General features: G+C 39.6%; 2 protein-coding genes and 3 long non-coding RNA genes across 5 annotated transcripts; all 5 read left to right on the forward strand.

Moving 5' to 3' along the window:
• Nucleotides 1-10,278: 10,278 nt before the first annotated feature.
• Nucleotides 10,279-12,241, forward strand: LOC306998295. The gene is made up of 3 exons (XR_013797541.1): nt 10,279-11,237; nt 11,325-11,529; nt 11,812-12,241. It is a non-coding gene; the product is annotated as an uncharacterized lncRNA (long non-coding RNA).
• Nucleotides 12,242-23,093: 10,852 nt separating this feature from the next.
• Nucleotides 23,094-24,486, forward strand: LOC306999282. Its single transcript, XR_013797812.1, has 3 exons — nt 23,094-23,553; nt 23,888-23,999; nt 24,414-24,486. It is a non-coding gene; the product is annotated as an uncharacterized lncRNA (long non-coding RNA).
• A 16,299-nt stretch (nt 24,487-40,785) lies between these two features.
• On the forward strand, nt 40,786-58,105 carry LOC306999643 (uncharacterized protein). Its single transcript, XM_079614516.1, has 3 exons — nt 40,786-40,887; nt 41,195-41,305; nt 54,872-58,105. Exons 2-3 carry the CDS (start codon nt 41,221-41,223, stop codon nt 55,729-55,731), a joined length of 945 nt encoding a protein of 314 aa, XP_079470642.1. The 5' UTR covers nt 40,786-40,887; nt 41,195-41,220; the 3' UTR covers nt 55,732-58,105.
• On the forward strand, nt 47,850-52,891 carry LOC306999644. The gene is made up of 3 exons (XR_013797887.1): nt 47,850-48,175; nt 50,226-50,565; nt 51,814-52,891. It is a non-coding gene; the product is annotated as an uncharacterized lncRNA (long non-coding RNA).
• Nucleotides 57,968-60,262, forward strand: LOC306999642 (uncharacterized protein). The gene has a single exon (XM_079614515.1). The coding sequence runs from the start codon at nt 58,199-58,201 to the stop codon at nt 59,363-59,365; it is 1,167 nt and encodes a 388-aa protein (XP_079470641.1). The 5' UTR covers nt 57,968-58,198; the 3' UTR covers nt 59,366-60,262.
• The last annotated feature ends 11,827 nt before the right edge of the window (nt 60,263-72,089 follow it).

A 72,089-nucleotide genomic window follows, 5' to 3' on the forward strand; every position in this document is an offset into this window, starting at 1 on the left:
TGAGAGACGGTCTTCTATCATGGTTTTCAGTTCAAGTTCAAATTTCACTTTCAATGCTTTCAAGTTGGTTCTCACGTTTGCGCTTCCAGCAGCCACGTTAACATGTACTCTCTTATGATCCAAAATTCAAACTTCATTCAGGTAAGTATATTAATTTGGCTACTCTGCTGCTTCCTTCACCAGCGGTAGAGTTCATTCGTGACTGTGGCGACGTGGCAGTTTTCTTAAACTGTGGATACAGATTGCAGTCTTCAACGCAACATACTGTAACCCCCAATTTCCACCAGATGCAGAACGGCTCAGCTGCGTGACAGCTCCGTGTTCCGTCGTCCGTCAATACCCACCAGGTCCGGATTTGTTGTAGAACGGCTGCGGCCGAGGACCAACGAGATCTCGCTAATTCACGTGTGATCGCGCGATATGTAGTTTCGATAAACAGAACCACCAAACCAGGAACAGTTTTCCGCAATGATCATCATATTTTCCGCCAAATATGATCCGCCATGATCACGGTGTATTTTATTTTGAAAATTAAACGGATATTTTATTTTGTTTTGGTTTGTTCTGTTTTTTGCTCGACTTCCTGTCCTGCACACTCTGCCCTGTAGTGCTGCGGAGCTCTCCGGCATCCGGCAAAAATAGAAGCTCTGCGTATCAGCTCCGGAGGGCTGCGGATCGCCGGAGTCGGAACGCAGCTGTTCTGCATTCAGTGGAAAAAAACACATTGACTTTAATGGAAACCGATTGACTCCGCCGCCGTGCCGGAGCCGTAACGCAGCCGTAACGCATCTGGTGGAAATTGGGGGTAACGCTTTGCAGTAGGGCCGGATAGCTCGCTGAATGGTTGTAGCATGCGTAAGCAAGATTCACGTAACTGATATCCCACAGGCAGCGCAGTGTTAATGTATTTCAGCATCGTCGATCCCACGCACACATGGGCAGTTCGCAAATACTTCATGACAACTGCGTTACTGGATAGAAATAAACCAGCAAGAGTAACAAAAATATGAACCGGCTTACATTTATGCTATATTCACAGCTCGCGCTCTCATACCGTCTGCCCACTCACCAGAGAGTGCGTTCCACTTAAAGGAGCAGTACCTAATTCAACTCGTTATGCATTCTCTTAATTCATCATCGCTTCGGCATTTACAGAGATGTCCGGCTATTTTTTTTTTTACATGTTAATATATGATTGTCCGGTTACGAGATGGCGCCAGCAGTGTGCACGGCGCAGCGTCTCTCGGTTTTATTTTGTTTATTGTTTGTTATTATTAGTTTAAGTTATCAAAATGTCGCAGCTCTGTTTGTATACGATCGCCAAACTCTCTTTTCTATTCGTGACCAACATGCTGTCTGGAAAACGAATGTTAGTTATGGGAACCAGTCCTCGGATGCACTCCCTTCTACACTCCCAGCTCTGCCGGCGTATTTGCAGCTTACCTCCAGTGCAGCTTCGCGGAGAAAACGCCACAGAAGGCGGAGAAAGCGCGGCGGTGTGGTTGTAAGAGCGAGAGCATATCTGCGGTCCACGCGGAAAAATGGACCGGGATTTCAACACGACTTCTTCTTACAAACTGCCTGTCCTCTTTGGGACTTCAAGAGGAGGTGGCTTCTCCCGATACAACCTGAAGCGGTCATCGTTGTGGATCAGCTGCGTGTGCCAGTGGAGGAGTTCGTTCCCCGGCGTTCACAAACGGCCAAGCGCGGCGTGGATCTCATGAATCTCCGTTCATTGGCTCGAGCCAAACTACCACACACACAGGACACTGTTCTTAATTTGGCACTGATTAATGTTAGATCATTGTCTAACAAGACTTTTATGTTAAATTACTTTTTTCGATCCCGGGAGCTTGACTGTATGCTTCTTTCGGAGACGTGGGTTCAACCTGGTGAGTTATTCCCCTTCTCAGAGCTTCTTCCTCCGACATGCTCTTTCTTTAGCTGTCCTAGAACAACGGGTAAAGGTGGAGGCCTAGCGACAATTTTTAAATCCAGCCTGAACTGTAAAAAAACTCCATGTAATCAATATAAGAGCTTTGAGCTCCAACTTTTTGAACTTAAACTTAAATTACATGGATCAGTGGCATGTGCACTCATTTATCGTCCTCCAAAAATTAATAAGGAATTTATAAATGACTTTTCGGCGTTTGTGGCTGGCATTGCTCTAACCTACAATCATTTCTTAATTGTTGGTGATTTTAATATTCATGTTTGTTGTGTTTTCAAGCCTTTGGTCAAGGATTTTTTAAACATTTTGGATTCTTTTAACCTCACTCAATCGGTGAATGGCCCGACTCACAACAAGGGCCATTCTTTGGATCTGGTACTGTCACACAATTTAAATGTGTCCATAAAGGACATTTCAGATGCAGGTATTTCTGACCATATGCCAGTTTTATTTACTGTCTCTTTGCCGTGCTCTCAAAGCAAGTCGTGCTTCCCTATGAGTCAGCGGCGCATAATTAATTCATCTACGGCTTCTTTATTTGCTGCATCATTTGACACCACTCCAGTAGTGTCCCGAGACATTTCTTCATTCAAGGACATTGAGGAGTTGGTGGCTTCATTTGACTCTACGTGTACTGAAATTCTTGACTCCGTAGCACCGCTAAAGAGCAAGAAGGCTAATTTAAAAAGAGAACCATGGCAAAATGACATTACTCGTGCTCTCAGAAGGGAATGTAGATGTGCTGAGAGGAAATGGAGGAAAGACAAGCTCTATATTTCTCTGGAGATTTTAAGAAATTGCTTGTCCAAATACCAGTCTGCTGTTAAAGCGGCAAAGACCCAATACATGTCGAACCTTGTTCAAAACAACTGTCATAAACCCCAAGTCCTATTTAATGTACTAAATAGGATAATTAACCCTCCTGAACACATCGGTATTATTCCTAGCTCCATTCTGTGTGACCGGTTCTGTGAATTTTTTAATGATAAGGTGTCCAGTATTAGGGCATTAACATGTTGTACTGCACCAGATCCTAGTGTTACACCGTTATGCTTAGGCATATTTGAAAATTTTATCCCAATATCGCTTTCAGATTTGTTAAAGACGGTCCAATGCTTAAGACTCTCTGTCTGTTCATTGGACTGCCTTCCTGCAAAGCTTTTTATAGAGGTATTTGATACTGTTGGATTTTATATTTTAAATATGATAAATATGTCTCTTTTAACAGGTTCTGTGCCGGTAACCTTTAAAAAGGCCATTGTACAACCCCTCCTAAAGAAACACAATTTAGACCCCTCTGTCTTGTCTAATTATAGGCCAGTTTCCAAGCTGCCTTTTTTATCTAAAATATTAGAAAAAGTGGTTTATAATCAACTTCTACTGCACCTTAAATCAAATAATATATTTGAAAAATTTCAATCAGGTTTTAAATCAGGTCACAGTACGGAAACTGCACTTTTAAAAGTATTTAACGATCTCCTTTTAATTTCTGATTCTGGTTGCTCTGCTGTATTAGTGCTTTTAGATTTGACTGCTGCGTTCGATACGGTCGATCATAAGATTTTACTGTCAAGACTTGAGTCATGTGCAGGTATTAAAGCCACGGCTCTGAATTGGTTTGAGTCTTATCTGACTGACAGATCTTATTCTGTAAATTTCGGGCCTTTTTATTCTAAGAATACTCCAATTAATAGCGGGGTGCCCCAAGGTTCTATCTTGGGCCCAGCCTTGTTTTCATTGTATATGCTGCCCTTGGGATCAATTTTCCGGAAACACAAAATTTCGTTTCACTGCTTTGCTGATGACGTCCAGATATATCTACCTCTAAATTCTAAAGCCAATTCTATTGAAGCACTGAGTAACTGTCTGGGGGAAATAAAAGATTGGATGTCACTAAATTTCTTACATTTAAATGATAAAAAAACTGAAATCATAATTTTTGGGAAGTCGGATATCCCAGGTCTAAACAGGGCTATAGGCCCATTACTCCCTAATCACAGCCCATTTGTAAAAAATCTTGGAGTCATTATTGATAGTTCTTTTAAATTAGAGAAACAAATTAGTTCAGTAGTTAAAACAAGCTTTTTTCAGCTTAGACTGTTGGGGAAAGTAAAACTATACCTGCCGCAAAGTCAACTAGAAAAAGTTATACATGCCCTCATTACAAATCGCTTGGACTACTGTAACTCTTTATACTATGGCTTAGATCAGTCGTCTATTCACCGTTTACAATTAGTACAAAACGCAGCCGCCCGCCTGTTGACAGGGAAAAAACGGTTTGATCATATTACTCCGGTACTGTCATCCCTCCACTGGTTGCCTGTTGCTTTTAGAATCCATTTTAAGATTTTATTATTTGTTTTTAAATCTTTAAATGGATTAGCACCGTCTTATTTAGCGGATTTGCTGACTATGCACACCTCAGTCAGAGCACTTAGGTCAAATGACGAGCGACTTCTAGACTGTCCTAGATCTAGATTGAAAACCAGAGGAGACAGAGCATTTTCTGTTGCAGGACCTAAGCTATGGAATGCTCTCCCCCTCAATATTGAGGAAGCTAGCTCTATTGAGTCATTTAAATCGCTTTTAAAGACTCATCTTTTTGAAAAATCTTTTAATACAATATGAGCTGTGACGTTGTGATGTTTGATTGTAACAATGTTTATATGTGTTTTAACTATTACTACTATTATTGGGACATTTTTACCTTTGTAATTTCTCTCTTTGATTAAATTAGCATGTTTTTATGTTTGGTATATCTGTACAGCACTTTGTGGCAGTAATGACTGCTTGGAAATGTGCTTTATAAATAAAGTTGACCAATAAAGTTGACCTTGACCATGACCACCATATCTATAAAGGAAAAAAGCTGAGCTTAAGAGAACAGTTGGTCACTATATTGATGCATATGCAGTAGTAAATATGGCTATGTAGGTATGTGTACGTAGTAGGAGTATATTATACAAGACAGTATATTATACATTTACAAGTGCTGGAAATTCACAAAAAAAAATGTTATACTAGACTCAAGTGACATTATGTTTGACTCCTCTGCATGATTTAAATGTTAATGTATTTTTTCCCATCCAAGGGACTCACTTGGTTGTCATGGCCAGCATCTCCCGGCTGCGTATAAAACTTAATTCCTACAAGAGCAACTCAAGAGTAATGTCAGGTATATGCTGCGCAGCTGAGAAATTGATTCTACGCTCAAGTCAACAACATAATATCAAGTGTATCAAGGTAGTATCTTATCTGTATACCGTTAGCCTACTTCAGGTAAGTATCGTACTGAGATTAACAAGATTAAGAATTAGTGGCATAATAATAATAAAAAAAAATTTACAAAAATTTTGTATTGTATGCTTCTCTGCTCGGTCATCGAAAATTCACTATGTGTATCTCTATTATAAGCAGGGCATCTATCTTGTCTGTTAATGCTGGCAACTCAGTGGCTAATTAAGCGACCCGTTTCAGCTAGACGAAGGGCGCATGTCCAATCTCAGATTTGGGCATTTGGAACAGCAAAGGTCAGACATATTACCAAGCCTACTCAGGCTTCGTTCATCCACGCTTCACAGAATTATCCTATAGCGTCTGCTAACGTCCTTTGGGTCGAAGTGGTGGTAAAACTTGTATGTGCTAAAAGCTCTGTTGGTCACTAAGGCAGATCTTCTTGTCAGGCGGTCATTCTATTTCTGAACGTTTATCTGGCAATCTGTAGTCTCTAATTTCATGATTAAGGTCGCGCTCATTCCTGGCCACTGCATGCCATTTCTACGCGCTTTCAAGCTTTACGCCCGTTTCACACATACTCCGTTTGCAGTGCGTTTGCGGTGCGTATTTTTTTCCGTACCCATGTTAACAGGTTAGAGCTTTCACACTGCACACGGATGCGGTCCGGCAATCCGTTCCAGTTGCGGTGCGTATACAGCAGTGCAGCGATCGTTTACGCACAGAGTCTATTTTCTGCTGTGCTGCACCGCACTGCAGCGTATTGTTCACATTGAAATAAATATAGATTGACAAGAAACTGTAATAATTTGATCATAGCTACTCATAATTACAGTTAATATTTTCTACATTTACTAAATTACAGGATCAAGAAATTAAAAACGTTTTAAACGAGAATATAAATATATATTATTGCTGCATGTTGTTCTATTTAAACATGAATATGTAGTAGGCCTACTGTGTTGCCCTTTTTATTTATTTTGTTTATCGTCACATTCAACCTTCATGTCATGCGAATGTATTAAATGTAAATGAACATCTGAATATGTAGTTGTAGCCTATATGAATTCATAAGTAAATCATATTATATAGTTTTATTTTTGAATATAAAGAAGTTAAACCGGGTGTAATTATAAGTTTGTTATAGTTATGTAGGCTAGTTATAATTAATTTTGACTATGTAATTGTAAATCAAAAATGTTTAACTTTTTGGTGCTACAGCCAGCCTTATTTATAGCAGAGGATACTCGTTTTAATGTAGTGGCATGTGCTAACAATAATTATTATATCAAATGTTAATTTCCAAAAAGGTCCTTTGTCTTCTGGGGGCTAGCCCTCTCCCGGTTCTTATTTTTTTTTCAGCCTTAAAATATGCATTTATAATCAGTATTTATACATTTGTATTCTAATTTAAAATATTTGTGTATTATATCTTAGCAACAGATATAGCGTGATAGCTTTTCTTCTGTCAACAACTTGAACTAAAACAAAGAATCACAATGATTAAAATTAATTTCATACTGTTTAATGTCTGTAACAATGTCAAAGTTAAAGTTTGGTTTTAAAATCAAAATTACTTAGCCTACCCATTTTTTATTTTGTGACACAGAAACTACGTATCAGTAGCGCTCTGCAAACGCAGCATATGTGAAAGCACTATAGCGCGTGCTGCTCCAGTACCGCACACGCACTGCAACATGCACTGCAACACGCACCGCAAACGCACTGCATACGGAGTATGTGTGAAACGAGCGTTAGTCTTCAGGCTTCAGACGGCTTCGCCTTCTGCAACCCGGATCCATCACCCTGCCCTCCTCTAACAGAGATCATGTAAATTAAGTCAATCCAGCTAGACTATATTTCACTGAAGGCGTGGCTCCCAACACCGAAAAGCTCAGACTCTGCAGTATTTGTTATAATGTTTCGCTTCTCTTTCAGATTCCTCTTATTTCCCATCCTGATCACGGCCGGTTGCTCCTTCCTCGTCTACAATTACGAATCTACGTGTGGTAGGTCTCCGGTGTCCCCAGGGTGCGTGCGAGGGGTTCGGCTCGGAAAGCCCCACAGATATTTTCGTATAGGATGCCGGAATTGTCATTGAGGGGGAGTGAAGCGTATAGTTTTTGTCTATCCCTCGGATGCAGTCAGGCTACTGCTCCCGGCACAGGGGCGGAGTTTCAAACAGCTCGTACTACAGCTTCGCTTACCCCTCACAGACAAATTTCAAAACTTTTAGCTTGTTCAAATCAGAGTCAGTCAAAGACGGAGAGACCCAAGAAGTGTAAACATGTAGACCTCACTTCAGGATGGTTAGTTCATGATTATGCACATTATGCGTAGTTATCTTCTAGTCATTGATTAGCTCATTCTGTTTTGATATCTTTAAATCATATTCCGAGGGCTGGATTCATGTATTTTAGGGTTTGTGATGCCACTAACCAGGGAGGAATGCCGCTCAGTCCCTCTCAGCGTTTGTCGTAGTCCTTAAGGCGAGACACTACAGGTGAATAGGGTACAATTTAAAAATAATAGATATCACCATGACACTTCCTCAGTTGATTACTTACACAAGTTCATAAAAAAAATGTATTACAAGTTTTTGAAATTTTTATGTTTAATTATGCAAATTAGGTATTATCTTATTAAATATGCACACTTTTGCATATATTTTTGGTAGATAGATCTGAACATATGATAAAGCCAGGTGCAAAATTCTTTTTTCATTTTGTTTACACACAAGATGAAAAAAGATGTTCAGAGGGATTTCAGGATAAATGCTTTCATTACCTAGGAAATCAAAATATACTGTCCATAGCCTTAAAAAATCGATTTTCGCCATATTTTTGGGATTAAAATGTCCCATAAATCAGGCCAGGAATGATTTATTAACAAATCCCTCTGAACATATCTTCAGAATACTGCTAAGTGTATAACTGGAAAATTTGGTGTACATAGGTGCTACATAGGCTGAGATGTTTCTACTGGAGGATGACAAAAAACCCATTTTGAGAAAAAGGCATTTAAAGATTTGTAATGTAAAAAATCATACTTTTTTAGTAGAAACAACTATTTACTGACACAATATCTTATCAAATAATTAGCAACAACAATACAAACCACCTAAATCACATCAAAACTTATAAACACAGCATTTATGGCCTTTAACTGAGCAGAAAAACAGTCAAAAACACATCATAAGTGTCAGAGCGCATCACGTGATGCATCTGAACCAATCACGTTGTCAGAAATTGACATCAGCCAATGAGATTTCGCTTTTAGGGTTAAATGCCCATTTTACTTTCACGATTGGTTGCTGATTAAAAGGAAATTACCATATTTGGACCCGACAGCATTGTACAGCAGAGAGAGAGCTTTTCATACATGTGCGTGATTAAAGGAAGAACACAGAGATCGCAGAGCAGCACGTTGATTTAGAACGCCAACTTTTGTTGAATTTCGGAGAAATCTATAGACGCAAATAGACAAAGTGTAGTGAAATAAAGACCTAAATGTGTATTTTGGATTTTTTTTCACCACAAGTCTGAAAGAAGACATGGTATTGAAGACAAATAGCCTAAAATCTCAAAATTGACCAGTGAAAAAAAAACTATGTTTTTGCCTGCCGTGTCTCGCCTTAAAGCAATCTCGTTAAATGAAAATCTTCCATGGTTGACCTTTTGAGTGTTGTAACTTTGCAGAATGTACTCTAGAATGATTCAAGTTCTGTTATCACATGAACAATTTCCAAAATTAGCAATAAATTCTGTTCCTTCTCATCTATGATTAAATTTCTTAAATTCCCTAAGTTCCAACCTAACGAAGCACTAAAGCCTGGTTCAGGGCTCATTTGGTTGCTGTCCTCAAAAGCTGCCGTCTATCCCCTTCTCTCTATACTGGCCATTCCTTCAGAATTGGGGCAGCCACTACAGCAGCTGATCGAGGAGTTTCTACATCAGCCATTAAGATCATGGGAAGATGGTCTTCCTCTGCATTTGAGTCTTATATAAGACCCGATCTCAAGATCATCCTCGAAGCTCAGCAAGCTCTGCAGTAACATTCAGGTAATTTCTATGCAACTACTGGTGGTGGTACCTCGCTCGATCTATCTGTCGATAGTTCAGCCTCGTCTCTGTGGTCTACAAGGCCGTGTGGCCCAGCGTGGCCTTGTCTCTGTGTGGCTCAGCGTGGCCTCGTCTCTGTGTGGCTCAGCGTAGCCTCGTCTCTGTGTGGCTCAGCGTGGCCTCGTCTCTGTGTGGCTCAGCGTGGCCTCGTCTCTGTGTGGCTCAGCGTGGCCTCGTCTCTGTGTGGCTCAGCGTGGCCTCGTCTCTGTGTGGCTCAGCGTGGCCTCGTCTCTGTGTGGCTCAGCGTGGCCTCGTCTCTGTGTGGCTCAGCGTGGCCTCGTCTCTGTGTGGCTCAGCGTGGCTCAGCGTGGCCTTGTCTCTGTGTGGCTCAGCGTGGCCTCGTCTCTGTGTGGCTCAGCGTGGCCTCGTCTCTGTGTGGCTCAGCGCGGCCTCGTCTCTGTGTGGCTCAGCGTGGCCTCGTCTCTGTGTGGCTCAGCGTGGCCTCGTTTCTGTGTGGCTCAGCATAGCCCTGTCTCCTTGTGGTTCAGCGCGGCCTCGTCTCAGTGCGGCCTCGTCTCAGTGTGGCTCAGCGTAGCCCTGTCTCCTTGTGGCTCAGCGCGGCCTCGTCTCAGTGCGGCTCAGCGCGGCCTCGTCTCAGTGTGGCTCAGCGTGGCCTCGTCTCTGTGTGGCTCAGCGTGGCCTCGTCTCTGTGTGGCTCAGCGTGGCCTCGTCTCTGTGTGGCTCAGCGCGGCCTCGTCTCAGTGTGGCCCAGCGTGGCCTTGTCTCTGTGCGGCTCAGCGTGGCCCTGTCTCTGTGTGGCTCAGCGCGGCCTCGTCTCAATGCGGCTCAGCGTGGCCTCGTCTCTGTGTGGCTCAGCGTGGCCTCGTGTCCGTGTGGCTCAGCGCGGCCTCGTCTCCGTGTGGCTCAGCGTGGCCTCGTCTCTGTGTGGCTCAGCGTGGCCTCGTCTCTGTGTGGCTCAGCGTGGCCTCGTCTCTGTGTGGCTCAGCGTGGCCTCGTCTCTGTGTGGCTCAGCGTGGCCTCGTCTCTGTGTGGCTCAGCGTGGCCTCGTCTCTATGTGGCTCAGAGTGGCCTCGTTCATGCGCGGCATACATATATACTTATAAACATATAAATGCATACTTCACATTCTTTTATAGATCTGCTGTCCCCGAAGATAAATGGAATTCTATTATAAGCTATCGACTATGAGGATTGATATGTTCCATATTTGTTGTCAGCTTACTAAACTTAATTTTCTATCTATTTTAGGATCTACATGACACACGGCTGGTGGGTATACTTTCCTTACCGTTCTTTGGGGGTGGGCCCCGTCCAGTGGAATTATTCTTCCAATAATAAGGTTTTTATGCGTTTTCCTGCGCCCCCACCATCTTCAGGCGGGAAATGCTGAATCCGTACCCTCGGATTGCGAGTTACGGACGGGGCCTACGCCAAAGAACTTATTGCATGTGGCTTGCTGGGCTGTTAATAAATGCATACTTATCGAGTATCTATTCTCCGAGTCTTTCTGGTAGAAATGAAAGCTTTAGCGTAAGTTCTGCTGGGAAGACTCAATTGTTGCGTCACTCATTATCTTCTCATCTATCCAATCACGGTTAATACTAGAAGTATAAAAGACCCGTACTTACACTTGTCTGAGTTCGCAGATGCTGACGCTTCACTCACCTCCATCCACCCCACCACCACCAAGATGATTTCTCCCCTCCATCAACGAGATGGGTTCCTCCGTCCATCCTCCCTATCACCATAGGATTTCCCCTTCAACCTCCCCACCACCACCAGGATGGTCCCTTCCAATACCGCATTGGGGGTCGGCTGCGCCCCCGCCATCTTCAGACGGGAAATGCTGAATCCGTACCCTCGGATTGCGAGTTATGGACGGGGCCTACGCCAAAGGACTTATTGCATGTGGCTTGCTGGGCTGTTAATAAATGCATACTTATCGAGTATCTATTCTCCGAGTCTTTCTGGTAGAACTAACATGAAAGTGTATTTTGTACTTAATACTGTCATTTGAGTTGTGCTTTACATTGTGGGAATGCTCTTTTACTCGACAGAACCACACCGTAGAGAGAATATGGCCTGAAGTCAATAAGCGGGTCAATTTTCCAATCAAGACTGCACTCATTCAGATGGTTGACCAGGAGGCTTTGGATATGGAGGATGGGTTGACCAGATACTGTGTATCCAATCTCACATGTGAGATCAGCCAGATTGGGGTACAGAGATTTGTTCAGGCATGGAATAGCCATAATATTCTAGGTATGTGAGATATTGCTTTGATATCACTTCTAAAATTGTGTTTTAATCTAACTGCCAATATATACACAATGTTTTGGAGAGCTAGTTCCTACAGTTTAGCTCCAAACCTAATCTAACCTCAAACCAGCAAATGAAGGTCTTCAGAATGACTTGACAATTAGTTACAGTAGGTGTTAGCAAGGCAGGACCTGAACTCTGCAAGACTGGTAGGATGTTCTTACAGTATTTAATACAGTATTTTTTTTATTTTTTTACTTACAATTCAAATGTTTCCATTTATAGGCAAAGGCATTCCCAATCTGCTGGCCAGAGATGGCTGCAAGTCAAGGATTTCAGAGCAGCTGCTGCCGAGGGCTTCAGAAGCTGCAGAGCTTTACAGACAGGAAATGGGAAACAGTTTGACCACTCCATCAGCATTTGGCATTGACCCATTTCAGTCTGAAGAGGACAAAATTAGGGCAGAGACAGAGTTTAATTCACTTTATTGTGACCTGAGAAATTTATTCAACTACACTGTCAATGAGCATTACAGGTATTACCAAGACTGTGTGACTGGGTATGGGGTGCTTGGTTAGAAACAAAAAAAATTCTGTGATTACTCACGATAAAAACCTTATGTTTTTTATATATTTTATAATGTCATAATTTCGCATTTAATCTCCAAATTAATGTAGAAACAACAAAGACAGTATATTTTAAATATTTGTCTAAAAGGTAGGAAATATACAGAAATTTAATAAAGTTATCAAACAGTTTGCACTGCATAAGTGCTGCATAAATGTTAAATTATTATACATAAATGAATCCTTATTAAAGTTACAAATGTTCTTTTGTCAAGAGCAGTGAGTGTTTTTCTCTGTTCCCTTTGTTCTTTGATTAACTTTACTGACAGAAAGCTTTTTTGGCTACTGTGTCTTTAAGAGCAGCCGCTGCTGACAGACGCGGATCTCACACGCGCCTCATTCTCTCACAACTCTTCTTTATGTTCATTTAAAACTATTTAACTAATTTAAGAGTGCTCAGTCTGCTCTTATGAGGATACTCGACAAAACGGACATTTTTGCAGAATTGCGTGTGTTAGTTCGGTCAGCTTCAAGCCGAAAGAGAACTCGATTCTGGCGCTCAATTTGTCTTTGCGTGAATGGTTTAAAAGCATTTGCAAGAATAAAAGTGCATCATATAATGTAACGCCAGCCAAAGGATGACAGAAAAAATGGATGCTGCGTTAATTACGTGAAATATTTACCACAGAGTCTTCTCCTCCCGTTTCTACCAGTGATCGCTTTATTCAATTTCCAACGTCGATCTGCGCACGTCAACAGCGCTACTGAGTTGTAGGTTGCCAGGTTGAGCTCACAAATGGGTTGAAATGTGTATGATGTGTTGATTGCGCGAGTAGGATGAGTTTCATACAAGATCTGGCAACTGGGAAACCTTGGAATAATATATTGATGTGATTATTCATATAACGACGTTTGGGAATACAAATTACGGGAGTTTCACGGGAGAAAGGACAAAACGGGAGGGGGGCGGGAGATGGGTGTGAAATACGGGAGAGTCCCGGTGAAAACGGGAGTGTTGACAGGTATGATGGGTGTGGGTACCTGAGACTTTGGCTGCTGGCAGCTGGTGAATGAGATGTTTTATTATTCTATATTGTTTCCATTTTTAGTAAGCTACACAGAATGTTCTACATTTAATATTCTGAAGTTGCCTATCAGAAGATTTTCACAAGTGTCGGTCCCCATAGGAAATTACGCCCGTGGGGACATCCTCCCCAAGCTTCATGAAATTGCGCTCCACACTTTAACAGACAACGCTAACGTGCCTGTCAGGACCTCCCCTGCTCTGCTTGTAAAGTATTAGTTTGAGCTGCGTCCCTCTCATATGATTGGTATGTGAAATGAATTGACTCGAAAATATTAAACAACATGCAAGTCTCCCAAATGTTTTATTAAAAACAAATTCCTCACGGCCGCACACCGGAGATCCGGCACGGTGCCGTAACACTTTAGTTATATTAACTGAAAAAATGAAATAAAAATAACGCTTCTGGTGGCATTCAAACATGCGCTACAATATTAAGAGACCACAATTATATTCTGAGTTATAATGAAACATTTGAACAGCAACTGAACATTTGAAACAACTACCACAGCAGGAATTTTAATCTGAACTGAATTGCTCTTCTAAGGCCCTGATAACATTCAGCACTTCCGAAAGGCCAGCTACAGCAACCAGGGATTCTCCTGTGATTGCAGACCGACATTTGACACACCCTTGACCCTCCTGCAGTATAACGTCGACACATTGTCGACAGCCAATTAAACTGTGACAGCAGCGTGCCAGCACAGGATTGTCCATCACTCCTGTAACAGACATTATACATACATAATTAAGAATCAGTTTAAAAATACCATTTGCAATAAAAGAAAACTTACAGGACATTATTACACAGCTCTTTGTGACATTTGATGCTGATGGTTATTTGTGACATTCAGCAGTCAGATATCTTTTAATATACAACACTATGGGGCGGTTTCCCGGACAGGGTTTAAGCAGTCCCAGACTGCATGTCAGAACTGTCTAAACTGAAAACAGCTTGCACTGACATATCTTCGAGCCATTGTTTTGTCTCAATATACACAACCTGTTATGTTTTTTTGTAAGGTAAGTTTGTAAAACCTCTTTAAATGCCCTAAAAATACAAACGCAAAGTCCTGGCTTAATCTAAGCCCTTTCTGGGAAACCACCTTTAAGTGTCAGACTAATGATCCAGGAACTGACATCGGTACTACTATAAATCACTTGTTGGGATCCTGATCATCCATTTGGGGTTTATTTTGCAATAATGACCAGATGACAACACTGTCCCTTACATACTGCCCATATAGATTATAAGCAATATTATGTGTATGAATGAGTGGGTGAAAGTGAGGCAAAATGTAAAACGCTTTGGTGGCCATTAGTCTTTGAAAGCGCTATATAAATACAGTCCATTTACCATTTATAGTTAATATTATATGAAAGTGCTTACCCATGGACCAAAGAATGGTTGCTCTTTTAATCTACAAACATGTATGTGTGATGTCTGGGTGATTACTTGGCTCTGCATACGTTGCACCTAAATGAGGTCCTCAGAATTTCGCTTTGATGCTCTGTTAGACCCTCACTGTGTTTGCACAGCTCCCTGAGCTTGGCTGACACAGCTGGTAACCCTTCTGACGCAAGAAGGACCTCCTCAATCTTGTCTCTTAGTTCAGATAGCTCGGATCCCTCATGTCGAGAAGCTTACCTTTAACAAATGAAAGACAATCAACAGAAGAATCTCAAACCACATTTAGACATTGTTTTCAACAACATTTGAGTTACAATTCCTATCAACTGACAGTGATGAGTTTGCCGAAAAGTATCTAAATTGTAAAATAATTTGTATAGAGATTGTGCAAGAAATAACAGACTTGGCACATTCGGATGGGTTTAAAATGAGAAACTATGTATGTAAAACAAATTACTCTAACCATGTTAATTAGTTTACTAATTAATATTTATTTTATTTCATTTCATTTTCATTTTATTGTCCACAATGTGGAAATTTGCCTTCGGTCTCATAAAAACAACAATCAAACCAACAAAAACAAAAACAACAAGACTAACACACAGACATCCTCAGGGCAAAATGCAGTACAGCAGTAGCAATTACGTTACAATACATCAACGGGACGTGTTGTTCAGCGTCCGAATTGCATTAGGAATAAAATAATTTAAAAAAATATAACGATTTGCCCTAGGTACTTTGTAACGTCTGGCAGAGGGAAGAAGTTCAAACTCCCTATTAAGTGGATGAGAGGGATCGTTTGCTATTTTAAAAGCTTTTTTTCCTGAGAACTTCCTCGTACGTGGAACTTAATTGTTCCAGAACCATGGTCATAGTTGAGGCTGTTCTGTCCCTGGCTTTAAGTGTGGACTTGATTACTGCGAGGCTCTCATAGGTTTCCACATTCATGAAGCACCTGTCATCTTCAAGGATATCATCCATCAAATTAAATGATCCTTCCACCAAGGGGCCTGTGAAAATGGACAGAAGAGCTTTAAAGGACAAGTTCGGTATTTTACACTTAAAGCCCTGTTTACAGATCGTATCTGATGAAATAGAACGGTTAAGATTAAACTTTGGACAGATGCTGCTGTCGCGAGAATTTTAGGTTTATATCGCTTTCCCCCCTCACCCCCACAATGGTTGTATATGTGCACTGGAAGATTCCTTCCTAAAACACATTAAATTTTCGTTTACAAAGACGTGAAACTCACCGAGTGGTCAGGGGTGTTCACTGATACGGTTCCAAAAAAAATCGCTGAAAAAGATGCATTCCAACAGGTTTTATCGTAGTTTTTGTCCAACTCCATGACTTGTATTGAATGTGCTGTGTGAGGTGCGGTATTACTCCGCCGCTGGAGTGTCTATTATTCAAGCTCTCAACGGAAGAATCACGGGTGTGACACGTTTGGCAAAATAGGTCCACAAAAGCTAAATAAACCTAAAATTCTCGCGACAGCAGCATGTGTCCAAATTTTAATCTTAACCGTTCTATTTCATCAGATACGATCTGTAAACAGGGCTTTAAGTGTAAAATACCGAACTTGTCCTTTAACTAGCTTGCACAGGGTCGGATACATCACATCCCTCTCTGCATTTTTCAAGGAAGCAACATGGCTCCACCAGTCTACATCGACTCGACAGTCGCCTTCAGTGTAGCTCTGTAGACGAAGAAGCATGTCCCCATCCAGCTGGTAGGCCCGGCCTTCTTCTACCAGCTGACCAATCTCTTCTGGAGGGACAACATTTGGCAAGGCTTCTCCTAGTGTGGTCAAAGCTCCAATGACTCCATCAGATTGCATTAGAGATGGAGTAAGAGCAGAGAGTGATGATAATATGATGTTATCCAGGGGAAGGTTTTTTAGCAGAAACTCTGCTGACCTCATATACCCTTCTCTGAGAGAGTCATAGATATGATCAACCCATACCTTTCCCTCCACACGGGCTTTGTTCATTGCAATGTAGCAAAACTGTCCCACAGAGAGCCTCTTGTTTGGCAATTGCAAATCCCTTCTCCGTACATCAACCTTGAGAATCTCCTTATGACTCAGTGGGATAGTCTTTGGTCTCATAAATTTTCCCAGGAGCTCTCTTACAAGGGCCACCATTTCCACATGCACCAAATGCACCATCGGCTTTTCATGTTGAAGCTTTTTGGCAAATCTCTGAAATGTTGGAAGGACCCCTGCAAATATAAAAGACAATATAATTTAATATGAGTAATTAAAACTCACAACCAGTGTCTAAATACAAGTGTGATTATGCATTTAAAATACAACTAAATAATAATACAACTGAATTTTGCTCAAGCTAAATATTAATAGGGTGGTTTTATTAAAAATACTAGTCATACTGCTCAACAGAAGAGATATTTTTTTGATATATTCCCATACATTTCTAGTCCTGTAACTCATTGGCTGTCAAAAGATGTTTATTAAAATACAACCATTCACTGCCAAAGACGTCTTTAGACGTTTTAAGTTGTTTTTTTAATGGGGCAAGCTGGGGAATGATCGGGCGAAACTTGTCCAAATATACTAACTTTGCTTGTAAATAGAGAATGTACTGACAAATTTATCCTGACCGCACAAAATGAACCACTAGGTGGAAGCAGATCACTTTCATCTAAAAGAGTAAGGACAATGGGCCTCATTCACCAGCCGTTCTTATGAAGAAATTTGTTTTTAAAACCCACTTATGCAGTACTAGTTTTTACGAAGATTATGGTATTCACCAATTTATTCTTGTTCTTTGGTAAGAACAGAATCTACGAACACTCAAGAGCACACTTACGCACATTTGAGAACTGACTTGTTTGTGCAAAATAAATGGTTATTGCATTTATCATATCTGCAGGTGTAAAATATAATAGAATTTAAATTACAACTATATATTTTATCATTTAGGATATTTTTGAATAAAAATATTATAATTATTTTTTTAATAAAATAAATTATACTACATTAGAAAGCATTAATGTATATTAGAATAAATGAACACACCAAATAACAATTTTTTTCACTTTTTATACTAGCTACTAAATATAACGACTCATTTACAGTTAAATTCCTGCAGCAGTGCTTTCACTTCAAAGCATGTGTCGTATACGGTAATCAAATTGTCTTGCTCATGTAGTGTATAATATACTGTAGAAATGAAAGATGGTGCCTCAGCCTCAATTTGTGTGCACACGGCCCTGCAGTATCATGCCCTTTTAACAATTGGCACTTTAAAAATTTTACTTTTACTCTCAGTTGCAATGAGTTTACCTAGTCATAAAATACCTCTGAATAAGTCGATCATGACCTTCATTCTTTGAAACTCTGTAATGAGCACAGAGATTCGTGCCTTTCGATCTTGGTTAACCTGTGTAACTGTTCGGGATGCCACTGCCTGCTCTTGCTGAAGTACCTGTATCCTGGCCTTTTCCTCAACTGAGAGCTCATGTCTCTCAAACACTTGATACAGAAGCCTTCTACAGAAGCACACACACAGACACACACACACACACACAATACGATACAATACGTTGGCATAAGTAAATGTATACGCTTATTAGGCTACAATTGCATTACGCTGCAGTGGCCACTTACAATATAAGAAATTCGATATTTTATTAAAGTCCCTGTAAAGCCAAAATTAAGTATGTGTTCTGAGTTTGTCATATCACAGAAAAATGTGTTATTAGCCACCCAGCCAAATTTGAATGATAAAAAAGCTGGCAAGTACATAAAATAAGCTATCAAAATCTTGAAAAAATGAGCAGTGGTCTCTGCTCTCAAACGCTGGGGGCGTGTCCGCTGGCTGCGCTGAAACCACGCACACTAGCGGGAAAGCTGCCGTCGCCACACTCAACTGTCACCGCTACAGCCGGAATGGATGCTCCTATCAGCTTATTAGGTTTATAATTATAACATAAGCACAAAATGCAGCTTACCCTCATTGGTGGGCAAGCACTGCCGAGGATGACACCAGGTGTCGGCATGACGGGAGGATACACATTCACCAGTAACAGCGGATTATCAGAGCATCCCAGTTGTCTCCGACGAAAGTTTATAAAACTATCCCGTGTAAAATGATCACAACAGAGGCGGGTTTTGGTGGTGATCCTCAGCTCTCCATCAAGATGGCTCTTCACAAAATTAATCCACCTCTTCTTGATATGATCGTTTTTAGGAAATGTAAATAAGGACACCGATCTGTTTCGTACATGATCGCATCCAGGTAGTACGCATTTCCGTGACGAAGGCATAGCTAACTAGCAAACTGTAGGCTGTAGTAATTAGTAGCCTACTGACAGTAACTTTCGATTGAGCGGCAAACATATGCGAATGTGCTCTATTTATTGTTAGGGAGCGGCCAGCCTCAGGGGCTCCAGTGCGTCATCAAGTAGGGGCGTGTCTAGGAGCTCAGGGGCTCCAGTGCGTCATCGAGCCCCCATTTTAGCCCCGACCAAAAAATCCGGAAAATAGCAATGGTGAAAAACTGTTTAACGGTCTAACTCCACAATTCAGTACTTCGCAGTTCACAGTCTTTGTAATATGTTTTAGCCAGACATTTCTAACATTTATAATGTGTTTAGAATTTTTTTTTAGAAATGCCTTTACAGGGACTTTAAGTTATAAGAATGGGGTTGTCATGCCACTATCTTATATCGTTGGAATCTTTATTTGATTAATAGCTATATTCTAATGTTGCAGATATAATTGCGTTCTAACAATTCAGCAATAAACAATCATTATTTGACTAAAACTGGTCTATATTAGCCCGTTTGCAAACTTTTACTTTGAAATGTTTTTAACTGGTGCCCCGCCTCTTACTTCTTAACCCTCTTGCTTTATGCCGTACTATGATACCGTGCTGGGGAAACAGAAAAAAACATTGTGCTTTGCGAGTTATTCATCGCGTGTCGGTAAATGGGGTGTACCACATTTTGCTTTGCCGATTGCTAGACGTGATTGGCAAACGGTTTGCCAGAATATACCCTGGCCGTCGCAGCGCTGCCAGTTCGGTTGTTCCCTGCCGGATCCCTGTTCAGGGCACAGAGGTGTCAGCGTCCCCATACGATCCTCCGAGGAGGGTCGTAGAATGGTCAGTTCGGTTGTTCCCTGCCGGTTCGCCGCTTCAGGGCACTGAAGTGACTGTTCAAACAAATCCAGAGGCCAGTCTCGAGAGACTGGTGCCCTTAGTAGAATTTCTGGCAGCGTGGAAACTACTGCCTTATATTTCTCAGTGGGTCCTGCACACTATAGAAAAGGGTTTCAGAATTCAGTTCGGTTCTCGTCCGCCCAGATTTCTAGGGGTCCTCCCCATAGTGGTGGACCTCGAGCAGGCTCTGGTTATGGAGCAGGAAGTACTGACACTTCTACAAAAAGGAGCTATAGAAGGGGTTCCTCCTCCCAGCAGACAGTCAGGGTTTTACAGCCGCTACTTCATTGTTCCGAAAGAGGATGAGGGGTTGCGTTCTATTCTAGACTTGTGTCAATTAAACAGCAGGTTTCAGAATCTCATGTTCATAGTATGCTTACGCTAATATGATTGTGTCACAGATTCAGCCCGAGGACTGGTCTGTCACATTAGACTTGAAGGACGCTTATGTATCCATCCTCATCACAGGAGGTTCGTGAGGTTTGCTTTCAGGGCGAAACATACCAGTATCGGGTTCTTCTATTCGGCCTAGGTTTATCACTCCGCACCTTTAAAATATGCGTGGATGCAGCTCTAGCTCCTCTGAGATTCAAGGGCATTCGTGTGTTATACCATCGACGAGATCCTAGCTCAATCTGAGCAGATGGCAGTTCGGCATCGAGATGTCGTTCTGTCCTATTTAAAGATGTTGGGGTTGCGACTCAACGCCAAGAAGAGTGTGCTCCTCCCAGCTCAGAGGACCACTTTTCTAGGTGTATTATAAAAACGATTTGCTGTAAATGGGGTAAAACTAGGCCTGTCACTCACTGTGGAACAGTTTCAGACTGTTGGGTCTCATGGCAGCTGCGTCCAACGTAATTACTTTTGGCCTTATGTACATGAGACCCCTGCAGTGTTGGCTCAGGACCAAGGGGTTTCTCCGAGGGGAAATCCGTTTTCGCATGATCAAGGTCACGCAGCTATGCCTACGTGCCTCGGTCAACCTTGGTTCCTCGCCCAGGCCCAGTGTTGGGGGCTTCTTGACGACGCTTATGCTATCGACGGATCCTTCCCTCACAAGTGGGGGGTGATCATGAGTGGTCACTCGGCGAAGGGTCTTTGGCAGGACCATCTCCTTTTGGCACATAATTGGCTAGAAGTGATGGCTGTATTCCGAGAATCTCTATACTTCCTGTCAGGACAGCACACTGATGGTCTGGTATATCAGAGCAGATATCCTGTTGAGGCAGTAGCTGAGGCCCGGGGGGTGGAGACTTCACCCCGAGGTGGTGGAGCTTCTTTGGGAGAACTTCGGTTAAAACTTTGCCCTTGTGGTTATTCCTGACGCAACCAGCTCCGCTTGGACTGGATGCGATGTATTAGGTGTGGTCGGGGCTAGACCTGTACGCATTTCCCGATATCTTTGCTCCCAGGAGTTACCCTCATCTGGAGTTATTGACACTGTGGGCTTGGCCTCTGAGGGGGCCCAGCTCATAGATTCAGGTCTCTCGACTGAGCTCGTGGAGACCATACTCCAGTCTAGAGCTCCCTCCACGAGAAGACTGAATATGCATTGAAATGTAAACTGTTCTCTGCCTGGTGCGGAGAATGCCTTCTGAATCTTGCTATCTGCCCTATGGTACAGTACTTGATTTCTGCAATAAATGTTTCTTTGCTGGGTTATATCTGAGGAGAGATCCTTATTTTGTTTTCTCCGTGGTGCACTTGGATTTGCACCTGGTATGGTGTTAGTCTTTCTTCACCCCAGGCCGGGATGTATTCCTAGGTCCCTACTAAATTAGCGGGTCATTTGTGCTGCAGGCCTTCTGTCCTCCACCTTAATCAGGAAAAGCTTAACAGATATTGAGCAAGTGAGTAGTTGAGGCTATCTCATTTGCTTATGTAGCGGCCGGACAGCCTTCACCTTTGGCTGTCCGGGCCCACTCTACTAGGAGTATGGCTGCCTCTAAGGCTTTAGTTTCAGGAGTTTCTCTCCACGACATCTGTAATATGGCAGGCTGTTCCTCACCGCATACATTTGTTAGATTTTATGACTTGGATCTTGGCTCCACTTCAGGGTCTAGGGTGCTTCTTCTTAGTGTGCGCATTGACTTCACACAGAACAGGCATTTTTCATATGGCGTCGTGGGTATAGGGTTCCCACCGCGTCTCGACGCAGCTCGAGTTCCCTTGAAAGGGAACGTCTCAGGTTACGTATGTAACCCTGGTTCCCTGAGAGAGAACGAGAGATTTTTAAGTAACAAATTATTTAGCCTTTGTTGCTTCAAAGAAAAAAAATGCCATGTTAAATTCACCTAACAATAAATCACAAATTAAAGTGCTCTGTATGTTTAGTTGGCATCAAAAGTTCATGTAAGCTATAATGGCAGATTGTTCGCTATCATAGTGGGCTACACACTGCTCAAACATTTAAAACTCTACAAAACCAGCTGAAACAACTGGATTGAACACTTCAATTGATTTTTAAATGAAAAACATTTAAATAGCTACACAATATTTATAATTTAGTTAAGATAGGGCCTATTTGTAAAAATCGAGAGATTTATTCTGAAATTAATTTGGACTCCGTTGTGTTCAGAGAGCGCCGCTCTTCCTGTTTATCCCGAAACGTAAGCGTGCTCCGGCACGAATGCTGAAACCCTATGTGAGTGCAGGCCAGAGGGGGAGTGGGGAGGGGGGACAATCGTACTCGGGCCCGGTTCATGGCAACCGTGCCTAGTGTGAGTACACCCTCAGAGCGGCTGTGTAGATAAAGTTCATGCATTAATGTCCTCATATAGGCTGAAAACATTGCGAGCGTCATGCATGCCTCAGTGAGTGTTTGAGTGTGTGGTAAATGAAACCGCGCGTTCATTCTGGATTCCGTGATTCTTTCCGTGTTTTCCGCATCGTGGGAATGAAATATGGTCCTATGGTTGCCAACCACCGTAAAAAAACATGAAGAAGTCATCGTCACTTACTGATTCGGGATCAATGATACTTAGCAGTTGTATTTCCGTTTGAGCTTGAACTTTAGAAATGCTTGGGGAAATGTAGCTTGTGTGTAGTGTGGACGCTACCGCATTACTTGATCAAAGAAAGAGCTTCGCTACTGAAAAGCTATTTGATTCAGAAAACAGCGATGCTACCACCACGCCACTGAGAAATGTAGTTAAACTAGTAGCGTCACTACTTGTAGCGACGCTACTGCCCAACACTGGCTATCTCTAACCACCCACTCAGACAAAAGGAACAGAGGAACCCCATGGCCCCCTTAACCCCTCACCAGCCAGGGGATCTACTCATCTCTGAAGACAGAGGTTGCTGATAAACATAACAACAAAGGAACCCTATGGCTGCCCAGCCATCCTCTGTCTCAGTGTCTCACATGCCCCCTCCAGCTGTATCAACATCATACAATAAACCCAAAACAAAGGAGTCAGGTGTCAACTGTCAGTATCAGTGTTGTGCAAGTTGACACTTCACATGAGCACCTATATTATCAAATTCAATAAAAACAAAATGTCAAAGCTTTTTCCACTAGATCTTCTTACTCTGACTCACAATAACTGTGCGTTCACACTTGTTTCTTTTCTTGTCTTCTCCATTAAGGATGTTCCATGTAGTTGAATATGTCACCAATAAAACCATAGCAGTGGTGCCCCAAAGCTGGTACAAGGATGGTTGTGCATCGTGACCAACTTATAACAGTGATAAAAGAATAAATAGGGCAGTAAAACATGGAGAGGATCCACAGGATGACTGGCAGACACATGATGTCAGAATCATCAAATCATCTGGTATGCCAAATCTGCCAAGTTTCTTGGCAAAGTGGTTTTTACAAATCCTACACCTACAAATCCACTACCACCATTATTTAAAAGAATAGGCCACCGTTTTATGAAATTGGGTTATTCACGGTCTCCCCTTGAGTAAGATAAGTGAGCAAAAACTTTTTTGTCACTGTGCATGCTAAGCTAGCGGAGGCGCTGCCGGACTAAGACAATGCATGCACAGAGAGAAAAATGTTTTTGCGCACTTATCTAACTGTAGGGGAGACCGTGAATAATTCCTTTCATAAAATGGTGGCATGTTCCTTTAAGACTCATGTCAAGCTCCATGTTTACCTTTCAGATACTTACATGGAGGCACGTCAAATCCTGAAGAAGGCTCTGACATGTAGCACCTCGGACCTCCAAACTGAGGATGAACAGGAACGGCCTGGGAGAAGGAGAACAACAGCGAAGTCAGTGTTTTTCCTTCATGTTACACATACAAAAACTAAAACCATATACTTTTATATAAAAAAAGACAAAATCACAAAACAGTTTAACCTTATATTTGTTAGTTTATCTGCATACAAGAACATACAAATGCTGGACATACAAAGAACATACAAATGCTGGCTGTGAGTGCTCACCTTGCTGTGTGCATGATTGGGACAGGGTGAAGTGTGCAACCGAGACAGCAAGACACCCTAAACTCTCGTGAACTCAGCGTGAACGTGCATTTAGGTCTATGAATCTGTAAGGGCGGACATTGAGCCTGGACCATTCTCTCAGTCACATAAAACAGAACAGAGATCAATGCCCTGTTCAACCATTCTCCTTTAAATGTTGATTTGCATGTAGATAAATATCTTTTTTTTTTATTTAAACAGACATTTCTTTGGTGACACTGATATAGAGGAGGACTACCGACCCCCCCAATGACCCCCACTCACTACACGGAAGAGCAAGTTTAGTGGCAGACTCTTGTCACTAGCATGCTCAACAGACAGACTGAGGAAGTCCTTTCTTCCCCAGGCCATCCAGCTTTTAGCTTTATCTGCTCTATGCATACAGAATATGTAGTCATCTTACAGTTGTCCTCTGTGAATGTTTCTTAAGTCTGTGTGACTGTGTTGTGTATGTTGTATAAGCTTGACACCAATATATTGAGTGTTAATTATTTAAATTGTATTGATGTATACATAGCAAGGTCCAACTAAAGTAATGTTATACTCAGTCTGTGCAATTTGTAGTTTTGAATGTACCATTCCAAAGGTAAGTGCACTTAATTGTAATAAAACAAGAGACAAAACTCTAGCAAATTGATTAATGAAATTTTTTTTGCCACTGCCAAATTTAACATTTTCTTTCACTGATATCATGCATGGGACTACAAAATGAAGGGTGTTTGCATCTAGGGCACATAAAAACCTCACTGTATAATATAGTATAAGACCTCATCTAAAAGTAGTATGTTTTGATCATGAAGAGACAGAGAAATCACTACGTGTTACTTAACTCACCTCTCATTGTGAAGTTCTGTGCCCTTCAAAGAAGAACATATCTTTCATTTTTTTTAGAAACACCATGAGGAACCTTTCCAGATTTTTTTCAATTCATACAAGGTTTTAAACATTTCCTAATCTACAGTGTATTGACAGCCAAAATGACAAATTCAACAAAGATGGGTAGGTTTATTTATATGAATTGTGGTTGAGACTCGTTATTATTTTAAAACATTATTTTAAAACATCATAGCTAATGTTGAATGCTTCACAAACTATATGTACTGAACCAATTATGTATTGGCCAAAGCTGTGTACAATAGTAAATTTCACAGAAATAGAGGTCAGAAAAGAAGTTTCTCAGGTGTGGTGGGTCATGGACATATAATTAAAAAGTATTCTTATTTAAAGAATATAATATATATAGCATTAAATTTAAAGCATTCATTCATTAACTCAAAATTACTTTTATAGTAAGATACAGTGTCTTAAAATTACATATTTTACTCATATACATCTGTAAAAACAAGAATGTTAGACAAGAGAAAAACATGGGATCAAGGACAAAATTAATACAGACCAATAAAATATTTACTATATTATTCAAATATGTATTTATAAATATACCTTTCCTTAATTTTTTGGTATACCCATGCCTTCTACACCGGTGTGTTTTTGTGTTCACTTGTTTACAAAAAGATTACATAAGAATGATAACATTACTAAACTGATAAGATGTAGGCCTAATTTTTATGATTAATGGTTATTATTATCAATTAATTTGACCAACGTTCTAAAGCATTTCTAGAGAAAACAACTGTTAATGCATCTGAAGCTTAACATTTATGACAACCTTTGATAAAGTAAAGGTTTTGTATCAAAAAGATTTTCAGTTGAGTCAGTATAAAGCACCATCCAAAGCATGCAGCATGCAACTCCAAGTTCTTATGTTGTCTTAAACAATCAGCCTATAATTTAAAGGCTATTTTAATAATATGCAGACAACTTTGGGAGACAAAATAAAGACACAAGCATATATTTGTAAATGAGAATGAGAAACGAACAGTGCTATTTCATAGAATGTCAGCAACAACTAATTGGGAAAATTTAGAGAAATATGCCTTTATTGTAGGTCTTCCAACGCTTCCTACAGGATCAGGTCTGTAATAGTTCAGGTAAACTCTTTCGGGCGCACATACACTTTTACAGGGTTTCCGTGGGGTTGTAAAAGGTAGTAAAAGGTAGTAAATTAAATTATGCCAAATTAAGGCCAGTAAAAAGTAGTAAAAAGTAGTAAACGTCATCTGACGAGGTAGTAAATTTTCGAAGCCCCTTCTATATGGTTTTCAATTAGAGTAACTTACGTGTGCAGGCCTATTTCCTTACTAAACTTCCAATTTATTTTTATTTTGAGTCGGACCCAAAGACAGAGAAAAGAAAGGTCGGACGTGAGTGAACGGAATGACGTCACGCGATGTGTACGTTGGGCGATTCAAGCTGGTACCTTAGCTTTGCGGTAAACCTCTGCTCCGCGCGAGTTTACCAAGTAAATATGGGCAAGTGCAAGTTTTCGGACCTCTGGCTGGAGGACGCTCGGTTTAAAGACTTCAAAACGGCATTCAAAACAGCGCCGTTACTAGTTTACCTACATTTCTCAGTAGCGTCGCTATTTTCTACATCAATAGCTTTTCAGAAAGTGAAACTATTTTACTGATTAAGTAACATGGTAGCATTCACAGAAGCTACATTTCCCAGCGGAGTTTCTGCTGTGGTCTAGGCTGAAGCCATAACCATGGTGATGACAGACGCTGCTGCGGGGTAGCTGGGGAGCGTGCACAGGAGACAGCGGTGAGAAAGCAGGGGGAGAGAAGTGCGAGTTCATATAGTGAATCTTATCAGACTTCAGGAAAACTCTTTCCTTGAATTCACCTTCAATGTCATTTGTCCTTTTTTTGTTTGCCAGGCTGCTACTATTTGGAGCAGGTCTTAATTTTGCTCCTGTGGGTTGAACCACGTTAACGTTAGCTGCTAGTGATCTTATAAGTATCCTCCCAATGTGCCCTAAATTAAGTATACATCCAAACAGTGTGGCTCTTCTACATTATACACTCTTCCCATTTTTGTAATTGGCTATGTGAGGATGTTTTTGTTGGTTTGTGTTGCCATGGTTTTGTAGCAGTTATTTGTTTGTACTCCCTCCCAGTGTTGAAATTAAGTTATAATTGCCTCATTAAATTGTGATTAAATATGTTATTAATTCATTTTGGAAAGATATTTCATGTCTTTACTTGTCACTTTACTTAACACTTAACACTGCTACAGTTGAAGTTTGAAGCCGTGTTGGTAGTACAAATATTGTGATGGTAGTAAAATAGGTGGTAAAAAGGTAGTAAATTCAATTTAAGTATCTCTGTATAAACCCTGTTTTAGTAAGGATCCTATGCACAGTTTTATAAATGAGGCCCCTGATCTGTAATAGTTCAGGTAAACTCAGAGTACTGAAACACATGCTACAAAACGATGAATTATTTATAAAATATAAACGTAGTTTAAGCTTAACTTCGTTCAACTTTATTACCTGTTTGAAATAAATAATTGTCACGAGGTGACAAAGCATATGGAACTTAATTCCGCCGAAGTAGTGTTTCCGGTGGGACACTTTTGGGTGAAACTCCATCCCCAGGTCTGTGGATGCGTCTGTTGCCATGACAACCCCAAATGACAGATTGGCGACAGGTGTGGGGAATTTACTCTGAGAGTTTGGAAGGAGCCCCGTCAGCAGGGCTTAATTTGAGCCGGAACATGTTCCGGCACCTATGACGTTGGATCCGGAACCTTTTTTATTGGATCCGGCACCTCCTGTGTCAGTGTCACTATGGAAAATGAATCGCCTAAATTAAAAAATAAATAAATGACTGTTTGTGAAGTGTTCAATGTTGTTATCTGTCTTGTTAAGTCTTTATTTCCAATTGAAGCTCCGCAAAAATCTTGTGTTTGCATTTTCGATGCGTTTTGAGGTGAATTTTCTGGGTAAGACGGACGGGGGGAGGGGAGGCACTTCAAGTGACAAATGCTACGCGCGCTTGTTGTGTGGTTGAGATTGCTGTTAGCGTCGTTTCACTCAGGGGAATAATGTCAAAAAGACAACAAAGTTTGCTTAACTTTTTCAAAATTGCTGGCCAGTCAGATCCCAAACATGCAAAAATCGTGTCCGCCGATCAAGATTGTGGAGACCATGGTGGACACAGCAGTAGTACGCCTACCATTAATGTTGCTAAATTTGCACCTGTTGTTAGCGGGGATGAAGATGACGACGAGGCGGGTGATGGGCACTTTGAATCTGCGAGAGACTGTGATGGCAACGAAGCAGGTACATTTGTCGGGGACACTCAAACTGGGCAAATCTGGACAGATGCTCAGTTTACAGAGAAAAAAAAAAGTTATCCCTGGCTTATAATGGACAAAACTGGACTGGGCTGTGCCATTTGTAAAAAAGTGGGATCACTCGGTCCGGATAAAACTGCAGGTATGAAACTGGCAAAAGAATGGATCTCGGGCTCAGTGACATCATCTGCGCCCGATTTAAGAAAAAAGCAAAGAGCCTTACGGAAAAAGGTTTTTGAGCATGGGAGTACTAAAGCACATGTAATGGCATCAAATATTTGTGACACAGCAAATGAAAATATATTGGTAAACGCAGTAATCAATATCCAAAGCGACCAGGTGCAAACAACTGCCAGAATTTTTCGCACCGCTTACAAGGAGGCCAAGCGTCACAGGCCAGCTCACGGCTTTGAACATGAAATAGACTGTCAGGAAATTAATGGTGTGGATATGGGGAGGATTCTCCACTCTAACGTGGCATATGTTCTCATATACAACAACATATTGCAACTGACATGAAAAGAAAACTGCTTGAGAGGATTGTCACTTGTGCTCCAAAAATCGGGCTCATGTTGTATGAGGCCACAGGCTTAAATAAAAAGAGCGGATTAATCGTGTATTTACGAATGCAGTTGCCAGAGATGGAATCGCCCGAGAACATATTCTTTGATCTTGTGGAGTTAGATGATTTTGGCGCAGAAGGCATTGTCCGCAAACTGTTGGATGCCTTAGATCACGCAAACTTAGACGAGTCATTCCTCTCAAAAACACTCGTCGGTCTCACATGTGATGGTGCGTCAGTGATGCTCGGACGCAAAAGTGGGGTGGCAACTCGACTTAAAACCCGCTTCCCAAACATCTTGGTGTGGCACTGCTCTGCGCATCGACTTGAGCTTGCAGTTGGTGACGTGATGAAAGAAATGGGGGCTATAAATCATTTCAAAATCCTCATGGATAAACTTTACGCACTGTACAGCACATCAAACAAAAACCGAGTGGAGCTCAAAGAGTGTGCTGACGGTTTGAACATTCAATTGTGTAAAATTGGTCGGGTGTTAGACAACAGATGGGTGGCATCTAGTCTCAGAACAGTCGAAGCTGTGTGGAGAAGTTATCCTGCCCTCCACAGACATTTTACGCACGCAGCGGAGGATTCTGCTCGCGAGAGCGCAACTCGGGAAAGCTACAATGGCATGGCAAAGCGTCTTTCATCCCATGCCTTTGTTTATAATTTAGGACTCATGTATGACGCACTGCAAGAACTGTCAGAGCTGTCTCTCGAGCTCCAAAAACAACAATGCAATATCATAATGGCGCATAAAGCCATTTGCCGACAGATCAGGGTGTTCGAGGCTATGTCTGAGCGGCCCGGTCGATACAGCCTATTGAGCCAGCGCGGGGTCGAGGAAAACTCCTTTCAGGGTGTACCGCTGCATGCTGGGCGGCTCACTGACAAAACCCTGAACCAGAGGATGTTTTTTGGGAGCATGGCAAGAAATCTGGAGAAACGCATGTTATCACAGGGGAAAGACCAAACAGGATACAACAAGCTAATTGAGGATTTAAAAGTGCTTTATCCACAATATTGGCCTCAGGATGATAACGCGCTGTTCGGGGAGTGTGAAGTTGAGACGCTCTGCCAGCTGTTTTGCATTGATAGCCCGCGGAATGTCATCAGGGCATTCAGGGAATACCGTGACAATAATGGGACATTCATCCCAGATGAACTGAATTACCTCTTGACTGCGGTCAACACTGTCCCCATCTCAAGTGCTGAGTGTGAGAGGGGCTTTTCCCAGATGAATTTAATTTGTACAGCAAACAGGGCATCTCTTCTCCCCTCTACCATCTCCTCCCTACTCTTCCTTTGCCTTGTCGGCCCGCCGCTCACCCGGTTCAACCCCTTTCCATACGTGAGGTCATGGATTGCAAAAGGACATAAAACTGCACTGGACACGAGATCTAGAAAAAGAAACAGGGGAATGGAGGCCGGGGGGTCTATCGATGCTGTTTGGGCAGTTTTGGACAAATAGACTAATGACGGTAGGAAGAAATCATAATTATTCCATGCTGTGTTTGTGTTGATTATTGACTGGTCATTATTGAAATATATAGCCTATTATATATGGTTTAATTTGTGTATATTTAAGTCCCACAAGTAGCCTGATGCTGTTTATGTGGCCACATGATGGAGTGTTCGTCTCATCCAGTGTTTTTTTTGTGTGGTTAATTTAGTAGTCTGATTGCTGCTTGTGAAAACGATTGTTGCAGTGTATTTTTTTCTTGTTACATTTCGCACCCATGCAGTGCATGTTATGAAATTTAAAATAAACATTGCCCTGATGTACACACAGCGTTTTTTTTTTTTTTTTTTTAGAAGCTGCATAGGCAGTGTAATTTTTTTTGTTCCATTACCTCCAACCCCCGTTTTGAGTCGCCGGATCCACCCCCCCCTCTGCGCTCCGGGACCTCCCACTTTACAAATTAAGCACTGCCCGTCAGCATTTGAGAGGATAAAAAGCACGAAACAGAGTCAGTAAGGGTGTTCTTTCTCCCCCGTGAGGAGTCGTTTTATTGGGCGGTTGCAGTTATTGGAATACTGGTGAATGAACAGGGGAGTACTGGCTTAATGAGGGACTTGAGGACAACAGAGGAAGAGTGAAATATCCCGTTTGCACTGGAGAGGAGCTAAGTAACTGAGAACTGAGTCTTGTAATTGCATGCATTTGACACTGAATTGGATGTGGCTTGGAGTAGGGATGGGTAAATGAAGCCTCATGAAGCAATGAGGCTTTCCCCTGACTGTTCCGGGAAAAGATTCAAAGCTCCGAGAGAGGTATTTATCCACTTCTACGATCGCATCAAAAGTGGCATTTGAGCTTTGTTTGTGCTGGTCTACACACTGTCCAACAGAAGCCAAAGGTTTCCACCTCAGAAGTGTGAGGAGAAAAAAAATTGATTGGGAGTGACTGTACATGTACATTGACTGAATATAAGACACATCAACGGTCAACAATTATAAAATACAATAATAAAAAATAAAATAATAATAAATAAATAAATAAATAAATAAATATATATTTATTTGTTATTATTCCTTTTTAGAAATGCATAAATACATTAGAAGCTATAAACTCAAAATATTCCCAGATAGGGGAATTCTTCCTTCTCTTTGTCTGTTGCCATTGCTCTAAATACAAATCCTTCACCAAACACCAACACCCTCCCCTAAGCCCACCCTAACCCCAAATACCATCACCAAATTACCTAAAAGAAAACACCAAAAGTGCAAAGATTTTACAAAAACAAAAAGACACAACAACTACAAAAAAATAATAAATAGTTTTGGTTATTTAAATGTAATGTATTGATTAACTTTCAAAGTGCAGCACTCTCCTCACAAACCAATGAACCAGACTGAGCCAACAACGGGTTCGAGCCTTCTGAAACCCAAAGCGAAACACGCACGTGATTGGACAGAAAGTGAGGCTTCATTTGTCATCGATCACGTGACTCTGGGAAACCAATACACACCCCGATACGGGGCTTCACTAGAAATTGCGTCGCATACGCGATACGCACATCGAAGCTTCAGTGTCATCCGTAACATCACTAGCTTGGAGTGTTGGATCACGATCATAAATGTCACTGAGTGGATTGTATTGATTCATTACCGAACTCTTATCTCTCCCTCCATTGAGAAATGGTGATGTGAACTCTGCCCGTGTATGTGAAGAAAAACCTCCCAAATATTATCTGCAGTATTGATGATCACGGTCCCCTCGCACAGAGACCCAAGGGTGAGTGCTGGCTTTAAATTGCACCTTGTGAAGTGAGTTTACAGTGCCTAAGATTGACGTTTCCCCCACCTTATATGCTTTAAGTGGAATTGCTGTGTGTGTGGAAGATGCATTCCCTTTTTGCCGTGCACTCTCCCTGTGTTATGCTGGTCTACTGTCAAAAGTGAGAGTTCGGTGACATTAATCTATTCTAACTGTTGGATGTTGAAGAATTATCTTGGATTTGAATTAACCCCTCTGTGTGCGCTGATAGGAGAGGAGATGCCCTGTTGTAATGTTCACTGCCTGTCTCAGTAAAAGCTCGTGCAGCCTGTCAACTTGGAGTCTGCTGTATCCTCGTAGCCCAGCGTTACTGGGAGAAGTGACTGTCCCCCTGCCCTGAATGTGAGGTTGGCCCGCCTTGTCTGAAATATTCACTTTGAGTCAGAAAAAGACCTGTTTAGCCTGTTTGACTTGAGTCTGCGGTATCCCCGCAGCCCATCTGCATTATGAGAAGTGTCCGTTCCTTCCAACGCCTGTGAACTGTGTACTTTGTCTGAAGCACCTATTCTGTCTGTCTCAGTAGAAGCCCCGTGCAGCCTGTCGACTTCGAGTCTGCTGTATCCTCGTAGCCCACCCATACTGGGAGAAGTGACTGTCCCTCTGTCACGGACGTAAGGTTGACGCACTCTGTCTGGAACACCCATTCTGTCTGTGTCGGAAGAAGCCCCGTCCAGCCCGTTGGCTTTGAGTCTGCTGTACCCCTGCAACTCATCTGTGTTGTGAGCAGTGTTCGTTCCTTCCAACGCGTGTGTACTGTATGCTTTGCCTGAAGTACCTATTCTGTCTGTCCCAGTAGAAGCCTCGTGCAGCCCTGTCGCCTTCGAGCCTGCTGCATCCGAATAGTCACCTGTGCTGGGAGAAGCGGCTGTCCTTCTGTCACGAACGCGAGGTTGGCACACTCTGTCTGGTATACCCACCCTGTCTGTGTCAGAAGAAGCCCCGTTTAGCTGTCGGCGTTGGGTCCGTGACCACTTTGAAACCCCCTCGCTCTAGAGCAACGTCCGCAGAAGACTCCCCTAGCCACCCCCCGTAAGACCGGGTCCCCTCCGGACACGTATTTGACTGATATCCCTCTGCCCCAACGCCCATACCTGTGAAAGAGGGAAGGTTGAAATTATCTACTTACCAGAGGAGACTTACCGGACTGTTCGTTCGTCGACTACGCCCCCACCTGTGAAGGAAGGTTGGAATTATCTGCTTACGAGAAGACTTACCGGACTGCTTGTTCGTTGACCGCACGCCCCCACCTGTGAAGGAAGGTTGGAATTATCTGCTTACCAGAGGAGACTTACCGGACTGTTTGTTCGTTGACGACGCCCCCACCTGTGAAGGAAGGTTAGAATTATCTACTTACCAGAGAAGACTTACCGGACTGCTTGTTCGTTGACCGCACCCCCACCTGTGAAAGAAGGAAGGAAGGTTGGAATTACCTACTTACCAGAGGAGACTTACCGGACCGTTCGTTTGCCCACCGCCCCCACCTGTGCGCTGGTCATCTGCTGCAGGGTCTGTACTGGGGAAGAGGGCGGGAGAGTCCCCAGTCGCTGCACCGTCCACCCCCGATCCCTGAGGGCAACAAGGGAGAAGATTTTAGATTAGGGTTTCCAATTTGCTTTTACTTCAAAATAAACCTTGCTAATTTTATTCTCTGACTCTTCCCTCTGACACGTTCCTCGAGGTGGTCCTGGTTCAGGGGTGGGTGCAGTCTAGCTTGGCCCACCCGACCTGTGACATAATCCATAAAACAAAACAAGGCGCTCACGCTAATAATTTCTGTTCCACTCGCTTGTATTTGTCGCCCCGCCCACGCTATGGTCTAGTGAATATTCATGATAGCTTCACCCATTGGAACCAAATATTTTAGGAACCGAATATATTGCAAAACAAGCTTATTTTCCCCAGCCGACGAAGTCAAAAGATGCCCAATCTGGCAACACTGATTAATTCCAGCCAATAACTGGGCAGCCCGGGCTTAAATGCATGCTGAAGTTGAATTAATGCATGCGAGATATCTCTCAAGGAAAGCCACTCACTTCCAGACAGGTACATGATCAATCAACAGTATTCCTGGTCACACTATTAGTTCTCAATTTCTTTTATTATGCTCTTGATTCATTTGTCTCTCTTTCTCTGTAGAGTGACATTCCACTCGTCAGAAAAGTGATGGTTTGGACGGTTGTACATGAGAAGATCCTGTAAGCCCTGAATCAACCGGTTCTTCAAACATTATCAAGCATCATCTTCATCATGTGATGATCTTTCTGTGTAAATAAAATTGAGTATGGAATTATGGATTTTTTAGAGACGAGCAGTTCAAAAATAAAAACTTTAATAAAAACTGAGGTTTAATGGCACGTGATAAGACACATGACAGAATTGATGTGAAGTCAGTAAGACTTTGAGCTTAAGTAAATTGGTTTTAAATAACTGGATAGAATTTTGATAGATCACGGACAAGTATCTGAAGTTATAACAGTATGTAATTGTAACAGTGTGAATGTATTTTGACACGATATCTGAAGTTATAAGTATGTACACTGTAAAAAAAAAAACGGTAATTTTCTGGCAGCAGGGGCGCAATAGGCTTTACGCCGAGCGTCACGTGACCAAAACGTAAAACAGGTCTCCTGACTTCCGCTTTGCTTCTGTTTTGGTACTGCGAGTCTGCGACAGAAATTGACTTGGTCTAATGTTAGCTAACCTAGATACCCTTTTTTTACTGTTTATTTTATTTTAAAATATCAATGTTACTGACAAGAAGAATATGTCAAAGCCAGTAAAGTACCAGAAATGGGATAATCCCAACAGTGATTTCTGCTGTGTGCCTAAATGCGTGATGTTAGGGATGTTCAACTCCACCGTGAGTTTCCACCACTTTCCAAAGGAAGAAAGCATAAGAAAAATATGGATACGTAATGTGAAACGTGATAACTTGGTAATTAAGAGGACCACCACAGTTTGCAGTAGACATTTCGTCAGTCAGACCAAGTGTCTGGGATAGAATACAACGACCAGAGGACGAATCAACTGAAGAGGAAGAGATGGATGTTGAACTGTTGCTTCAGTGCCATGATTACGATGCAAAACCAGAACCATCAGCTTTGGATATAGCATGTGAGAAAATAGAGGCCCAGCAGCAGGTGATAGAGGAGCTGCAAAAAAGAATGGCTGAGGTTACACTGAAGCAGTCGTTTGGCTTGGAGAGGTTTTTAGGATCGGATGATGACATTAGATTCTATACCAGGTACGTATCATGTCATATGATACTTAGCTTGCGTTATGACTTTCTTGCAGACCTAGATTGTGTTCAAGTCCATTCATTTATGAATTACAGTAGTGGGCAGAATATTCAGATCCTTTAATTCAGTAAAAGCACTAATATCATACTGTGAAAATACTCCACTACCTGCATTCAAAACCTTACTTATATAAAAGTATTATCAGAAAAATGTACTTAAAGTATGAAAAGTAAAAGTACCCATAGTGCAGTAAAATGACTCCTTTTTTAAGTGTTTTACTATTATATAGGATGTTTATGAATTGTTATTACTGCTGCTTTAATGTGCATGTTTATTTTACTGCTGTAGATGTTTAAGGTTGAGCTCATTTTAACTTTAAATACTGTTGGCTAGTTTAATATATAAGATCATCAAGCCAATGTCAGAGCACACTCTGTCCTGTGAGAACCACATATCTCAGCTTTGTGATGAAGCATTTTTCAAACATCAATAATGCTTTGATTTAAAGTTAATAATAATTTTCTTTCACTCTTTTAGATTTGCAAGTTACCACCACCTAATGGCATTTTGGAGACAGATTGAACCTGCAACGAGGATAATTGTGCGTGTTGGTACACAGTCATCCACTTCCAGCACAACAGCAGCTCCTGACAATGCCATTGACCTCATCGACCGGTAAGCATAGTTCATACTTTTTTAAATTTTTTTATATAAAAGTAGCTTGCTGATAAATCTACATCCATAACAACACAACTCTCTAATTCAACATAATTAAAACCACATACAAAGTGGTCTTAGACTTTTGGACCCTACTTTAGAAACATTTCTGATGACCATGGAATAATTATCATTTTTACCACTAAGACTTGTTCCCCATCAGAGCCGATGCCTTCCGATGATTGATGGACTGTTCCTGTTCTTGGTGTACCTATCACTGGGACTGAAGGAGAAAGATCTGGGTGATCGTTTTGGTATTCATGTGCCAAATGAATGCTTTTGGGATATGGATGTCTCCAGAGACAATTAGAGCCATGATGCCAAGTGTATTCGGCAAATACTCTGACACCCAAGTCCTTATTGACTGTACAGAGATGAGATGTCAGATGCCTTCATCTTTACTCTTACAGAGTGAAATGTTTTCACAATATAAATCCCACACTACCCTGAAAGGAATGATTGGTGTGTCACCACATGGTGCTGTTACTTTTATTTCCTCACTGTATTCCGGCTCTATCAGTGACAAAGAATTGTTCAGGCAATCTGGCATTGTCCCTCTTTTGGATAGAAATATGGCTGTAATGGTGGACAAAGGATTCAGAATTGATGACCTAGTGCCTTGCAAAGTTTACAGACCACCTTTTCTGAGTAAAAAGTCACAGCTCTCTCATGGCGAAGTGCTGGTCACTCAGGACATTGCACGGTTAAGGATACATGTGGAGAGAACAATTAGGCGCATCAAAGAGAACAAACTGTTTGACACTATTATCCCTCTGTCCATTTGTGGCAGTATCAACCAGCTTTTTGCAGTAGCCTGCCTCCTAACAAACTATCAAAACAAGCCACTGGTCAAAGCTTGGGCCTTATAACTGTGTTAACTCACTGAGCCAGTCTCTCTGGATATTAATCCACTAATTGGTCAATTTAATTGTCTCTGATCTGCTCACTAATCTCCTAATGGACCTCCATCAATTCTGTTCTATTTGTCTCACTATATGATAAACAATAACACTACATAATTTCAACGAACTGGATTCAACAGTGTGGTTACACATTGCCGTGCCAGCTACACATGAGCACCGATTTGACACTAGGATGATAGGGTCCGAATCTCGAAGCACTATCTGTACAAAAGTATATAGAGAATTTGTTTTACAAATATTGACACAGATTTGAGAGTGTGGTTGAGCTTTAATGTATCCAGTGTTGGGTGTAACTAATTACTAGGCAATTATTTACTGTAATTTAATTACTTTTACCTCTAAAAAGTAAGGGATTACTCTTATTTTTTTGTTGTAATTTAATTAAAGGTACTTTGAATGTAATCAAGCTAAATACTATATATAGATCAATCCAATCTATTAACTAAAACAATTCTATATAAAACAATAGGTTTAACATCAACATTTATTGTCTGATGTTAAAAAGTACATGTTTATTATTTAACCTTCTCCCTTTAAATTGTTTGGTCAGTTTAAGGGTAATTCATGCAATTTTATAGTATTTATTTGAAAGAATTAAAACAAGTTTCATGAATTTTTAGTAAATTCAATGAATTTTTCTTTCAATATATGGGATTTAGAAAGTAATTGAATACTTTTTAGAGAGAGTAACTAGTACAGTAATCGAATTACTCTGTTGAAGAGGTAATTAGTAACTAGTAATTAATTACTTTTTTAGAGTAACTTACCCAACACTGAATGTATCATACTTGAGCAGTGGTTCAAACAGATGCCACTGATTTTAATAACAGTCTAGTTAGGATGCTGGGGCAAGTTTGGCAATGACATTACTACAACAAAAACTATAACAGAATTTGTTCATGCTGTAATAGAGGGATTTTATATGACTATGAATAACATAGAAAAGATGGCACTCAGGAATCAAGGATGTCAAATCAGAGTTATCCCAGTAACCTCACTATACACATAATTTGACAAGTAGACAAAAAACAACATTGCACTGGGAACTTGTGCATGCATTTACCAAGCATCTCAAGACTAAAGCAGCTCCTGCAAGTCTGTCCATGGTGATAAGACAGTCAAGGGGACCCGCTCACAATCACTGATTAATCCACTCTTACTTACTCCTACCCTGAGAGGCTTGATAAATACTGTCCCTGAACTGGAACAAATTGAGAACCCGAACAGAACACCCAAACCATCCCTAACGTTACTCTCAAGCTGTGTGGCTGCTCGTTTTTCCTCATTGATCTGTGACTAGCTGCCCTGATGCTGACAGCACCAGTCAGCCTGTCTTTGTTAGATACTGGTGAAAAATAAAGTGAAAACGTGATTATGTAGGTAAATAGCTAGCAATCATATATTCGCAGCTCAGATTACTAGGTTAATGTTATCGTTAGTTTAGCTACCATAGTGACATACTGCATTCTTTCCGTTCGGAAATGCTAACATGAGCTATCACTAGCATATACAAACCTTCATAGTCAAATATGTATGAGGAGGCGTATAGCTTAAACCCTTTGTCCATTTTGGTGGCAGGAGTTTTAGATGTCAACCTACATATGCGATGGACGTCAGTTATGCTTATTTTGGGTAATTCCTGAAGGCATCTAGAGTAAAACAGCGCCATATCTAACGTAACGCGGTACAGCGGACCTGAACCGGATGTTGTGACACCTGTTTTGCAGAATGCGGAAGTAAGTTGCACATAGAGCCTATACTAGACTAACAACTATGCTAATTAACTACCTAGGATACACAAAATAATTTAAATAACTATATAAATGCTATGCTAAATAGATGCTAAAATACTCTATCCTGATCATTTTCAATACTCGCAATTCCAACTCCTGACTTGCTACAGTGGTTTTGACGAAACAAGATGGCCAAGGGCGTGGTAGCTCGTACCAAGGACGTGGTGAACTGGAACCTGCTTACGTCACTTGCCATCACTTACGTCACGTACCACCGCAAACATCCAATAGGAAAATTCAACTGCAGTAGCCACCGTTCAACCTGAAGAGGGCAGCACTCAGACGTTTTTACATACGTAATTCTACATATATTGTAGAATTAAAACACTTTATACCCAAATGTCAAAAAAGTTACTTGAATCATTGAACAGCACTAATAAAGCCCCATTCTTACAGATCATTACCTAAAAAAAGTTGGTTTAGAGTTTAGTTACCCTTTAAACATCATGAGAATTGTCCAGATTTCGTGATTTTAAGAACTTTTAATGGACTTTTTGTTTGTTTTTTGCAACAATAACTAATACAAAAAACAAGACAATAATACACAATACTAAACAGTACAGAGGGTTACATTACAAAAAAACAAACAAAGAATATTAAACTAGCTTAAATGATTGACACCATTGCAGAGTCTTACATGCAGTAGAGTTTTTCAAAGAATTTAGATATCAAAATCTTTCTAAAAAATAAAGTTTTCTTTGAAAATGTACACTTGTGAATATAAAAAGTGGCAAGAAAAAGTAGCAAGTTAAGAACAAATTTAAAATGATAAGGGTCTAATTTCAGAGAGTCACCAAAAAACCCAATTTTTCTGGCTTATAGAATTTTAAAGATGCCTTTTAACAAAGTTTGAAAAGTCAAGCCAAAAAAATGTACAGTACACAGTCCCAAAATAAATGAATAATTGTCTCATCAAACTGATGACAGAATGAGCACAAAGGGGAAATACTATTATTACATTTAGCAAATGTATAATTAACTGGGTAGCAATTGTGAATAATTTTAACAGAGACTTCAAACACTTTATTAGTTTAAAAAAAATTCCGCTGAAGAAACTAGAAATCTTCCCATACCATATCATCAAATTTGTTTTTCCAAAAGCTTACACAAGCAGGCAAAGAAATCTGATTTCTGCTAAGAATTGAGTGAAATTTCCTGTTTGACAAGCTGCTGAGAGGACATTGATCAACAAATATATCAGTGCTGTCAAAAATAGGTGGAGCGCATAAAGGACCTTTAGTGCCAGGTTTGACTAAAGGTTTCACACAATCAGGAATTGCACCAAAAACAATGGCATACTCTCTTGGGGGGACTGGAAAAGAGAATTTTTGCATAAATTGTTCATAAGAGAGCAAGACAGCCCTTTCATCTAAAAGTTGACTCACTAAAAGTATATTTTAATCAAACAAATTATTTAAAAAAAAATAGATTTATTTTTATATTTAATATTTTGGTTGTTCCAGATAAAATATCTATGTGGAGAAAAATATAATTATATATTAAAGACCAGCATATTAAAGCCTGTTTATGAAAACTAGTAAGAGTTAAAGGTATTTTAGAAATGTTATAGTTGCAGTGCAATAAAAAATGCAAACCACCAACTGAATTGAAAATATGATTTGATAATATTCCAAGAAGATGTATGATTGTTCAAAAAAAGATTTTATCCACTTAATCTTGAAAGAGTTATTAAGAGTGGAAAAGTCCACTAAGTCAAAACCACCCATTGTCCAATCAGCTATCATCTTTTTAATTAAATGCTTTTTAGATTTCCAAACAAAGTTTACAATAATTTTGTCCAGCATTCTACAAATCTCCATAGGACTTTTAATGGACTTTTATGTTGCCTCTTTGACACGCTGTGACGTTATTACATCATTTCCGGGACTACCTCGAGTCGCCTCGCCTGTTGTTATTCGACAGAGGAAAAGGTTGTTGTTTTGAGTCAGTCAGGATTCAAGGTCTGTAGTGCAACTTTCAGCAATACTCAAAATTGATTTTAGCACATGTATTCCAAGAAACGTGGCATTAATTATTTCTTATTCCCAAAGCAAAATTAATGCAAACAACGTAATATGGCAATGCTTGCTTTGTTTGCTAATAGCTGGTCTCGTAAATGGCGCCAAAATATGTTTTTATTGTGTTATTGTTGTGTTGCGTTACATTTTCTGTGCAAAACGCATCCACGCATGAGGGACACTGACTGTGATTTAATTTACTTTCTTTTTCTTTCTACTGTTAATTCTCATCAAACTCCGTGAACTCCAGGTGAGATCTACGTGGCGAAGAGAAACATGGAGTTTATAAAAGAGGAGAAGCAGGACATCGGTGATTCAGAACCATGCAAAGTGAAAGAAGAGGAAACTGAGGAACTATTAGGTTGGTGTCCATTGATTTGTCAGGAACTGTACATTACATTTGTGCATTTGAGATAGATGTTTTATCTAAAGCGACTTGTATTGCATTCAAGCAACAGGAAAAACAAAGCTTTATTCTTCTCACCGTATTTGGCGACTTGATAAGTACTCAAAATATACTTGTTTTGACAGATTATGGTATTTTAATTCAATGTGGTGCAATGTATAAAGGCAGTAATATTAAAATATTGACAGGGTTTTTTCCTGGGTCAAAAATGTTATTCGGTGGTGTAGCAGCTAAGGCGAACACGGCCAGCCATGCACACAATAAATCCCCCTCAAAAAGAAGCAAAGATAACGTTTGTAATAACTTTACATATTTATTCATAATATATAGGCTATATATATATATATATATCTGTTAGGACAGATCATAAAACAAAGGGAACTATTTTATTCTTAAAAATATTTAAATGTACATCTAAAAAGTTATTGAGTGACTGATTTGAGAAGTTAGTTATAAAATGAACAACAAAGTAACATTACATGTGGAGTGGTGCCCAGGTCTATTATTGTTTTACACTTTGTTTTACAATCTTTATGCACTGATTTGACATACAGCATCAGATGGTTTTTTCTGTTTGCTATGGTTATCATTAGGGCTGGGCGCTATGATGATATTGTTACCATGGTGTAAAATGTCTATTGTTCGTAGAGATGCATCGATTAATTTTCTAGTCCGATTCCGATTTTTCATAAAGTTTGACCTGCTGATTCCGATTTAATTTTTTTCTAACCACTTTACAGCACACCAAATATTTATTTTCTCTATATTTAAAAATATATATAAAACACCATACTTTTACCCAAACTGAATGATAAAAACAAGTTGAAATGGGTAAATTTCTATAAATATTTGAGTCTTCATTTTCTTTTCTGACATCGCCCAAATTTAGTTTATTTTGTCCATCAAAAGGGTGCTTTCACTTTAATTGAGTGTGAGCAGCGCAGCTAAAATAGACTTGCGCCCAGTGTTGCCAGATTGAGACGGTGATTTCCAGCCCAAAAGCTCACCAAAACCCGCCCACTCCAAGAAAAAACCGCCCAAAATTTTACTACCAAAATAATGTGATATAATTTTATGGCCGTGTCATTCAAGGTTGATAAGCAATTTGTATATCCTTAAAACAAAATAACAATGATAAAATAAAAAATAAATAAATTTCCCAGGAAATCAGATCAAAACAGGGCAATAATTAGGGAGAATTAGCAAATATGACTTTAAATGTCCAGGTGTACACTGTCAAAACGGCAATCAAGAAATAAACCGATGACTTTAGCCCTCGGAAGCACACATTGCAGAACATAACGCAGAATTTAGCAGTCAAAACTCATCATCGTTGATTCAAACCTTTGTCAGCCGCTGTCAGGGACAAGAGTGCATGCAGTCTGGACGGTGTAAAAGTTGCAGATGTCTAGTTAGGCTAGTGTGCGCACATGACCATGGAAAGGAGTCGTCCCATATTCAATTTCAATTCAACTCATTCAACTGTGCTCTTCTCATCAGTTATTCACCATCGAGTCATCAACCCCCACATGTGTACGTTTTTAGAGTTGCTCACTATCTCACTCTTTACTGTAGATGCAACTTACTATGTCACCTCTTTGGCATTAGCGATCACTTGAATATACAGCTACAAGTTATCGCGCTAAATCGCGTCTTCCTGCTGATCGCTCGTTGATTGGCTAAAAGTGCGTGCTCGTCGGTGACGTCACCACCAACGCCAACTGACTCTGCGCTGCGTGTGTGTTGTAATGTCATGATGACTGATTTTATGGACTATGCACACTTTAGTTTAGTTTTTTAACCAATTAGACTTTAAAATGTAGATGTTTGAAAACCGCCGAACTGACCCCAAACCAGCCCAAATTTTGTCCACCCGCCCAAACCCTTTTTTACCCGCACAATCAATTTCAAAACCGCCCGTAAATGTGATTAACATGCACGTCGGAAAAAATATGCACCGCTCACGCTTGTGGTGCGAAACGCCCGTAATTCACGAGGTTTCCTACATGTGCGTTCCGTGTGCACGTGTGATGCTGATGTTGTGCGATGTTAATCATGTAGGGCCCGAGTGCATTTGACCGGCATGAAATCGGCATATGTCAGATTGTCCGGCCAGTTGGAGGGCATGGCCAATCACGTAAAAATCGACCAATTGCGGTCACCAGCCGATCAATCGGTGCATCTCTAATCGTTAGTAAGGGTGCTCCGATCAGGATTTTTGGAGCCGATCACAGGAAGCAGTATCTGCCGAATTGATCATCGATACGGATCTATTTGGAGCCTTCTTTTTATCATGTATAATTAATTATAATAAAATAATAACAAATAAACGATTTACTAGCAGTTAGAAGGGTGGGAAATTAACTTTTTTGTCCACCAGCCACAGTGGCTGGTGGATGCCCAATTTTACCAGCCACTTTTTCCGGAATTCAAATTGCAAGAAAGAAATTGCTTCAATACGTTTTTTATTTATTTCAGGGTACCCCCAGGATCCTCCAGCTTAAATTCAAGGCTTTTTAAGACCTTTTTAATACCATTTCAAATGAAATTCAATGCCAACTTCGTACCCATTCCAACATAAGTATATAATCTTTGTCTTAGGCCTATATTAAAATAAAAAAGGTAAGTGTTAAAGAAACTCTTGGACAATGTTACAAAATGTGTGTAATGTAAAAGTGTAAACGTAGAACAATCAAGGCAAACTTTTTTAGGTAGATTGACATCTGTAATAATTGGTGTAACTGTTCAAAAAAATCACAGTTCGGTTTGATACGACACAGTGGTGTCACGGTTAGGTACGTTTTCGATACAGCAAAAAGAAAGAAATGCCAGAAAAAGTTATTTGATAAAAATAAAAAAAGATAATAAAAAAATTTAAAGGTGTTTTTTCCTACATCTTGAAACTTTTATTTTTATAAATAGGGATAATATTTGAAGGATGAACAAATAATGTTTTGGTCATCAGACTGAAAATAACATTCAGATATGATAATATTTGAGTTTTGAAGTGCTGGAAAAAGATGTGTGACGTTCTTGAAAGCATTTTTCTATTCCTGCCAAACTTCCATGTTTACAGTTAGTGTTACTACATTAAATCCATGGTGAATGTTGCTGATCTGTGGACTTCAAGCCTATAACTAGTTCATTCATGGCACAATGTTTCTCCTGGTTTCCACGTCTGCGCTGTTTGATCCGTTACTAACGGAGAAATGTGAATGTTTCTAACCAGATCTTGCAGCGATGTTATTACTTCAGTATAGGGCTGGGCGATATGGCCAAAAAAAAATATCACGATATTTTTTTTTATATCAGTCGATATCGATAATTATCGATAAATGTCAAATCTTTATTTATTTCAAATTTAAAGACAGATTTGTACTCCTAAGTGAAAGCTGTAGAAACCAGAGCGTTGTGTTTTTAAACTAGGGCCTAGGCTACTCTTTATTGTCAGAACATATCATGACAAACACTTGCCAAACAGGTGAACATTTCACAAATCCGAGGTAGAACATTCAAACATTTGTCATTTTTCCCTAACAAAATAAACATCTTTATTTCAGTAGTATTAGCTTGAGTTAGGATGCAGATTTACTTTATACAATTTATGTTCATTAACAAAAACAGTAACATCTGTTAAAAAAAAAAGTAACAACATTATTTTTATTTGGTCAAATGTAATATTCTTTAGTTTTATTCAAATTAACCATTGGTCATCCAGCATCATGCATTTAGATCATGATAACCACAGATAAAATGTAACTTTATGGTTTCTATTGTAACTTTATGGTTTCTATGGTATTTATGAAAACCAGTAGCCTAAATACATTATTAAAAACTGTAATTATATTCCATTAGTCCTTTAATACATTGTCTACATTAATAATATTATACAATTCAATATATATATATCCCACATTTCATGGTGCAGTTAATATTACTAGGCTAACGTTACAGTAACGTTAAATCCGTGGTAAATGATGGGAATGTGTAACTTAGCCGGAAAAGCCTTCTGACTGTATCGTTGCGCACAGTGCTTCTCCTGTTCGTCAGCGCTGCTGCATCTGCCTTTAAACCGGTTTAAATCACTGAGACATTTGTGTTCCTCGCTGAATTCAAGCGCTTCTCACTGGGTCTAGTGACCGAGACCGATCAGAGTAAACGCGTCTGCTCGAGTGAACTCGCGCTGCCGTTTGGACTTTGAGCCGAGCGGATAAACGGTCCGTGTGGCGCGCGCGGTTCAAATGAGATTCGTTTCCGCTTTTGGCGCAAAAAAAATTATCGAACATTTATCGAACTCTTGATATCGTTTTATCGAGAAAAATTATATCGCGATAATTATCGTTATCGTTTTATCGCCCAGCCCTACTTCAGTAGCGAATCTTTACCGGATCTCTTAGCGCTGTGTAGTAACAGTGTCGCTTGATCAAGATCGGCTCGCGCTGCGTCCAAACTGATAAAGCACAAAATAATGAGTAGCGCAGTTTCGTTCCGATTTCATTACGTTTGCCATTTGATGTTGGGCTACGTTGTGGTGTTCGCGCCATCTTTAACTTCGCAGTCAACTTACGAATCACAGTCGAATGGAACGCACCTTCAGCAAAGAAGTTGTATTGCTTCTTTGCCTTCAGTCAACATGATGTGGAGAGCGCAGTTCATGGCTGCATAGCAACGACAGACGCCACGGGAGTGCGAGCGCTTTAGAAAGGAGAAGGCAGCGCAGCCACGCCTTCCACATGTAAACGGCCCCTAAGATCTACCGGCGATGCGCGCACTTTAATGAAAACATTGAGCGCTATATCGAACATATTTTATATCGTTACCGACAATGGTGTTTATCAAAGAAATATGAATTTTACTCTCCTTCAGCATTTAGTATTTTACCGGCGCTGTACGGAGATTTAGATGGTGCCACTGCATGTCGTGCCATACCTCAAACAGCAGGTTCACGCCTTTATGCATCGTCAGCATGAGATTGGCCTTTATAGAGACTGTGGATCAAACTTCCCAAAGCACTTCTCGGCCGATAGCGATCGGTAGCCGATCAATTAGAGCACCCCTAATCGCTAGAGATTATATCATGTAGGCTATATTGCGGTATGTATGTAAATTAGGGGTGGGCGATATGGCAAAAATATCATATCACGATTTTTTTCAGGAAAATCACGATTCACGATTTTATCACGATTCCTTTTCATGTTGGTTTTACTATTTTGCAAGTGACTGAGCATCACAGCCAAACTAATGTCCCTATTTTAAAAACAAAGCCTTAGGTAATAACATATAAAATAAAAAAGAATGGCATACATTTAGGCCAAAGTGGCGAAGATAAAAAATATTTGTCATTGTCTTTGTTATTAAAAATTAAGAACAAATATACACATACACAACTTAATATACAAATAAAAAAAACAGTGCTTTATTTTTTCAGCTACAGGTGTATTTAACAGCATTGAAGAAAGTAATTAAATGAACAAATATGAAAATAAAACACAACATCGACTTCACTATATAAATTTTACATTGATTCTTATTAAAGCTACTATTAAAGTTCTCAGTCAAGAGTGAGTGAGATGCTCTTTGTATTTTGTTGTTTTATTAACAGGGATAGTTCTCCCAAAAATTTAAATTCTCTCAAGCTGCTTTAAACCCGAATAAGTCTCCCTCTTCTGTTGAAAATAAAAGTTATTTGGAGGAATGTGGGTAAACAAACAGTTGATGTACCCCAGTGACTTCCATAATAGTTTTTTCCTACTATGGTAATCAATGGGGACCAGCAACCGTTAGCCACACTCCTCAAAATATCTTCTTTTGTGTTCAGCACAAGAAATAAATTAATACAGGTTTGGAACAACATTAGAGAGTGAGTAAATAATGACAGAATTTTTATTTTTGGGTAACTGCCCCTTTAAGGACAAGCGGCAGCATGTTTACTATTAGGGCTACTGTCACTTTAAGATCTGCGCGCAACGAGTCTACACGCATTTGACAAGGCAGATTTTTTTTCTTCATTTTTTCTATTGTTCTTTCACTTTAGACATAACCAACTTTGTTTATGTAAACCTTGTGTGTATTTGACAGTATTAGCGCAATAAGATAACTTAGTTCAGTAACGGGTGCTGTTAGACAGGCTTTAGTGCATGTGCGCGTCGGGTGTATTGCGCTCAGAAAAGCGCCCGTTAGAACAGCGCATCAGCAGCGAATGACGTGTTTAACCGGCAAGGCTTTAAAGCACATGCAAATAATTCATTTTTATGAACTACAGTGTCCCGTTCCTCTGCATTTCATGTGGATATACGTCGCGCTGTACAGTATGTTGAGACGGAGGCGCCAGAAATGCAAACTGATAAAATGGACGATCCTACGATATTTCTTCAAAAGCAGATCGTGGAGACATTTTAATCGTCCACGATCAAAAATCGTAATATCGCACACCCCTAATGTAAATATATATAGCACTATTGACACTTAGTGTGATTAAATACACGAATGAGAATTTTACGTGCTCGATCTTAAAGAATTATAAGCTCAATATATCCTGAAAAGGAACTCGCTACACAAACAATTTTGGTTTTCAGCCAACTCGATTTAAGTGCGATTTCATGTAAATTGCGATTAATCGTGCTGCCCTAATCAACAATGAATTTGATTATTGATTCCCATCTGTGCTCGGAAACCCATTGCACGTTGCTTTAAAGTAGTGAATAACATGTTTCTATGGATAAAACGCATTGGCCTATGGAAAATAGCGAAGGACATCGAGTGAGCTGCTGCAGGAAAGATGCATGATCCAAGTTCTCCAAAACATGAGAATGCTTTAGACCAGGGGTGGGCAAACTACGGCCCGCGGGCCACATACGGCCCGTTAGGCTGTTTAATCCGGCCCGTCGAGTATTAAAAAAATTGTCTTAAAGATCGCATTCATTTTGCCTTTTTCCTGCAACACTTTGCGTCATATATATATATATATATATATATATACATTTGTGATTAAGTGTAGGCTACACAAATTCGAGTGAACTCGCTTCAGTCTTGTTATAATCAGATTCAGCGCGTTCTTCATCTTCAATCCGCAGCGGCGCAGAGCACTTCAGAAACAGAGGACAGTGTGTGTGTTCATATGAGCCTCATTGGTCTGTCACTACTCGTCAATGTCAGAATATTTGAGATGACCAATCAAATCAAAGTAGGCGGGCTTTATGTTCAGAGAAGCTTCAGAGCGCGAATTTGAGCAGAGCGACTCGACGCGCTTACAGTCAAGTGCGAGATATTGATGTTAGTAGCTAAACTAAACATTTCATATTTGACAGTTTTTTTAGGTCATAAATGTTAAAGGACAAGTTCTGTATTTTACACGTAAAGCCCTGTTTTCAGATCGTTTCTAATGAAATAGAACGGTTAAGATTGAAATTTGGACACATGCTGCTGGCCTGAGAATTTTCGGTTTCTGTGGTTAACGTGAGCACCCCACTCGGTGAGTTTCACGTCTTTGTAAACGAAAGTTTAATGCATTTTAGGAAGGATTGTTCCAGTGCACCTATGCAGCCATTGTGGAGGTGGAGGGGTGCTACCACAGAAACCTAAAATTCTCGGGACAGCAGCATGTGTCCAAATTTCAAGCTTAACCTTTCTATTTCATCAGAAACAATCTGAAAACAGGGCTTTAAGTGTAAAATACAGAACTTGTCCTTTAAACGAATCACAAAAATAATCAGGCAAACTAATAAACTTTTGTCTATTTTCACCATTTTGAACTGAAAATAGGCCTATGTAACGTGACTCATGTAATGTAGCCTAATAATTAGTTTACTGTCATTATGAGGGGAAAAGACACATTAACAAAGCCGTTTTCATCACGTTAGGCACAAGATTAATAATGAATGAGTACATATTGAGAATTAATATAATACAATTTGTAGCCTTCAGTAAATAAAAAAAGCTCAGCTTTAGGAGGGGAAGAGACAGGGCAAGACGAGGAGACTGAGAGAAAAAGAAAGAGTGATGGAAATGAGGAGAGAGCAGGCATTGACAAATAATCTACTGCCCGCTAACATGGTTTTAAAGCTATTTCTTATACTTTTTTTGGCCTTCAAACGTCTTGAAATGCACATATCAGAGAAATAAAAAATGTTTAACCCCCAACAACCTCAAATTTAGGACCTATTTGATTATAAAGCCCTGTATTAGGCATATACGATCAATAATTAATGTGTAGCCTATATTGTGAATTAATTTAATAGTTATATACCTAGCTTTCCTAGTCGCTTTCAGTAAATGAACGGGTAGAAAATGATGAAATTAAATGAAAATGATTCATAGGCTAAAAATCAATCAGTTGACCCATATGTTTACTTTCTTCACTGACAGACAAAAAAATAAAAGCCTATCAGTCAAAGTTCAGCTTTAGGAGGGGAAGAGCCAGGGCAAGAGAAAAACAAAGAGAAAAAAGAGTGTGATGCTGATGAGAGAAAAATAATCAGCTGCCCACTGACATGATTTTAAAGCTGTTGTTATCCAATTTTTTTGGCCTTCAAAACATCTTAAAATGCACATATGTAGATATGTGGGAATCAAAATTTTCCTAACTAGCCCACCTCACATTCAGGACAGTGATTATAAAACCTTGCCATATGCCTGTTAATGAAACTAGTTAATAGTGAGCATTAGACCCGGCCTAAACTAAAGTGTAAAATCCTATAGAATCGCCCCTGTCTATAGCATAAAAAATTTATTGTCAAAACGTCGTCTCTCAGTTGTTGAATGTCGCGCAGACGTTCCCACAATGTAAATGTGTTTGCTGCTACTGGGCCGGCCCTCTGTCAAATTTTAAAACCCAGTGTGGCCCTTGAGCCAAAAACTTTGCCCACCCCTGCTTTAGACTATATTTATAAGCGTTTCAAACAAAAGCATAAGCGTTTACCGCATCTTGCCCTGTCGTGCTTTTACAGATTTATTTGACAGATTACTGCCTCTGAAACATGTTTTCCTCAGTGCATAACTTACATTTTATGGTTATACCCTTCTCTGTAAATGTTAGAAAGTCCCACAAGCATTTTCTTTTTCAATGAACGAGCGCCGTTGTGCGCATGCGTGTCATACAGACGGAGCGCAGTGTAACAGAAGCGCAATAATTCTGACTAATACACATTTTGCTGAAATATGTTTTGTTAGAAATTACATTTTTTTATTAAAATTCTACATGTAACACAAGTAATCATGTTTTTTGATTGATTGATTATTCTTTATTTGATAGGGACAAAGCATGTTGATGTACATTTGTACAAAATACAAAATGTAAACAAGCCGGATTATAGCAGTATTGCTAATTTACGTCCGTAGTCCCTAGGCAGGTATACACAATAACAAATACTACTCAATATACACAAAACTCTACTAAAACACAATACCTAAAATACATCACAAAAAAAAAAAAAAAAAAATTACTATGAAAAATGTTTACACACTTGATTTTTCAAAAGCCACTTCTTAAGATGTTCTTTAAAAGTGTGATAAGTAGAACATTGTCTTATGGACTGTGGCAAACTATTTAAATATTTACTTCCTATCACCGATAAAACTTTCTGGCCAAAAGATGTTCGCCTATTTGGTACTTCCCAATCCCCTCTACTGACAGATCTGGTTCCAATACCACAATCTGCCCTCTGTTTAATGAACTCCTTCAACGGAGGTGGAGCAAGCCCATGCCAGACCTTATAAACAAAGCACGCGTAATTAAAATTTTTAAAATTTTCAAAACTCAATAGATTATGTTTTTTTAGGATTTTACAGTGGTGGAATGAAAGTTTTTTTTTATCAAACACTTTTATCGCCTTATTATACAGTGTTTCTACTGACTTAAGAATTGAGTCACTCGTGAATGACCAACTACTGAAACAGTACTGCATATGTGAAAGAATCATTGAATATAAATACAACCTCGCAGCACCAACTGTCAAGAACGACCTAATGTACCTAAATTTTTTTAAATTAAATTTCACAATATTAGACAACTTTTTTACATGGCTTTTAAAAGTAAGGGTAGCATCTAAAGTAACTCCAAGGTACGTAAACTCTTTCACAACTTCTAATTCCTCTCCTCCTAAAAAAACATTTGAACGCGTCATCTCTACTAACCGTTTTGAGAACATCATACACACAGATTTTTTTGTGTTCAATATTAAGCCAGTCCTGTTAAGCCAATCCTGTACATTAGTCATAGCAGAGGTCAAAGTACTCGAAGCTTTTTCAAAGTTCTTTGCATGGGTATAAATAACTACATCATCTGCATATAACTGAATATTTACATCTTTACATACTTCAGGTAAGTCATTAATGTAAAGAGAGAATAAAATTGGTCCTAAAACAGAACCTTGTGGAACCCCCTTTGGGCAAGCAATATAAGAAGATTTCACACCATCAATACATACACATTGTTTCCTATTTGAAAGATAAGATTTTACCCAAAGCATGTTTATGAGAGCAGTAACAGTAAAGGCTCTATTGGCACTAAAGGCACATTTGATTGTTTGTACCTGAATACAGTTAGATTTACCTGAATTTAATTATTTATTCTATTGTATTTATCTATGCCTGTAATTATTCAGATGCACTAGCCTACATAATCATCACCCCAAGCAATCTAGAATTATTAATTATTTATAAATAGGGTTATTCAAATCATCTAGTGAAATTTGCATATCGCAATATATATCGCAGGAATAAAATACTGCAATGTCAATATCGTGCAGCCCTAATGTACTGCATATCCTACATAGATTCATCCACTGTATTGTTTTTTAGGCTTTATACTACACATTGTTTGGAGGACAGCATTGGGCAGGATGTGGGCTAACATTGTTTAAAATAATGGATTTGAATCAAATTTCAATTAAAATGTTATTCTATGTATAAGCATTTTTAGATTTGTAAAAAATAGTCAATTAATCGAAAATATAATTGACAGATTAATCGATTATCAAAATAATCGTTCGTTGCAGCCCCTAAATGAATATTTCATATTTCTCCATCCTTTTTATGTTGATTGTCATTCATTGCTTCATGGGATTGTAGTTCTTTCCCTCACTAAACCTTAAAGGGCACCTATTATGACATTTAAAATGTTCCTAATGTTGTTGTGGGAGTCCCCAACAACAGTTTTACATGCATGCAATGACAAAAAACACTTTTGTTGTCGTATAATATGTATTTATTTTTACCTGATTTGCTCACCGACTCCCAAATGATTCGTTCAACGACTCATTTTTCCAAACCCCTCCTTTGCGCGACGCTAATCTGCGTTGATTGGTCAGATGACCCAGCAGTGTTTACAGAGATAATACTTATTGTTTAACACGGAGTACAATGATGCTTTTATCAATTAAATTGTGTTATAATAATGATTATAGTCCATGCTTTGTAGTTTGTAGTAAAAAACTAAAAATAAGATGAAGAATTTAATGTTATGTTAGCGAGCATAGCCCAGAGTTCATATTGTAAAAGCACAATCAGTCTTTGTTTGCATTAGCCCGATTAAGCATAACGTTTAAAAAAAAAAAAAAAAAAATGCAGTTACGTTACGAGGTATTACTCTATTCTTTAAGACAACTCCGAAAACAACGACAAACACTTCACATATCTCAATACAATTGCCATTGAAGACCTAGAAGCTAATCGGTGCTTACACAACAAACTGAAACTCAATTGGAACTGAACCTTCCTTCAATATCAGCCGGCTCGTAAATCACAGTTTGATTGCATTTTAAAAGCAATCGTCTTCAAAATGGCGCGAACAAAGCACAAGGCTCGGACTATACTTCTGTGGTATAGTTGTATATATGAATTGTAGCCACTTAGTCTTTAAATGCTCCTCCTTGGGCAGATGAAAAAAGTTGGCTTTTGAGTCGCACTTCAGAAAACAGCGTCTCGTCGCCATGACGTTTTCACGTTTTCCCTGGCCTTGGAGCGCAATAAGTGGGCGTGTCGTATTCAAATAACTTGACAAGTTGACGTCATCTAGTCAGAGAGAAAGCTTCGGTCTTCTAACGATTCATAAAAATGACTCCGAGTCGACTCTTACTTTTGAAAGACAATAACTTTATATACGGTGCACTTTCATATTTCAAACTTTGGAGGATGTTTTTGTTCACTTAGATCTATGTTACACACTACATGAAAGGTAAATTTCAAAATTCCATAATAGGTGCCCTTTAAAGTCTTGTACCTTTTCTTTTTGTCCGCTTTTCAAATACTTTTGTTTTGAATAAAAGTTTGTAATGTTGTGATTCACCTCGTAACTGGTTGGCTTAGTTCATGGCTTAGTTCAACACTTTAACAGAGAGGTTTTTTTAAACTCTGGGAAAAAATGAATTGGAAAAAATACTTATGGAACCAAGTCCACTGAAAAAGTGAGTTGGTACTAACTCTATTAAAGTTACTAAATTTACTAGTGATTTTCTCTTTTATTGTTAACATTAAGGACATAGACAACAGTAGATATATAAGGTTGCTGTCACTTTAAGACCTAATGCATGGATCCAGTATACTTATACACGTTTTCTTTCTCAACTGTTTAACATTCACTTAAGACATAACCAATTGATACTTGCCAAGATGAGCATATGTCTGTATAACCAATGAAGTGCAAGAAGACGCGAAAGAGAACTCGATTCAGTATTTGCTCTGTCTGAGAGGTGGCTTTCTGTGGGCACACTATTTTAAACCTCTTGAATGGTTTAAAATGGCTTGAATGTTTAAATTGGCAGGACTTAAAGTGATAAACTTTGGCATGACTTGCCAAAAATGGGCCAGTGAGAATTCAGCCAACTGTCCCGAGCATTTTTCATGCTGGCCCTCGACCATCGGCCAGTCCTTATTGTCAAAACCCTGTGTATTCGTTTTAAAGCCTTATCAGTTTAAACATTCAAGTAATTTTAAACTGTTCAAGCGCAATAGGATGTGATCGACACGTAACCCAATGATTAACTGTCTTTAATAGTGTACACACCAAAATGCATCTAAAATGACATAACGTGTCAGTAGTCTAGCACAGTGGTTTTCAATTCCAGTCCTTTGGACCCAACGCTCTGCACACTTTTAATTTCATCGAGCTCTAATGAGTGTTAAATGTGTGCAAGGGTGTAGATTTGGTTTGAACATTGGGGGGGGTTTTCATGTGATCATGGTATAAATATTGGGGGGGTTGTAATGCATATATTAAAATATTGGGGGGGTTATCTCCCAACCCCCCCCCCCCCCCCCCCCCCCACAAATTATGAATGTATGTTAAATGATGATCTGAATGCAAAAGTTTGTTGTGCATAGCCCCCGTTGTGGGTCCCCAGGACCAGGATTGAAAAACACTATCAAATCTGCTAGCACAATATCAGAATGAACTATTAGCACACTAAAGATCACACAAAAAGAAACACAAGTTACTTCATATCTTTTGTTATTGGGCTTCTATCTTTTGTATTTCTTGTTTCACCTTTCTTGAACCAATTTTTAACAATTGAATGTTAATTGTAGGCCTGATGGAAGTAAAAGAAGAAAATCAAGAACTGAATGAATTTGACGACAACTTCGATTTTCAGACACCTGATAATTTCATAACTGAAGAAAAGACTTCCAATAACTCACAGTCTGACAATTTCTTACAAAAAGGACGCCTTAGGGATCAAATTACAAATCATACCAGAAAGAACCCTTTAACATGCCTTCAGTGTGGAAAGAGATGCACAGATAAAGTGAACCTTAAGCATCACATGAAAATCCACACTGCAGGGCTTTTTTCATGTTATCAGTGTGGAAAGAGCTTTGCTTGTAAACAAACTCTTCAGAATCACATAAAAAGTCACTCTGGAGAGAATCCTTTCCTGTGCCAAGAATGTGGAAAGAGTTTCAGCAATAAAGGACACCTTAATATTCACGTGAGAGGTCACACTGGAGAGAAGCCGTTCACATGCCATCAGTGTGGAAAGAAATTTATTCATAAAGGACACCTTAATGAACACATACGAATTCACACTGGAGAGAAGCCGTTCACGTGCCCTAAGTGTGGAAAGAGTTTCAGTCATAAAGGATGCTTGAAGGTTCACCTGAGACTTCACTCTGGAGAGCGGCCGTATACATGCCTTCAGTGTGGGAAGAGTTTTAGTTATAAAGCATACTTTAAAGTTCACCAAAGAATTCACTCTGTAGACAAGCCATATGCATGCCATCATTGTGGAAAGCACTTCATTCATAGAGGACACCTTAATGAACACATGAGAATTCACACTGGAGAGAAGCCATATATATGCCCTCATTGTGGACAGAGTTTCACACATAAAGGAAGTCTGACGTTGCACATTAAAAAAAAACACACTGAAGATGGACTTTCCGCATAATGCCATCAATGTGGAAAGCGTTTCAAACACAAAGGACTACTCAAGAATAACACAAAATCTCACACCAGAGTGAAGCCTTAAGCCTAATATCAGAGCATTTGGTGGTGCTAATGCATTGAAAATGGCTCAAATTACTACTAAACGAAACATCAACAGTTTATGAACCCATGAACTATGTATAATCTGACTGGGTCTCTTACTTTTTCTTTTTTTTTTTCCTCTACTACCACTTTATGAAGGTTTTTGTTTCTTGCTTACTGGTGCCATTAAGTTAAACATAAAGGCATATATATATATTTTTTTTAATCTTTAAATGGAACTGCCAAATGATGACCTATGACCTGCAACTTAAGCTATTATTACTGCAATATTTTCTGTAAAGCTGCTTTGAAGTAATGTACATTGTTATCGATATACACTCCCCAGCCACTTTATTAGGTAGACCTTGCTAGTCCTGGCTTCGACCCTCTTTGCCTTCAGAACTGCCTATATTCTTTGGCATAGATTCAACAAGCTGCTGGAAACATTCCTCAGAGATTGTGGTCCTTATTGTCATGATCGCGTCACGCAGTTGCTGCAGATGATGTGAATCTCCCATTCCAGCACTTTCCAAATCTGCTCTATTGGACTGAGATCTGGTGACTGGAGACCGTTTGAGTTTAGTGAACTCTCATGTTCAAGAAACCAGTCTGAGAGGATTTGAGCTTTGTAACGATGCATTTTACGCACGTTTTGTATTCAGAGATGCTCTTCTGCAAAATTCGGTTGTAACGAGTGCTTATTTGAGTTACTGTTGCCTTTCTATCAGCTTGAATCAGTCTGTCCATTCTGCTCGGACATTAGGCATTTTTGCCCACAGAACTGCCTCTTACAGGATTTTTCCTCTTTTTTGGACCATTCACTGTAAACACTAAAGATAGTTGTGCTTGAAAGTCCCAAGAGATCTGCAGTTTCTGAAATACTCAAACCAGCCCGTTTGGCACCAACAACCATGCCACGTTTAAAGTCACTTAAATCACTTTTTTTCCACATTCTGATGCTCAGTTTGAACTTCAGCAGATTGACTTGCTCATTTCTGTATGCATAAATGCATTATTGCTGCCATGTGATTGGCTGATTAGATGTTTGCGTTAACGAGCAGTTGAACAGGTGTACCTAATAAAGTGGTTGGTGAGTGTCAAAATAAAGTCTTATATAAAACTGATTTGACACACCTGAAGCATTCATATAAAGTCACTGGTCACACAGCTTTTAAGAGTTATGATTCGAGTTCTTGTTTGCTGCTTATTGTGCTTAAACGGTCAAATACACACTCACAGTTCTGTCAAAATATCCGCCTTAGAACGTGTTCACGAAAACTGTCTTAAGTGAACATAAACAGTTCTGAGAAAATCTGATCTTTGTCATTATATTGGATCTGTGCATTAAGGAACGGCAGACTAATATAGCGGTTGTTATCGGTGTCTGTAAATCAATCAATGACTTTTGTAACTTCAATAAAAATCAGTGTATATTTCATACAGTGAAGACTATGCAGTGTTTCATTTTAAGTATTTCTGATAGTGCTTTAAAATTATCAGATAGGTCTGTTGATTGAATTAATGTCTTTGTACTAATGTGTTTATTTGTCCTATTACGCGTAATTAGTTTCTTTGTTCTTATTTTATTAGTTTACTTGTCTTTTAGTAAGCATTTTACTTGTTAGGCTAGTGTTAGTTGTTCTATGATATTGAAATTGTCGAATTATGAAAATTCAGTGGTATTTTAAATTTTGGTATCGTAACAACCGTATTTAAAGCAACAAATAACTGTATTATATTGTTACCTTGAAATAGAATTACTCAAATATTTTGGCATAAGATTTTCTTCATTTCGTCCACCCCTTTTTAACCTTTTAATCGTGCTCAAATATACTTGGTTGGTGACTATGTGGTACTTAAGCACTTGGATTTAGTTGAAGGTGGTACCTGACCTAAAAATTGAGAACCACTGGCTTAAAATATAATAGCAGTAAAATAACAAATTTACTACAAATTATAGAGAACATGCCTACTACACATCTAAAATACACATTACATTGCATATGGGTGCTATAGCAGATTCTTCAGAATGACAAAAAGTGTTCCTTCAGGTCTTTTGCCAATTTGTCTTTAAATATGAGTCTCTTCTTTTGGTATTTCTTGTTTCACCTTTCTTAAACTGATTTTTAACCATTAAATGTTAATTGTAGGTCTGATGGAAGTGAAAGAGGAAAGTCAAGAACTGAATGATGTGGAGGACAATCTGAAATTCCAGACACCTGAAAGTTTAATAACGGAGGAAAAACCTTTTAGTAACCTACAGTCTAAAAAATGTTCACAAAAAGGACGCCTTAGGGATCAAATAAAAAAATCACACCAGAAAGAAGCATTTAACATGCCATCAGTGTGGAAAAAGTTTCAAACAAAAAGGACATCTTACTATTCACATGAGAATTCACACTGGAGAGAAGCCTTTCTCATGCCCTCAGTGTGGAAAGAGATTTATTCATAAAGGACACCTTAACGGTCACATACGAATTCACACTGGAGAGAAGCCGTTCACGTGCCATCAGTGCGGAAAGAGTTTCACGCATAAACCAAGCCTCTCATGGCACATGAATATTCACACAGAGGAAGAACTTTCCACATGCCAACAGTGTGGGGAGAGGTTCCCAAATGCAAGAATACTTAAGGTTCACACAAGAATTCACACTGAAGAGTGTCCTCTAACATGCCTTCTGTGTGGAAAAAGCTTCACAAATCAAGAGGAAATTAAGTGTCACATGAGAATCCACACTAAAAAGAAACCTTACACATGCAATGAGTGTGGTAAGTGTTTCATTCATAGAGGACACCTTAATGATCATTTAAGAGTTCACACTGGAGAAAAGCCGTTCACATGCCATCTGTGTGGAAAGAGTTTCAATCATAAAGGATACTTGAATGTTCACATAAAAATTCACTCTGGAGTGAAGCCACATACATGCCATCAGTGTGGAAAGGGTTTCATTCATAAAGGACACCTTAATGACCATTTAAGAATTCACAGTGGAGAGAGACCGTACACGTGTCCCCAATGTGGAAAGAGTTTTAGTTATAAAGGATACTTGAAAGTTCATCTAAAGATTCACTCTGTAGACAAGCTGCATGTATGCCTTGAGTGTGGAAAGAGTTTCATTCATAAAGGACACCTTAAAGAACACTTGAGAATTCACACTGGAGAGAAGCCTTTCATATGCCTTCATTGTGGACAGGGTTTCACACATAAAGGAAGCCTGACATGGCACATTAAAAAAAATCACACTGAAGATGGACTTTCCACATGCCATCAAAGTGGGAAGAATATTAAAAATGAAAGAGACCTTGAGAGTTGCACAACAAGTAACTCTGTAGAAAAACCATTTGCATGCCATCAGTGTGGAAAGCACTTCATTCATAGAGGACACCTTAATGAACACATGAGAATTCACACTGGAGAGAAGCCATATATATGCCCTCATTGTGGACAGAGTTTCAGACATAAAGGAAACCTGACGTGGCATATGAGAACTCACACAGAAGATGGACTTTCCACTTGCCATCAGAGTGAGAAGAATTTCATAAAGACACCTTAAGAGTCTCACAAGAATTCACACTGGAGAGAAGCCTAACACATGCCCTCAATGTGAAAAGTTTCAAACACTAAGGACACCATAAGAACTCGCACCTAAGTTTTCACATGGTGTATTTTTACAAGAGTTATTGTAAGTTATTGTTACATGAAGGACAAATAATTGGCACATTTGCTTTGATGCGTCCTGTGTAGACAGCCTCACGCGTAAACACGATGTAAGATGTCATGACTGATTTTGCCTTTTAAAGGGTAACTAAACCCTGAAACAACTTTTTTTAGTTAATGATCTGTAAGACTGGGGCTTTATTAGTGCTGTTCATTGATTCGAGTAAATGTTTTGACATTTGGGTATAAAAGTGTTTTAATTCTACAATATATGGTGTAAAAATGTCTGAGTGCTGCCCTCTTCAGGTTGAAGGGTGGTTATTGCAGTTGAATTTTCCTATTGGAAGTTGTGGTGATGTATGATGTCTCTGCCATGGCTCACCGCCCACGCCCCTACACGAGCTGCAGAGAGGGGAGATTCTTTGCTTTGTGAGAATATTCATGACACTAATATTATTTATAAACATTTTAAAATCTCTAAAATGATTGAATATAAGACTGTAATTGTAAACGATAACATTAGTTATTTTTTTTTTACCAGGGGTTTAGTTACCCTTTAAACACAATTGCAGTTAAAAATATAGGACATAATATCATGTTTAATACCAAATATTGAGCCCAAATGACCATCAGGTATGTAACAGTACAAGCCTCATCACTGCAGTGGGTTGTTGGGGTTTTGTGAGTGTATAATGCAAATAAAAATCTTGCAATGCTGAAAAATGTCTTGATTTTATTTTGGATGATGTAACTAACTTTTACTATCAAAAACAATTAAATCTGATCCATATTAAATCTTATTTGTGTGATTGTGTGTGAATGTATATGTATTTTCTACAAAAAATGGTATCCATAATGCATTTATTTAGTGTTTCAAATATTAGATTGTATCATATCCATCATTAAAACTGACTGACTGGAGAACTAAGAAACATTTCTGGTTGTGTTACTGTAATTTCGCCTATTACTCGCATGTCGAGGTTGGATAATTATTCATTAGTTAGCTACTTATTGACATTTTACTGTTCTATCTTGAATAACGTGACGCTTCTATAACGCATCTGTATCCAGTACAGCGTTGATCACATAACAGAGATGTAAAGTGCTGTTTCTCTGGCATTTTCAAAGGCTCATAAAATACTGGTAAAATCACATAATACCGTACCTTGATGCACAATTTATGCGCAAGAAATGTTTCTAGATCCACAAACGCATGCCATGTAGGCAGAGTTGTGTGACATATGACATAAAACACATTTGTAAATATTTTTTATTTGAAAATCACTTGGAAAACATAATTTTCTTAATTTTAAAAAAGCATTTTATATATATATATATATATATCTCGTTAAGGACCTTTTTTTATAAATATCATGAATTATTACAAATAATTATTACACAAATTTCAATATTGCGCATGTGGGCTCCAAGTGTCACACTTATTCAGTTTATTTTAAGGCTACGTTCAGACTGTCCATCCAAAATCCTAATGTTGTGCATATCGGATTTCAATCAGATAAGATTTAGTTCACATGAAATGCAAGGTACATTCATGTGTTTTGAAATCCTTTTCAAATCGCATTTCTGGAAATGATCCAGAGCTCCTCATTTGGGACTTGCATGTAGGTGTCTTTTAAAGTCTCCCAGAGGACATCACAGGTTTGCTTCACAATGTTGGACACCGTGGAAATTCCAAGGCGGAAACTGGCGGCTATGGTGGTGAAAGAATCTGAAATATATATATATATATATATATATATATATATATATATATATATATATATATATATATATGTACATTTGAGAGTATGAATAAACCATATTTTATCAATAGTGAAAAATTGTTGTTCAGACGTGATTAAAAATAAAATGTAAATCTGCCTGGGTCTTCTGTGATGCTTTGATTCAGTTAAATCCTGTCATTGTGTGTTATTATACTACCTTTGTTACCTTGTTTAGCTTTACTTAAACAATTGGAACACTAAAGTACCTTTTGAATGTTTATTTAAACTATAAGTCTAGTAGTTAAACTTCTATCTGTAGTCCATAGGCATACAATTTCCCCACTGTGGGATAAATAAAGGTTTTCTTATCTTATCTTAGACAGTAGCCTATTTATAGCCTGGGCTACTCGCAGTCCCCAAATATTAAAACAGAAATTAAATATTGAAATTTATTTCCTGTAAACGAAATGTCCAGTAGATGTCACTAGCTATTCAATCCACATTTACCTTTGCCAGGTATTGCATTTCTGACGAGATTACAGCTCATGTGGGAGTACATGCAAGTCGCTGTAGGCTACAGACAACGATAACATAACCTTTTGAGTTAAAACTTGTTGATTTTTTCTAAACGTAATTGTGTCCGCGACTATGTAAAGTGAATGTGTTGCCGTCAGTATGACTGGCACATAAATGTTTACATTGTGACTCAACTAGAAACATTGTAATATCAACACTTGAACATGACAATCAGTGACTTGATTTTAAGAGGACAGCTCACCTCAAGCAGACAGCAGACGCTGCTCCGGATCGATTGGTTTCCTGAAGTTTGTGGTTTGTCTCGTTAGATGCGGTGCCACTGTCTGGAGGAACTCCTCAAATTGTCCCACGGACATTCAAAAGTAAGTGCGGAACCGGCCATGATAAAGTTTTAACTCCTGTACAAGATTAGCATACTCCCCTTCAGACTCTCTGTTCTTTAAGACTGGTTAGGTTAGGTGAACTTTATTGTCCCACAAGGGGAAATTCATGTGGTCATTCATTACGCGCCCTTGTCACAACATATTTTCTAAAAACATAAACACAACACATAAAACACAACAGTCAAACCAATAAAATAAATAAATAAATAAAAAAACTGCAGAAATGACAATCACAATCCAACATTTAACGTTAAAAATGTATAATATTATCAGGTAACTAAAACTATGATAGCTTGCGATGTACTTGATCATTATACAATCTGATCGCTGTAGGTACAAATGATTTATTGTACCTTTCTGTTCTAATTCTCTGTTGTAAAATTCTACCAGTTGACCTATTACTTCTCACAAATTTATGATGTAGAGGGTGAGTAGGGTCATTAAGGATTTGGTCAGTCTTTTTAAAAATAAGCTCATTGTACAGCTGAGCTGCCGACACCTGGTCAATTCCGATGATCCTGCTGGCCATCTTGATCATGCGCTGCAGTTTCTTTTGGTCCTTAACATGCATGTTGCCAAACACACAGATAAGGCCAAAGGACAGAACACTCTGGAGGAAACTTTTATAAAACATTACAAGAATGTGTCTTTCTAATCTAAAATTATATAGTTTTCTAAGGAAGTACATCCGCTGGTGCATTTTCTTAGTTTTGTTCAGTGCACATTCATTAAAAGTTAACTTAGAATCAATTTCAACTCCCAAGTATTTATACGTTGAGACCCTCTCCACTAATTCACCATTGATCTTAGAGGGGGGAACTATTATTCTGTTTTTGCTAAAGTTTATGACCATCTCTTTTGTTTTCTTCACATTGATTTCAAGAAAATTCTCAGAACACCACTGAGTGAAACCCTGCAATTCCCTCTGAAATTCACTCACAGAAGAAATGTCCGATTTTAAAAAACCAACCAATGCTGTGTCGTCAGCATATTTAAAGTAAGTGTGGGCTGAAGAGGAAGCTTGACAGTTATTGGTGTATAAGGTGTATAGGATAGGTGATAGAACGCACCCTTGTGGTGCCCCTGTATTTATCATTTTTGAGGGAGATATACATGAATTAAATCTGACTTGCTGACTACGATCCGTCAAGAAGTCATAGATCCATAAAATCAATTGGGGATTTACTCCTAAGTGCACTAATTTTCTCACAAGCAGGTGGGGTTGGATCGTATTAAAAGCACTACTGAAGTCAATGAACACAATCTTGACCAGGCTCTGAGCATGCTCAAGGTGCTCATGAGTGCTGTTAATCAAAGATAGCAGTGCATCCTCAACACCTCTCTCTGCACGATAGGCAAATTGATTTGGGTCTAAAAGAGGTGAAACCTCATGAAGAAGATGTTTTAAAATGATTTTTTCAAAACATTTAAAAACTGCAGAGGTAAGGGCAACAGGGCGCAGATCATTGAGTTCCTTAGGTCTATTGTTTTTAGGCACAGGCACTATTAGGGATTGTTTCCATAGACTGGGAATGACACCTGTATCTAGTGACAGCTGGAACAATCTATGGAAGGGCTGTGCCAACTGATCAGCACACACCTTTAGTGTCCTGCAGCTGATACCATCAGGTCCACAAGCTTTACGGGGATTCACACGTCTAAAATAAGATTTGACCTCATCCAAAGGGATGTCAATATCCGTACCCTTCATGTCTCTTACTGCTGTAATGGCCTCATTCTGTTCAACTTTAAAATCATGTGTGTCAAATCTACAATAAAAATTATTTAATTGATTTGCCATATTAAAATTGTTCTCTGCTACCATCGGGTGGTTCTTGGGCTTGTATCCTGTGATAGATTGGACTCCCTGCCAGGCTCTCCTAGCATCATCCTTAAAGAAATTTTCTAACTTATGTTTATATGCTACTTTACAGTCATTGATCTTGCTTTTAATCTTTTTCTGCACTGTCTTTTTCTCTTCTCTACTTCCTCCTGATTTAAACACACGCTTTTTTTCATTAAGGAGTTGCTTTAACTCTGGGGTGACCCAGGGCTTATTATTAGGGAACATCTTAATAGTCTTTCGGGGGATGATTGTGTCCTCACAAAATTGTACATACCCTGAGATAGCAAACGCGGCGTCATTGACGTTGTCAGTCCCATCGGTCACTACATTCCAGTCTGTGCACTCCAGACAATCCTGAAGTGCCTCAGTCGCAGCAGCAGTCCAGCATTTAACCCATTAAAACCGGATCACGCATCTGTGCGTGTTTACCTTTAAGACCGGATCACGCATCTGTGCGTTGTCACCATTAAGCCCGGCAAACGCGTCTGTGTCATTTTGAGCGGTGTCGTCTTTTTCAAGGCACATGGCCAATTATATGCTCTGTGATTGGCTGAAATATTCTTGGGGTGAGTGACAGAGATGCTTAGGGATTTTTTTATAGTAAGTTTTATTTTACTATCTTTACTGTTTTGGTCAACATTTTTAAACACCGTGCTAGCGATCCGTCATGGCTGACTTAAGTGAAGGAAGTGATATTGATGAAGTTATGGAGGATGACACTGGAACAGATTCAAATGATATCCCAGATGATTTAGATGTACCAGCCGATCGCGTAGTTAGAGAGCAGTGGATCTTAGCGATGTTTCAAGAGGAAGAGGAGGATATGCGCGATTTCGTTGGTTTCCAAGAAGAATGGAAGACCGACAACTTTCACTCTCGTGAGAAGATCCCGTATAACCGCGAACCAGGCGTCAAGATAGAGCTTCCAGATGTTGTTACACCAATACAGGTATTCTCCCATGTTTTCACGGAGGAGTTGTGGATGCGACTTGTAATAGAAACGAATCTTTATGCTGAACAATCACGGAGCGCAACTCCATCAAACAGCAAGTGGGTACCGGTCACAGTCGTTGAAATGAAGACTGTCATTGGACTGTGTCTTGCCATGGGGATCCTTGACCTGCCGTCACGTAGAGATTTCTGGCGTCAGAAAAAGTGGCTTTTTCGAACGACCATCCCCCAAGCCATTTCAAGGGACAGATTTGCCATCATTTGGAGGTAGGCTAATAATAACAATACGCACATAGTGTGTGTGTGTGTGTGTGTGTGTGTGTGTGTGTGTGTGTGTGTGTGTGATAATTTGATGCTGATACTAATGACAATAAATAAATAAATGTGAGTGAGTGAGTGTTATAATTTGATGCTGATACTAATGACAATAAATAAATAAATACATGTGAGTGAGTGAGTGTTATAATTTGATGCTGATACTAATGACAATAAATAAATAAATACATGTGAGTGAGTGAGTGTTATAATTTGACGCTGATACTAATGACAATAAATAAATAAATACATGTGAGTGAGTGAGTGTTATAATTTGATGCTGATACTAATGACAATAAATAAATAAATGTCTAATGATGATGATTGATAATAATAGTTGATTATGGATGGCAACAATACAAAATAAATAGGATGCGATAGACAATGCTAGCTTATGATGGATGATGATAATTGTGATGTCTGATGACTGATAATACATAAAACATACATAAATAGAAATGAAGATGATAGCTCATGATGGATGACAGTAATAATTATGATGTCTGATGATTACTGATAAAGTGTAATTATACAAACACATAAAATCGAAAGCTCATGATAATAATAATAACAACAACAATAATGTGTCATTCACTATCTAACTTGCTATGTGCATTTTCAGGTATCTCCACTTGCAAGACAACAGCAAAGATGTGAACCGTTCTGACAAGCTCTGGAAAGTCAGATGGTACCTTGACTACCTGAAAGATCGATTCCAGGAACTGTACGAAGTGAATGGCTTTGTCAGTGTGGATGAAAGTATGGTGAAATTCAAGGGGAGACTCGCTTTCCGGCAATATCTTCCTCTCAAACCCACCAAGTGGGGCATCAAGGTGTGGGTTATGGCTGAAAGCTCCACCGGGTATGTATCAAACTTCCAGGTCTACACCGGACGTGAGGGGGGGAGTAGCGAGAAGGGCCTTGCGCACCGCGTTGTGATGGATCTGGCTAGACCATACATTGGGTCCCATCTCTCCATTTTTATGGATAACTTTTATTCCGGGGTCCTTTAAGATCTGAAGGCTCATGGTCTGTATGCGTGTGGCACCGTTCGATCAAACAGAAAGGGAATCCCCCCAAAACCGCCTGCCATGGATAAGCATCAGTACCAAGTGTCTCAGAAGGATGACCTGACCTTCTGTGCTTGGCGAGATACAAAGGTCGTTCAGGTACTGTCAAATTACCACGAGCCCATGGCAGAAGGGACTGTCAGGAGAAGACAGGGAGACATCCAGACAGAGGTCACAGTGCCAGCGTGCCTTTCTGACTATCAGAAGCACATGAAGGGGGTCGATCTACTGAATCAGATGACAAGCTACTATCAGTTTCAGCATCGGTCCAAGAAATGGTGGCGGAGGCTCTTTTTCTTTTTCCTGTCGGTCAGCTGCTACAATTCTTACATTGCTGCAAGGAGTGCTGGAGCCTACAAGGGTGGTTACAAAGAGTGGCAGGAAGACCTTGCACAGGAACTTGTCACCCCTGTGACAGCAAAGAGTGCTCCTCAGTGCGCCGCAGCACCTGTGGCAGCCTCAGCCGAGCACGACTGTGAAAAAATCTTCGACAAGAGAAAGATCTGCAGGGAATGTTCACTGTCGAAGAGTGAGGCCCGTCCTGGTGCAACAGTGTATGGCTGCAGACAGTGCAATGTGCCACTGCACATTCAGTGCTTCGGAAAGCATTGCCGCAGCACTCGACAGTGAATGATGAGTTGTGTTGAGTTGAATGTATGAGTTCAGACTGTACTGTTCTGTTGATCTGTACACCAAGTTATGATTATGGTTTCTTAGTGCTATGGTTTCTCTTGTCACTTTGGTACCTCAAAAGTATGAAATAATTAAATAAAAACGGATCTGTACTGATTTTCAAAATATTCTTGATGTTTTTGTTGTTTATAGATTTTTTTTTTAAAATGCAGTTGAAGATTATGGCCAGGCAAGTCAGTGAAGTTGAAAGCCAAAGTAGTAAGCTCTCAAATGCTTTTTATTCCATGTTTTTATCTGCTATAGAGCCTGAGAAATTACGATTTTAGTAGGCTTTGACAAATTTTGACAAATATTTCTGGAAACCCTTAGGTTTGGGAGGGGGTTTACAGAAAAGTACTTAGGCATAAAAAGGCCTTTTTTAACAGGCGTTTTAGGCCTAAATGGGTTAACCTCCACCTTTTTTGTTTTCTCACGCCGTAGGCGGGACACATATGTAGGCATCAGTTTAATCATATTATGGTCAGAGTTCCCTAGACCGGGCAGGCCCTTAGAATAAAACGCGTCCTGGATGTTTCCATAACAATGGTCGAGGCAAGCTTTATTGCGCGTGGAACAGGTGACATATTGTTGGTACGTAGGTAAAAGTTCCTTTAAACTGCATGAATTAAAATCACCCAACACAAAATTAGCTGCGTCGGGGGCCTCTTCCTCCGCTTTAGTTACAAGTTCATGAATCGTAGTGGCAGCGGCCAATGTGTCGGCGGAGGGCGCAATATACACAACAAACAGTCTGATTTGGTGTATTTCCCTAGGTAAGTGGTAAGGCCTTAGGGAAAGCGCTAATAGTTCAATGTCCTTCGTACAAATCTGATCCTTAATCGTAATATGACCAGGGTTACAATATGTATTGTTAATAAACACGCACACACCTCCACCTTTCCTTTTTCCGGAGTTCTGGTTACGGTCCATCCTCACCAGCGTGTAGCCCTCTAAGTCGACCGACGAGTCAGGGTCCGCCTCAGTGAGCCAGCTTTCTGTCAGGCAGATAAGGCAGGATTGCCTGTACTCGGTGAGATACTGAGTGCAGGCCCGCAACTCATCTGCCTTATTCCTTAGGCTTTGGACATTGCCGAACATAACAGATGGAAGAGGTTGTCTGTAGGGCTGTCTTTTCACTCGTTCCCGGATTCCTCCTTTCCTGCCACGTTTCCTTGCTTTGGCGCTGTTACCCCTTACACATTCCGGTGGTAACAGCGATGTGTCGTAGCCGGGCCACTATACATGTAGTGATTGTAGCCGGCGGCATAAGTGATCAGAATCACCAGCAAAATAACAGGGTTCGGCTTCATTCTGAGGCCTTAATGTTCATCTATCTAAAAAAAACTTACTTTAAACGTGAATTTTGATGGATTGTAAAACAATTACTAAAACAAACAAACACAGCTGACAGACGCGCAGAGAGACCGTGTCGCCGCTCGCGCATGCGCCACAATTTGTTAATTGGGTGCACCCAAAACCTTCTTTTCGGTCTTTTAAAGAAGATGAAAAGCTGGTCTTCACTGGATGATGAAGTGTCCATGTTTTCTCAGCTGTCGCCGTGAATGTTTTGGATTGTTGAAGCTCTGAAACGTCACAAACATAGAAAATTTGCATCGCGACGGATGTCAATGGTTTTGACGTGAACTATTTGCACTGAAAATATTCGCTTTTTCATACGTGTCTGGTGTGAAATGGCCTTAAAGCGCAACTTACGAGAGTAATGCGACATAATGCAAAAGCAAAACAATGGCAATTATTTGGGATTACTCGAATTAATTAGTCCGTTTGATCAATTTTTTTCAGTGATCACATTGCTCGCTTTGGGAATGTCGATAGAGGCACTCCATCATACTTGTCAACCACTACTTGTGAATAATTTGTACAATTAATGAGAGGAAAGATTTACTCAGAAAGTGTTGACTTAACTCCAGATATTGCACATACTGATCAACTGACCATCATTATGCGCTACATCTTACCTGAGGGATGATACAAGAGCGGTTTGTTACCTTTTTGCCAATAACAGGTCACACAGGTGAGTCAATTTTAATTCAGTCATTGAAGCTTTGAATGAAATGGAAATTGACATACAAAACTGTCGAGGTCAGTGCTTCAACAACGCCACCATTATGGCTGGCTTGTGTAGAGGAGTCCAGGCTCGCATACGTGAGATCAGAGGTGGACAGTAACAAAGTACATTTACTTAAGTACTGTACTTAAGTACACTTTTTGAGTATCTGTACTTCACTTGAGTATTATTTTTTCTGGAAACTTTTACTTTAACTTCACTACATTTGAAAGACAAATATCGTACTTTTTACTCCACTACATTTCTGTCAAGGTCCTTGAGTAGAAAGTAGTAACGTCAGGGATGATTTTGGTTGCAAAGGTTGCATTTTGGTTGTAAATGAAAGTCTGGTTGACGTCAGAACTCGACTGATGTTGGTTTCTGACGTCAACCGATTTTCAACCACAATATAACGTCTGTCCAACGTTGGAGATTAACGTCAATTTCTCAGGTATTATACTTTGCAATGTTTAAGTATCGCTTTGTAAGTTATAGTGTGATGCATAGGTTGCATATTAATACCATTTGTTTAAAGTATTTGTGTAATTTTATCTTACTTTAAAATTATCATTTAGTTTATGGTATGTTCCAGAAGTGGGAGGAGCCTAACTCTATAAAAGAGCTCCTGGTAGTAGTGATGGGCAGATCGAGGCTTCGTGAAGCAATGAAACAGTTGAACCAAATGGTCCATATTGTTTCGAGGCTTCGAATCAATCCGACACCCGTCTCCACGGTGACACCTATAGTGGTAGTGGTCACTTGCAGGTGTTGATCTGAAACAACCTTGACGAGCAATTAAAATTGTTTTTTTTTTATTATTGTACTTTTCTAATATGTAAATCTTGTAACCTATAGGCTCCTCACTGTGCATAATGTTATTTTGGTCCTGAAAAATGAATAGTAGTAAAATAAATCAAGCCACAATGTCTCACTTTTTTAGATATTTTTATTCAAAAATATTAATTTCTCTGCTGTGGAAGGACTTAGCCTACTTCTTTTTTTACAGATCATTTCTCCAGCCTTTGAAAAAATCCTCTCACAAGGGACACTTGTTGCTGGAATGCACAGATATTTTTTAGCCATGACATACAAATGAGGAAAGATTACTGCTCTCTCTTTCCAGTAAGTTAGTGGATCATGAGTTCTGGGCAAATACGCATCGTTCATGTATTTTTTCACTTCCACTGTGGCATCAGCTGTAGCATTGTGTATCATCTGGGTTTGATGGATATGAGTATCAAAAAGTTCCCATAAACTGTCCTGTCTTTCTACTGGTGTTGATGTTGATGGGTCTGATGTTGACATTTCTATCCCTATCTTTAATCTATCTATATATCTATCTATCTATTAATCTAGCTGTCTATATATATTTATATCTATGTATCTATTAATGTGTCACTATATGTATACTCTGTGTCTCTAGCCTATCAGTCAATGTGTTGTGTAAATTTAAATGTAAGCCTAAATATAACTAAACAAATCGCACTATAAATGTCACTATATCACAAAAAATCCGCTATCTCAAAATCAAACTCCTCTCACAAAAACCCACGAGGTCAATATGCGTTGATTTCACCTTTATACAGATGTGCGATCGTGTGGTCTGTTTCCGACCGTGTCAATCAAACGCTGATTCGGCGGATCACACCTGATGAAACACTTAGTGAAACACTTCGAGGCTTCGTTTGGCCATAGTCACGTGACATGGGTGTTTTGAATCACGCTTCGGATCAGTGTTTCGAAACATCTGCGCTTCGGGATCTCGCAAAGCTTCGGAACGACTGTTTCGCGTCAGCCATCCCTACCTGGTAGCCATTTTAGGAGAGTTGTTTGGGGTGTGGGATTACTCCTTGTATTTCTGGGCCTGAAGATTGGCATAGTCAGAATACATGTGAACCTCTTATACATTTGTATATCTTTTTACTTTATTCGTTTGCCTTAGTTTTTGTCCTGTATATATTTTTGCTTGGGAATCACGACTTTTGCACCAAAATAAACACCCTGTACTGTGAATTATTCCCCATCGTCATTGATTTTACACCTTCACCGAGCGGTACACCCTAACACAACAAGTAAAAATACACCTTCCACAGTGTTCAGTGTCTAACATACAGACATGTACACCAATGGTTCCACAGTCTGGACGAAAATCTTACAGAACTTCGTCTAGGGTCAGCCAACACAGCAATTAGGTCATTTTTTGATTCAGACATCCTACCCATAAATCTATACATTAAGTTACGCAAGACTGCAGCACAGGTAGGTACCCCAGCACTAACAAACATATGGCTTGCACTGGAGTCTCTTGGAACTCTTAGCAGCAGCCCTCATGCTGTCATTATAAGCCACTGTGAGCTTTCTAATGCTACCTTGTGCATAACAGCACCACAGATAGGCAGTGTACAATGGTGTACAGTATGTTCTAAAGAGTGAGATCTTCACAGGGACAGAGCACATACTAAACTTACGACACAACATGTTCGCTTGCACATACAGCTTACGACGCTGCCTATAAATATCCTTGTCATCGGACAGGTCATTTGCAATAATATGGCCAAGATATGTAATATCTGTGCATACATCAAGTACAGTGCCAGATAGATAGAAATCAGGAAAATGTGAATGTCTATCTTCTCTACTTCTTATAGTCATGATTTTACTCTTTTTTGGATTATACTTTATATCAAAATCTGCACCATACTGTGTGCATAGTCTCAAAAGCTGTTGTATACCAGCACTATATGGGCTAAAAATGACCAAGTCATCAGCGTACATAAGGTGATTAATTAGTGAGTCACCAACCCTACAACCTGTACCACAAGCATTTAAAATCATAGACAAATCATTCATGTACACATTAAAAAGAAAAGGAGACAAAATTCCACCCTGGCGAACCCCATTGGTCACTTTAAAGGGAGCCGTTGTTACATTCCCCCATTTAACTCTCATTGTCTGATGAGAATACCAATAGACCAAGATTCTAATAAAAAAACCAGGGACCCCACTTTTACTCAATTTTAAAAACAATTTTTGATGATTAACACGGTCAAATGC

The sequence above is a fragment of the Phoxinus phoxinus genome, assembly GCF_949152265.1.
Source record: "Phoxinus phoxinus genome assembly, chromosome: 5".
Classification (NCBI taxonomy): domain Eukaryota; kingdom Metazoa; phylum Chordata; class Actinopteri; order Cypriniformes; family Leuciscidae; genus Phoxinus; species Phoxinus phoxinus.

Excerpts from the sequence above, each read along its gene's own strand:
- LOC306999643 (XM_079614516.1), top strand. The coding sequence starts at position 41,221 with ATGGAGTTTATAAAAGAGGAGAAGCAGGACATCGGTGATTCAGAACCA. Across the intron at positions 41,306-54,871 it reads GGAAACTGAGGAACTATTAG|GCCTGATGGAAGTAAAAGAA; the intron begins GTTGGTGTCCAT and ends TGTTAATTGTAG.
- LOC306999642 (XM_079614515.1), top strand. The coding sequence starts at position 58,199 with ATGAGAATTCACACTGGAGAGAAGCCTTTCTCATGCCCTCAGTGTGGA.